General features: G+C 40.8%; 1 protein-coding gene across 1 annotated transcript; it reads right to left on the bottom strand.

Annotated features, from left to right (window-relative positions):
* Positions 1 to 16934: 16934 nt before the first annotated feature.
* On the bottom strand, positions 16935 to 63426 carry BARD1 (BRCA1 associated RING domain 1). The gene is made up of 11 exons (XM_057412370.1): positions 63284 to 63426; positions 63107 to 63163; positions 59583 to 59728; positions 51987 to 52978; positions 42119 to 42199; positions 41226 to 41398; positions 32422 to 32530; positions 30626 to 30761; positions 29518 to 29610; positions 18421 to 18518; positions 16935 to 17642 (listed from the first exon to the last, which is right to left on the bottom strand). The coding sequence occupies exons 1-11, from the start codon at positions 63424 to 63426 to the stop codon at positions 17313 to 17315; spliced, it is 2358 nt and encodes a 785-aa protein (XP_057268353.1). The 3' UTR covers positions 16935 to 17312.
* Between the last annotated feature and the right edge of the window lie 333 nt (positions 63427 to 63759).

Genomic DNA, 63759 nt, shown 5'->3' with positions numbered 1-63759 from the left:
AGATGTGGATAGAAAAGGGAACCAAATGGTCTCTAATTGGAACAAAAGAGTGGGTCAAAAAGCAGATAGCTTAGAGGCAACACCTTCAGGATGAGTCACAGTGAATTTTGCAGAAGAAACACACCCAGAGCCAGAGTATGATCCTTCCTCCTGGGGTGCTTTACACCCAAGTCTTACTTTAAGGTGATGCCATTTTTTGACACCCCCCTCCAAGCGCAGCAGTTGTACACAGCCTCCCTTCTCCAGGTGGAAGAAAACCCACTCCCAGACACAACCTTTTCCCTGCCTTCATCAATATGCCATTACCCAAGATTATTTTATAACTACAGCATAATTTCCTGCACATCCGGGGGGTTAGGCAGGGTGGTGGAAACTGTCTTGGCTCCCCATTACTGGTGACGCATCGGCAGGGCAATGTCATTCTCCTCCAGGAGCCTGCAGGAACACTCAAAAGCAGGCTAAGGCAGGATTTTGGTTACTCTCCATCCTACCACCCCACCCAGAAGGCTCCATGCAGTACTGGGATGCTGAGCACCAGCTCCTGAATCTGCAGCATATAACGGCTGCAGCGGCATGTAACAAGTTGAGTCCCATCTGACATGACCATGGCTTCCCAGACAACCCCAATACAGCCACAGCCCTGCTAAATGTAAAGGCAAAAAGCAAATCCTTGGCTTCTAGCACAGTGTAAGCGATAATTTGTCTCTCTTTGGTGGCTGTTAAAGGGAAAAGAGGACCCATGTGAATGCAAATGAATGCCTTTTATATAGCAGAATTACATGGGTTTGCAACAGCAAGTCAATATAGAAGATGAAAAATTTATCAAAATTCCACCTTATTTTCTAGTGTAGAAGCTTAGTTTTCTTAACACAGGGAATAGAATAGAGCACATGGAAAGACATTAAGTGCCTGTACTTATATATTTAACATACCATATGTATTTATTTGTATTTGCAAATATAATCCCTACATTCTCAGAGTTTTGGGTTTTTTTGTTGTTTGTTTTTTGGTTTTTTTTTTAAGGGAAAATATCCTTTTACCATGACTAACTTCAGTATCTCAAAGAGCCCTGCTCTCAGAAGATGCCAGTTCATGTCCCCAACTCAGCCACACTCCTCCTGTGTGCTCCCAGAAGAGCCAGCACAACCCACTGACACAGGCTGCAGGGGCAGTTTTGCATCCAAATATGCCCAGTATGGGACAACGTCAACACAACATGGCAACAAGTACTTCTCTGTGAACACAGGAGCTCTGGGAACATGACTATTTCAGTTCACATACTAAGGTGATGCCAAGTTCTCTTTGAGGGGTTTCTCAAGGCACGGATCATATAGGACAAGCATGAGTTTGGTCCACCTTCCAAGCCACCTAGACGGAAGATGAGCCTGGAAACCCTTTAACCAATGTGGCCACAGACTGACATCCAAATAAATAGCAGATGAGCACAGAATAGATGGTTAGTATTTTTTTCCAGCAGCTTCACACAGGAACAAAGAAGTACCTGAGATCCACAGAAACCCCAACAGCATATCATCTTAACCCAGGTAACTGCCCTTGCTTACTGAATAGCTCCTTCTGGCAGTTCACTTTCCTGTATCCATGGATGTGCATGGCAACAGTCTGCGAAGCAGGCAGGCCAGCACCAATATCCCATTGGTAAACAGCAATCAGAGGCCCTTATGTACCCAAAGGATCAGCCATATAAAATATTATTTGGGGCCTTACTGTACTTTATGTGCAAATATGTGTGCTTTATTTATAAGCGGCCCTGGACAGTGAAGAATGAGCCATTGCCAAGATGTGTCATGCTTCTGGACACAGGCTATGCAAACCCAGCACAGTGATAACTACGCATTAGGAAATTGAAAGGAAAGTCAAAACCCAACAAGAAAGCCAAGTCAGGCTCCTTTGGGATGGCACAGAACAAGCCAGTGTCCCCACCAGCACTGGCTGGTGTCCTCCAGTTGAGGACTCCTTGCTGAGTAACCCCCAGCAAGGCAGACGGACAGGTGATGGTTGCGCCCATCTGCACAGATGGCCTCATCTTTCAGATCAGGCAGTCATTTGAGTGCTATCAAAGGCCATTCAGCAAGAGCCAGAGGAAGTTTCCTCTTTCTCAAGGATTCAGTGACCTCTGACCAGGCTGGTTCCCTTGGGGTCACTTATTAAAGTTATCTGCACCCCTGGGAGCTGCTTGTCAATATTTTCTTGGCATTGGGCTTTCCATAGAAGGTGGCAAGAGGGTGGGTAGAGCAGCACCAAAAGACATTACCTGACAGTATCAGGAAAGCCTTCCCAACACAATCTTTCTGATCCTCAGCTCATGCAGCATCCCTCGTGCTGGTACCCATGCCTGACCCCATCTGCACGCTCAGAGCTGTGCTCTCCATGCAATCCAGAGTGCTTTCTGCTCACCTGAACAGCACAGGGCTCAGCATAAGTCCCACAGTCTCTCCAGTGGACCAGTCAGGTGTAAGGGCCCTTTTCAGATGTCTGCTGTCAGAAGGGGGAGAGAAGGGAGAGAAAGACCAAGCCTGAGCGCTAGACTTGTTTCAGTGGATCCTGCTCTTGCAGGATTTCAATAATAATTAATGCCACTACTGAAGATGCTCATTTAGACTGTAAGGCATCTGGCACTGGAAAGGACACAGTCAAGTTATTTTTGGTCATTACAACACACACACAATCACACAAAGTGTTTCACTCTGCTGTTTTCCTTATAGTGATAACCTTTGAAAGCTCAAAGAGAAACCACCAGACCATTCTTCCCTGGTAACCCTTGCTTCCCCATAGGGGTTATCGTGTTACCTACACAGATTGTCCTTCACATATTTCAGTGGTGGCTTGCCTCTGTGTTTGGAGAAACAGCTAAATCACAGTCTAGAGAGTTTTGGAAAAATCATATGAAACTGGAAGGCAAAACTCCAAGGAAGTAGGTGAAAAATGGGGCTCACCAGGATTTTACATTCTCCCTTTAAATCATAGAATGGTTTGGTTTGGAAAGGACCTTAAGATCATCTAGTTCCACCCCCCTTGCTATGGGCACGGACACCACAGACTAAAACATGTCATCCAAGACTCTGTCCAACCTGGCCTTGAACACTGCCAGAGATGGAGCAGGGTGACCAGAGTGGAGAATGCAGACCATGCCTTGGAGTGAGCTGTGAAGGTGGAGCATCCTACCACTGGCTATGCAGCCAGTGTGCCAGGCACTGGGGTGGCTGGAGCTCATGTGATCCAGCTTTCAGAGCTTTGGGTCCTACCTTGAAGGACTTCAAAAGAGTCTGCAATGAAACCAGGTTGAGGTTTTCAGCTGGTCTGCTGAGAAATACTTACATCATCCTCAACACTGCCATCAAGAACTCGGTTAATAAAAATATTTCAGTTTAATGGAGAGGGACTGGTGATCTTTGCTCTTTGCATTAGTTAGCTGGCTTGAGGGACGCAACCTGTGCATTGCTCAAACAGTTTTCTGGATTTCCCAGGGCCCAGCTGTGTGCCTATGATTTAGCTATATTTGCCATTTCTCTTTTTCTTTTTTTTAAAAAGACAAAAGTTTTGGGAAAGGGAAGAGATAAAAACTTGCTCTCCTGGAAATAACCCACTCCCATATGCACAGAAACACTCGTTTTGCAGTCCATTAAGCTCAAGTTAATGCAGGTAGAGCATGTCTGGCATCGAGAGGATGGTAAAGGCTTCAGGTTTTAATTTTACTCAGATGAAAAATCCTGCACTTTCCTGGCTGGTGTTGGTACTTGTGCAGCAAAGACAACAGGCCCCGCAGGAAGCATGAGGCCAAGGTTAAAGCACTTCTAAGTCAAGATGCTATGATACCCAAAGAAGCAATTTCCCATTGTATTGCATATCTTCTGGCACTTTATCAGCATGAATAGAAACTGTGAACAAAAGGGGTGCATGGGGACCCATTGGAGCTGCAGATGGCTTTAAATTTCCTCTAACGTTTTCTGGATTCAAGGTTATCCACTTGGCTTGCTGCAGGCCTGTACACTTGGGCTAATTGCATTTCTAAACAAAGAGTAGCACTGCCCCTCCTTGTCCCACCAGCATGAAAAGAAAGCAAATGGAGACATGCCTGGAAAGCAAGAGCATTTGTTATCATACTGTGAAGCTCTACAGGATGTTCTAGCCCTCATATTTTTACTTAAAACATCCTAAATCCCACTGATTTTGTCAGCAGCATGAAAAACAAATGGAAGGAGGTTCAGGTGCCTTAGGCAAAGGAGCAGGAGGTATGTAGGACAATCTTTAAAATCTCCCTAATGATAAGAGTTTCCCTGGATTAGTGGACAGCACGTGAAAATTGGAGACACCTTAAATCCCAAGAGACGATAGGGTTTCCCTGCCTGCTCCTCCTGGTTGCTTCTGAGAAGATACAAGACTGGCCCCCATCCAGCTGGATCTTGGGGTCTGATGCATCATTTGCAGGGGCACCTCTCACCAAAATTGTTAGCAGCAACCAGGGCTCTATCCTACTGGATCTGAGAAAGTAGATCACAAACAAAACCCATCATTTCCTAGGCCAAACTCACCCAATGTGTTTATATGCTACCAGTGATTTGTGATGCCTTGGAGCAGAAATACAGGAATTTTCTTCTGTGAAACCATGTTAAGAGCAGAAATAAGAAGTTGCAGGACGGGAGACAAGATCCTGAGGAGTAGGTCAGTGTAGAAATAGAAATATAGGTGGATGCGTGTCTGAATTTCTGACCAGTGAAGCAGACACACATGCTTTGAAGGAGTTACCCCAGCAAGAAAAAGTTTCACCTCCTCCAGCTTTGAGCAGGGTAGAGAAGAGATTTAAAGCAATCCATGTGCACTACAGACTTCTTCCGTCATTTTGTCAGATACACTTTTCAATTAGTATTACCCCACAAGTGGCATTTGGTCTTAGTTTTTGAGACAGAATAAAACCACCTGTAGGAATGTAACATACAGCAAACATTTTGCTCCACATGCAGGGGGAACCAGTGGGCAGCAGTGCTGGAGCCTTGCCCTAGGGAAATCTTGAGGTATCGCAACTTTTATGTTTCCTAAACAGAGAAAAGAGAAACTAAGGATAGAAAACATGAAAAAGAAAGATACATGAAAACACCTGAGCTACCTTTCTTTCCAACAAGCATAAACTTACACCAGAACCTGCTCCTGGAAAAGGTGAATGGGAATAACTTGGCCTTGTGCAAAGATGCTGCACCCAGCACCAGCAACACCAGGAGTCTCTTGCTATTCCCCAGCCCTGAAATTTATAGCTCCATTCACCACAGGGAATTATTCCCATGGGTACGAGCAACAAGGCTTGATTTGGTGATAAACTTGGTGATAAGCGTATGTTAAGCAGATGCTGGCTAATCTGCACCACCTCTCTGACCTTGGAAACTCATGCCTTTTGCAGGTAAAATTGAACTTGGTACTTTCCCAGACGCTCTTATTTGGATGCACTGTGTAATATTGAAGTGGCAGCGGCTGGCAGAGCAATAGGATAGGATAGATCACATCCAAAACCAGGCCAATTTAGTGATATTAAATTAGTGCAGGGCCTCAAATTCCTAAAGAGAAGCATGTAGCATAAAAGTGATATAACTATCAGTGCAATGTATTATGAGTTTCATTCTTACTATTTTTTATTAACAAATTTTTCATTCTTCCCCCAAAAGGGTGAGGGCTTGCTTACTTGCAAAACAGGAGCTTTATTACTTGTTCTGCAATAGATCATTTACAACAACAACAAGTGGTATTAATAAAGTCCGGGGATAGCCAATTGCAGAGAACTGTGCTTCATATCACTAAGTTTGGGAAGGAAAATGAAATGTTAACCAAAAAGCCATTTCCAAGATAAATAGTCCCACTGTACATCATCAAACTAATAAAAGCATGCAGTCATGTAACACAAGGAAATTCTTCCTCCTCCTGGTCACAAATCATTTTTACCCCATTTCCCTGTGTTTGCAGTCTCAGAATAGAGTTGCTGGCTTCTATCAGTTTTGTTGGTGAATTTATGCAGCTCTTTACTGCTCACCTACTTCATCTTGGTCTTTTTCATTAATGAATCATGGAAGCATTTAAATTCTGCCTCTTAATTAACATTTAAGAGGCAGATAACATGGGTTTGGGTTTTTTTTTCTTCTAAGGATCACTTAATCAAAAGTGGGCCTGTGTTGTTCAGTTATAGTGGAAATCCATAGACGAGCTGCATTTTCAGGTTGTGCTTTACATAGCCAGCAGGAAATAATTTAATATAAATTTTTAAATTAAAATAAGGGACTTAAAGACACATCAGTTTCCAGAAGAGGCCCAGCCTTTACCAGCTGTCTTGCAGATGCTTTACGAGTTAACTTTTTGGTGGAAAAATCAAACCTATTGCAGTGACCAGATGGGAACTGAGCTCTTCTGAAAACCTGACTCAAGACATCAGCTTACCAGCAACCTGGGCAGCAAATGAAAAGCCAAGTCTGCAGATTGGGGCTGCTCTTTGGTCTTGGTGATTAAGGAGTGGAAGAGCTCTGAGGTGGACTCCTGCACACCTTTGGGCTGTGGGAAATGGCATCAAGGCCTCAAGAAGTTGGTCAGAGTTGTCCCTCAGCCACTGGTATGTCCACAAGCTCTTTTTCTCTGGCTTTTGCAGAGCTAGGTTTAATGTTGAGGACAAACAGCTGATTTTTATGGGTCCATAGAAAAAACCCACTCATTGTATTGAAACAACAAACACTGAGAGCTTAGCATTTCTGAAAAGTCAAATTTGTGGTGTTTTCAAGACTGACATCCTGAACTGAGATACAGAAAACCTATGGACCCAAAGTAGTTCAATGTGATGTAGTCAAGGGCTCCGACACAGGCAGGGTTGCATCCTGGGTATCTCGGGATCCTGTCCTTGACACAAGCCACCAGGATGTGCCACCAGGATGAGAGAAGATTCACAACAATCAACAGCTAAAACCAAGAGTTGCTTCAAGGCAGAACAGGCTACCTCTCTCTTCACATCCCACAACCCCTTCAACAGACCCTCCCAAAGCACGAATAACAGCATGTGTGCCATCTTTCTAAATGAAATATTGCTACAATAACAGATCTCAAGTGTCCCCTGAAGGCACACTGTTCAGTATTTATAATCACTTAATAAACACATGAGAAATGGCACAGCACAGCCCTACATAATCTATGTGCAATGATCCTTGGTGACAAAGTGTAAGTGACCAAATCCCTTTCCAGGTCTAATGATATTTTGCTCTAGTAAGCCAGTGATATATCTCGTATGGCAAAAATAAAGCATTCATGCATAAAATTAATACAGTAAGCTCTGAAGTCATAAAGCTTTCAGTCTGTGATATATTAGATGGGAAAATGACTAACCTGTAATTCAAGTTCTATCAGTGCCTTATTCCCAATAGGTTGTAGGGTCACCTAGGCATTGAATGATCAAACCAGGCCATTTCAGAAGAAGATGAATTATTAACCAAGTTAGGAAGCCCATTAGGGTCACATGCATAAAAAGCCTTCTGAGGACACAAGCAGCAGCTTCTCCTTGTAGGGGTCAAATGTTTCTGTTCCTTCCAGACTCCATGAGAAAACTCAGAGCAGAGAGTTTCCATCCATTTTGCTCCCCTTACTCCTTCTAGAAGGGCTTGTGATATGATGGAAGGTGTTTGGTCTAACTGAAGTAGCTGGGCCCTCTTTCCAGGCAAGTTTCTGTGCTATTTAATAGCAGAAATACAATTCCCAAATAGGCCTCCAATATAATTGGGAAAAATTTGCTAGAAACCTGCAAAAACCATGACAGTAATTTGCACAGGCAGTCTACACCACGCCCTGCTTTTAGAATCACCTTGTTTTTCACCCCTGTGAGCCTCTGCCACATCTCATGCACACCAGCCACCAGTGCAGACTGGCTTCTGGTTACCTGTGAGGGGCTGGACCATGAGTGGGCTCATGCACTGGTGCAGACTCACTCATCACACACTGCATAGCTGTTGCTTCAGTGCCCTGGTCTTCTGTACCAGTGTGAACTGGTGTCAGGGAAAATTTCTCCAAACACCTTGAGAACATGAGGAACCATCTGGAAAGAGAGAGGAGGGGTGCTGAAGCAACCAGCAGTGTCATGAGTCTGCAGTGTGAGGGAGCACATTGCTATTGCAAAACCTATTCCACACAGCACCAGTGGCAAGCAGGGCATACAGCTGCAAAGACAAAAAGCTTTCATAAAGACAGGCTCAGTCGTGTCAGATATTGACATTACCTCTCTACAGGTGTGCATACCTTTCCATTGCTGACTGTAGGACCCAGGGATCAGAAATCCAACCCAGTGACAAGTTTTCAAAGTCCTTCTATGAGAAAATGCAGACAGTGCTTGCTCTGACTGCAAGCGCGGCAGGGATCATACACCAGAATGTACTGCAGACTGCATCACTCTGCAATCCAGCCCTTGTTTCAACCAGAGTAATTATCCTTTGTGTATAAAATGATCAAAGTGCTTTAAAAAAAAAAAAAAATCTAACTCCAGCTCCTCAGTCAGGAAGACTGCCAAGCTATTGAATCAATAGGTTGTTAGATACCTGAAGTATGGGAATATGTGAAAGCTATCAAATGATTTCTTTGTTAATAAACTGCTACAGTAATTACCATTACAATAGAAATGGAAAGATACAGATCAGAAATGGAAAGCTGTGAATAGTTCCTCATTAAGTGAAATCAAACCACACAGGATTTTGTCTTTTCATTTGGCTTTTGCAGTGTTTTGAACTCACATACTTAGAGCTGCTCACCAACACAGCTTTGTGTACCCCCATTTCGTCTGAGTATCTTCAAGTCACTGAGCCTCCAGTGATCTCCAGAGAGATTACCAGAAGAACAGCCAAAATCAGAGGCATGGGGATATTGCACCTTGAGAACTGAGCCCCACACACTGGTAGACCATCCTGCAGCGGCCATCAGAGAGATGTCCACCCTAGTGCTCAAGTAAGACCAGTGCAGATGTTCTCCATGAGCCACAGATTTTAGTGGCAGACACGAACCCTCAGTCTGAACAACAACATGGTACTGGGAAATAAGAGCAACAAATTTCAGGAGTCGCTGGATCACAGAGCAGTGAGCTAGCCATGCCTCATCCTGCATGTCCTGTGCCCTTCAGGAATGGATTGCTTCAACAAGAGTCCCTTCAGTGGGGTGCCGTCCTTCGGGAACAGACTGCTCCAGCGTGGGTCCCCCGTGGGGTCGCAACTCCTGCCAGCAAGCTGCTGCACAGGCTCCTCTCTCCATGGGTCCACAGGTCCTGCCAGGAGCCTGCTCCAGCATGGGCTGCCCATAGGGTCAAAGCCTCCTTCAGGCATCCCCCTGCTCCAGTGTGGGGTCCTCCATGGGCTGTGGGTGGATATCTGCTCCACCATGGGCTCCGTGGGCTGCAGGTGGATATCTCCTTCTCCATGGGCTGTGGGTGGATATCTGCTCCACTGTGGGCTCCACAGGCTGTGGGGCACAGCCTGCCCTCACCATGGTCTGCATCTCAGGCTGCAGGGGAATTTCTACTTCTGCACCTAGAGCAGCTCCTCCCCCCTGCACTGACCCTGGGGTCTGCAGAGCTGTTTCTCACATTCTCACTCCTCTCTCTGGCTGCAATTGCTCCTGCACCGTAACTTTTTCTCAAATATGTTATCCCAGAGGTGCCACCACTATTGCTGCTGGGCTCAGCCTTGGCCAGCAGCGGGGACCATCTTGGAGCTGGCTGCACTTGTGCTATCAGACATGGGGGAAGCTTCCAGCAGCTTCTCACAGAAGCCACTCCTGTAGCCCATCTACTACCAAAACCTTGCCACACAAACCCAATACACACAAAGTCATCCAGAGTGAGAGTATCACAACTTGAATTCTTAATTTTCAAAGGAGTTAAAACATAAGGTTTCAGTTAAAGAACATGGCAATGTCTGCAAATCATAAATACATGAGGAGGCAGAACATATATATAGCCAGCCCTCTCCAGCATTGCACCTGCCTCTTGTGGTCATTAGCGTGATAGATTTTTTTCAGTGAAAAAGCTTGACCTTGTCTAAAGTGCAGGTCAGAGAATGCAATGAAACGCTCCAGGGTTCAGCTTCGCTCCAATTAGCAGGACAGAAATTGTCACGCTGGCTATGGGGAGAGGAGGGAGGAAACCATTTGTTGCAGGCCCAGAAATGGTCTAGCTGTTAAAGCTGGCTCAGCTGCCCACACAACAGCCTGAACTACCCTAACATTGTTCCTCCTTAGCTTACCTGTAGCTGAGAGCACATGGGTAGAGAAGCACAGCTTCCTTCACAACGCAGGAGATGCAGAACAAGTAGTGCACTTGATGAAAAAAACAGGTCTCAGAAAAACCCAGCTCCTTTTATGAGGAAAACACCTGAAAGGTATCATTAAACATCTGCAAGTCCCACTTTACCTACAGCACTTAAGACAGGACAATATTAATAACCTCACAGCTTTGCACATACAGAGTTTCCAGACCCTCTCCAGACCTAATGTATTTACTGAAATTGGTTGTCTTCTACTAGCACATGAAGAAGGGGGGGGAAAAAGGACTAATGGATGTACATTAACCTTTTGGTACTAGATTTCCCGATACTAGCTACTAATGCAAAACCCATTAGAAGGAAACGTCTGGGCACCATGGTGCGTAAATGTTATAATGCAGTAAAAAAGTCTGCAAAAATCTGAAGCAGCCACAGCAGGGACAGAGACCCATGCAGAAGGGGTTGCAAGTTCAAGATGATTAAAGAGAGCTCTCCAATTTGTTTCAGGCAGAGAAACCCTGCTAAGAAGGGCCTGGAGAGGTGAAGATTTGGAAACTGAACTTTGCAGCTGCCCTTTTTGCAGGAGAATGTTGTTGCCCACCTCAAAGTCAGAGTTTTGAAGCACCTGCATAAACCTCTCCCATTGCCAGAAACACTGGCTTTTTCTTGCATCTTTCTCTTCCTTTGCTTGCCTGCCTATGCAAGCATTGCACAGCACTCTGGTGGAGGCTGTGGTAAGGTAGATGAAATGGCTTTGCTTGATCCAACACAGCCTTCCACTATGGGTGCCTGGCTGGTGGGCAGTGCAACACCACTCCACATGGGCTCCTTCCCAAGTTCCTGTGCTGGACTGGGTAGCACCAACATGATTATTTCCATCCTCTGGGTGCCTAAGCTGTTACCTCTCACAGGATAAGTAACCCCTCATGAGCTGCAGAAACACCACAAGAATGTGTGCTGCTGCACAGACTACAGCAACTTTGAGCCCAGTGTAAGCAGTTTCTCCACCTCTCATCATTGAGTCAGGGTTGATTTCCTCAAGCAGTTTTTTTTTTTAAACCAGAAGCCAAAAGTCATAGAATCCTAGAATGGTTGGGGTTGGAAATGACCTTAAGATCACCCAGTTCCAACCTGGGAACTGGGTGATTTTAAGGTCATTTCCAACCCCCCTGCCATGGGCAGGGACACCTCACACTAGAGTATGTTGCCCAAAGCTCTGTCCAACCTGGCCTTGAACACTGCTTATTCCAGGTTGCTCATGAATGTTTTTACCAAACCTCGTTCCACAGGTACACAGCAAGCAAAGAACCAGGGACCAGAAAACTTGTTCTGTAGTGGGTTAAACTGAGGAGAACATCTACCTCCAATTTTTCAGTTAAAGAAAACTGTGACTCTTAATTTAATAAAAACCTTCTGCCTACAACCACAGATAAAATTGTTCAAGCTTGGCTAAGTTTAAAACCAGAACCCGGCACCTCTTCCTTCAGAAACATGTTCAACAGCTTAGGGTAGAAAATCTTCTACCTGCTGGGACTCAGCTGCTGAGAGCAAGAGTGAAGCATGGCATTGGGCCCAGGCTCCCGAAGGAAAGCACATGGAGGTCATGGTCAATTTTGACATTAATAGCAATATTGTGACTGCGCAGGCTTTAAAAACTATGCATACCACTGAGAGTAGCTGTTTTGAATCCAGGTTGCATCAGCCACGCAGGTGATCCTGACTTTATACAATCATTCTGAGGGGACGTGAAGCAGTTCAACCCAGAATACAGCTTGGCTGCTTTGCCCTCTCCCCACGCTATCACTTCCTGCTCTCCTAGATCAAGCCTAGGGGACACTGCTGGGCAGAACATAGGGGTATTACATTGCTGCACAGCAGAAAATAAACATGGGGGGAAATAACAGTACTGTAGACTTATTGAATTAAACATTACCGTGGCTAATGCAATCAATACAGCATTGATTGCATTATCTATATTAATATTTAATTATATTAAAAGGCCCCTTTTTCTTTAATAATGTTCCTTCAGATCTTTTGTGCTGAAGAAAAGTTAAATTTTGCTGGAGACCACGCATTCCAGTGGATCCAAACTAGAGCTCATCTGCGTTTCCCTTGGCACCAGCTAGTCAAAACTGACCTTTCCAGCAGAGCAGCAGAGAACCATTTTCCTGGTCAGGCTGCCACCAGCACCCCGCAAACAGAGACTAGGGCCCCCTCAGGGGAGCATGGAGAGCATGAGTGTGTATGTCAATCAGAAAACCTCACTTCATGTCACAACTGAATCTCAGCTGATTACTGCCAAAAGAGACAGTCTGATGCCTGTTCCTCCAGCCAAATACTTTTTGGACTCTTGAGAATTTTGCTAAACCAGGAGGAAACCAACCCAGCCCCACACTAGCTGAAGAAATAAGTAATTTTTGATCAGTTCAGCAAGCCGAGCAAGACAGTCAGCTTAGCTGTTGCTTCACATCCTATATTTTAATACACATTTTAACCCCATTCTCTGTGCATCTGTTTAACTTACAGGCTTGTGAAGGTAAGCACCACTCATCCTTGTGTAGCCCTCATAGCACAGCACTGCTCTTCAGCACACTGACTGCAACAGACATCACCCCAAGGTCAACTCAGACCTGAGAAAGGGCTGCTGTGGTTTATAGCTGTGCCCATCAGGGAAGAAACCTCTCTGCTTCTTAAACACACTTGGACATCCAGGACAGATACTATAATGCAACTAACTGTGGCACTTCATGGTTAACTTCTCCCAACTGCGGTGCACAACACATCCAACATCCACTGGAGCAAGACAATCACAACCCCTGCTGCCTAACAAAACCATGGGTACCAGACATCCCAGCCCGTCACTGCCTCAGCATCTCTGCTGGGTGAATGACAGCTGTGTCTCAAGCACACAGCAGGAGCTGATGGTTCTCTGCTACTTCATCAGACCAGACCTCCTGCCAGGAATTGAACTGAAGCACAGAAAATGCATCTTCTCTGTAGGAAGAAAATAAGGAAGGTGGGAACTCCCTTCCCCCCATCTGATTACACACAAAATGTTCTTCTGCTTTTAAGGGCAATTTAACACTAGTTAACTACCATTAATTTAAATCAAACAAGTCTGAAAAGATAGAACATGCTGAACTGCTATTTAAAACAGCTGAATCTTCATTTAGTCTGAGACATTACTGCCCATTTCCTAGCCAATACTGTCTGGCTGTCCAAAGACCTCTTTCTGCAGTTTTTAAGCTGATATTTAAGCCTACTTTGTTGGCTTTTGGAACACAGTGCAGTCTGCTTTGGTATCAGAGAAAGATTCAAACCTTGCCATCAAACTGCTTTTTCTTGCAAAGTATGGGAGGAAGTCAGAAACAGGATATAGGGACAAACTGATTAATACCAATTAATTTAACACCAAATTCACCCCATTTCCAAGAGCAAAACCAGGTAATCCTCCAGCACTAGAGTAAAAACAGCTCAAGGAGGAAAAAAGAAAAGCTTTGCTCTGCCATGTTTCATGGACATGTCCTCAACAAGATCTCAAGAGGCTGCTATCTAGACTTTGCTGGCAGCTCAGATGACCCACAAGATGGGCCAGAACAGACAATCCTGCCGGAGGCTCTACTGGCACTGTAGCCCTGGCAGTTCTAAACCCATTTTTTCCTCATCCCTGAACCCCCTGACAGTAAAGCTAGCTCACATGAATGGGAAGCAGCACAGAAAGCACAAGAAGGATCATTTGGTGGAAGCCTGTGGCTTCCATACAGACATCTTTGTCCGGACCAGAATATTTGCAAGTTTCTTTGGCCATAGTGATGATCTACTAAAAGAATGCAGAATAAAATAACTGCTGCAGATCAAGTTTGGACCTAATTCCTCAGGGAATACAACCAGCTTCAACTCCTTGCCTAGTGTTCCCACCCTTGAATTACTTATCTTCAATAACCCAAAGTACAAGCCATTCCATGACTATTCCCCATCCCTGGAAATGTTCAAGGCCAGGCTGGATGGGGCTTTGAGCAACCTGGTCCAGTGGAAGATGTCCCTGTGCCAGGGGGATTGAAACTAGATGAGCTTTAAGGTCCTTTCCAACCCAAACCATTCTAGGATTCTGTGGTTATATTCCTTGGGATCTACCCAGGACACTGATGCAAGAAGGCTACCTCTTCCCAAATATCTTTCACTTCAATACACACCCACAAAAAACAAACTCCAAAACCCCACACAAAACAACAACAAAGAAAAGCAAACAAACCAGCCAGACTTCATATATTCTCCCTTAGATTACAGGCCACAGCCGTTCAGAAGTGTTCTATATATTTATTAACAATTAGTAATGTTAAAGCTGACACTACTGAACCCCAGATATGGCTACTGAATAACATATGGCTATGTTATTAGTACTGGAGTGATTAATTGTGAACTAATTCATAATTGCATAAATAGGTACAATTTAAGGGATAACTCATTAGCCTGAGATTCACAACATTTTTGAGGTATAAGTAACAAAACCATCTATAATCCAGAATGCGAGTTTTTGACTTCTACCTCTTCAAATGCCCCAATCATCAATGCACATTAAGTGTATGTATTTTACCAGAAGAATGCAAATACAAATTCATGTTATAGCTGAAGTTCTTTATCAACCTTTAACAGATTTGCTTTGATGAACTCATCTACTCCCTGGCTTCAGACTAAGCCAAAGCATACAGCACCCACAAGAGGCTATGGCTGTCAGTGCCACAACTCTGCTCACAGAGCTTGAAATACCTCTTCTGTTTAAAGCCTGCCTCCTCCTTGCTTCCTTTACTGCATTCTTGGTTTCAGGCTAGAAGAGACAGTGAGAAATGATCCCTACACACCCTTCACCACATGCCTCATGATTCTATACCTTTGCTTTCATGAGCCAAAACTAATCCAGTGGATTAAGGGACTTGATTTATCTTTACTACAAGACCTTTTTAGACATGCTTTATCAAGTGCTACCCCTCTGGCTTCAACAATTAGCAAGAGTGAATTAAGCAGGGTCTGTGTCACTGATCTCTTTTTGTGTGTGTACTTACCTGTTGCTTCAACAGTGTTTGACACCTGCTGTAGCTCCGGCATCAAGGTCTACCTCCTGTGGTTCTGTGAGGCTCTTTAAGCATGTCCATTTACACAAGTTGATCACACTCAAAAGCTGAATTCCTGAGACCTGAAGGAATGGGCCAGAGTTAATCTTGACCTCATTTGAATGAGAAGATTAAAGAAAAAAAATTAATGGCAATTTTCTAACAGAGTTTCTATTCAGCTGCCAAGGAACAATGGCTCTTAAAACCTGTCCCTCTGCTGCCTCTACTTTAGAACCTAGAGCAGTATTATTGATGGGCCAAATGTCTTCCTGGTACACAGCAGAAAAGCTCCATTCTTAATTTTGCAGAGATCCACTGTTACTTGTGCAAAGAATACTACAGCCGGTACATTGATGTGCTATGAAATGCCAAGTTAAAATGTGCAACAATTGCTCAAATAAATGACCAAGTCCATGCAGTACTGACTCAGAACCTTATCTGCTGCCAGTATTTATCTGCACAAAACCCCCAAACATTAATACCATGGGTTGTTCCATTTATTAATGAGCCTCGTGGCATTTTTGCTCGCTCACACAGACGTGCAAGTACTTGAGAACTGCATTTAGTGAAGAGCAATGACTGAGTGTAGCACAAGTGATAGATCAAGATACTCCAGCTACTGAAGTCTAGTAGATCCTATTGAAGACTAAACCTTTTACACCTGAAGTGTACAGTTCTAAGAGTTCTACACAGCATATTGAAAATCAGCATAGGATCTAAAATGGCAATGGTTACAGAAAACAACTCTCACACTGAAGAGCTGCTCTTGCAAGTGGATATGCTGTCTTCACAGCTGTATCAAGTTCACAGGAAAGTACTTACATTTCCATTTACCTGTTGAGCTATATATGCACTGTGCACTTACTCTGCAGCTAAGCTCATGTAATAGGATACTCCAAGCTTACTTGCACCAAAAGCTTTAATTATTACAAGCAATACAAGAGCAAAATACAAGAAAATTTGTTTTATCCCACAACCACCATTGTCATTATATATTATTACAAGACACCATTTTTCAGTTATGAATTCACAGACAATACAAAAGATGCATGACATTACATAAGAGCACAGAGTGAAGAAGTCTGACAATAACTTATGATCAATTATGAGAAATATTCTAACAAATATGAAAGAATCAAATATTGCTCCAATGTAGACAGCTAAGTTTAAGTATAGTTGTGCAGAGTGAGGCACAATTCTTTTGAGCATTAATTTTTTAAGCAACCATGATAGTAATCATCGATACTTACAGAAATATTTTTCATTATAATTAAATATGGATCCTGACGCTTAAAAATCTTCAGAAAATAGAATAGAGTTTAAGTTACACATTTACAAGTGTGAAAGAGGACAGACGTGAATAAGGAATTCCTCTAATAAGGAATTGTAGACCAAGATTAAATTTTAAAGACCCTGTTTTCAAAATCATCTGCCTCAAACAAATTCAGGCCATTAGTTCAACTCCAATTTCTATAAGACTTGTCCCATGCCAAGAATTTCCTTCAAAATCCAGCTGCAGGATGTTTTCCTGTCTCATCTGACAGATGAGAACGCATACAGCAGATCCTTGTCAATGGATATTAAACACAAAATAAATGGGGTCATGTTCTATTACTTACAAAGGGATGGTTCTAATCAAGAATGAAAAAGGTTTCATTATGCACAATCTTAGTTGCAAAATGTCAGTGATTATTACAGTTAAATGCAAAACCAAAGCATATTAAAGAACCCAAGGCACATTTGTCAATGCAGTATATTTATCTCTCTTATTCCAGCACTTCAGTGATTTTAGCAACTCATTGAAATGGTCAGATCTCTCCTGTATTCCTAAGAGCAAAACACAGATCATAGCTGCAGAACAATGTTTACCAAAGTGTTCCAACTGCTCCAGACCCACCACATTTCAAAACCTTGCTCATGAGATGGATATTCATTTTACAGGCAAGAGCTGAAATGACATCATACAGTCTATAAGCCAGCTGGAGGGGGCCATCCAGACTTTGCCTTGACGAATTTTCTCCGGCTTGAATTTAGAAGATACATCATAGATCACATATTGAGTGCAAAATCTCTGGTCAGAAGTAGATTCTGCATGGTATGCCACCGTGTTTATTGTCTGCGTCACATCGCTGTCTGGTTTTGGCTGTCTAACCAAAATTTGTCCTCCTGCTGCTTTGACCAGCTCCACAAGGTCACTCTTCTGGTGATGTTTGAAAGATCCCAAGAAATAGAAATAACATCCATCAAACAACTTAGGCAGCTATGTGGAAGGAAAGAAAAAAAAAAAAAAAGGAAGTATAAATACAGGTCATCACAACTGAGCACACTGGAAAACAGTGGAAAGGAATAATCAGTGCCTACAAAAAGACATCATTTAAAATAATCAATACAGGAAGCTAGAAGAGTCCCAACCCATGCCACAGGGGTTGGAACCAATGATCTTAAGATCCTTTCCAACCTTGAACATTCTATGATTCTATGTACCATCCTCAGTGTAAGTATGCAATCAAGAAAAGCTTGCTTACATGGCAAATTCTTGCTTATGTTCAAATATTTTCCAGCATAAAAGGATTTGAACGGTGAGCTACAACTCTGTACAACTACTGTTACAAAACATTTAATGAACGTTTTTAGTGTAATCCAGTAAGTAACCAGAAACTAAGCCAGTTAAATATAAAAGTGGCCTTATATGGAAACAAGAAGTAATAAACCCCTTTTTCTTTCATCAGATAATTTCAACAGGCTTCTAAAGCTGAAGAGAGAAGGCTGATGCAGCATCACTTCCGGTCCCATACAGCTTTTTCCATGAGTGTAGCGCAGCCTCTGACAAGGTTATAGCAACATATCTATTAATAGAGCAAAATGACAGCTTTATGGGTGTTCGCAGTTCTTTCCATCACCTTGCACGTAATCAAATTTCTGTACAAGACCACATTAAACTTTTACATCTACTGCACTTTTACATGTGGCAAAGGGCAAAAAAAAAATGCATGAACCAAAGGTCATTAAAATAATCTGTCTCAAGCGATAAAACCTACCAGGTGTTCTCTGTTGAGCCGGCCTCTTTGTGGGCCACCTTGAATTTCATACTTCTCTTCTTGTTCTCGAGCTGTGGTCCGTAGACAGGCTCGTACCCCTACAAAAACCGCAATGAGGAAGGCAAAGATTAGAGACCCCATGTTTTAACAGAGGCTGCATGACATTTTAGGGACTCAGGAGATGCACTAAGATAAAAGGATAACCCACAATGCAAAATATTGCATCCACATAGCATCAAAGCCCATGTGCTTTAGAAATTTGCCTTTAAACCTGAGAACATTTCCAACCACGGGGTTGAAGATGCAAGTTAAGACGGGGAGAAGTAATATCACACTAAAATCAGTGCTATGAACACTGGGAGTTTTTAGCTTTTCCTCTTACCCACTAAGGGTCAACCGCTTAATGTCAAATGTCAGAATGCTGATCATTTGGAAGCTTAAATCCAGCATGTAGAACCAACTCTGCAGTTATGAAATGGAAGCAATTGCCTGATAAAGAGCAATTACAAAGCAAGCACAAAGCTGGCTTCTGAACAGCTATGCCCTCAAATAACAAATCAGATGGGATTTCAAAATCTCCAAGATCAGCACAATCTGGAGATTTATGCTAGGGTTTAAACAGTGGCATTCATTTTTGTTACCACTGCTGCATAATGATATTGTCTTTTAGAGTCAACATGGTTTTACCTTGTTTTAAGCCTAGTTTTTTTTTTCCAATACAGAATGTGCTAATGTGTTGCTAACATCACTTAAATGTACTACCTGACCTCACTTTGGAAAGAGAGATTGCTGTGGTCACCCATTCAAGGATGGAACATTTTGCCTACACATCCACTGCACTCATTAATAAAAATTACCCAAGAAAAGGTTTGCAAAGCTAATTTTGTAGACTGCTCCATGAGGATTTACAGTGCTGTCAGAGCTGGTAACTGTTAAAATAGCACTTCATGCCTTGCACAGCATTTCTTACTCAGGCAACTTATTTCCACTGTACAAACACGAAACCCACAGTACCTAAAAAATACAAACTGAACAAAATCAGAAGTAAAATGTGAGGGGTTGATCCTAAAAAGGAAGAAAGCACAAGACTATAAAGAGAAGTATCGCTGACAAAAGTATTGGATACCATGGCAGTAAGTAGCCAATAGACAGGAATTATCTAATGTAGAGAGATCTTGATAGCCAACTGTTAGTAATTTACTATGAGGTCACGTAACTCACACAATGCAATGGGAATTCATATTTTAATTACTCGAAGTCCTCCAATGTAGTTAAATCAATAAAGATAAACCTATACAGAAAACCAGAACTGGCTGAATACTATGGCAAATATCCCTCCATGTACAGGTATAAGACTGATTATTTACAGTAGTTCATTCCTTCTAGAAAAATTAACATGAACTGGAAAAGCAACCTAGTCATGTATTTTCTGGAATAGCAACTTACATATTCATTACTGGTAACAGCAATGAATACATTTTCAAAGCACTCATAACTCAAAAATAAATCTAAGTTATTTCAGTATTTTTTTATCATCACAACTCAACAAGACTTCCTGTGTCAGTTTCTCTCTAACTTACACAGCTATTCTTTCCTTCCAAGAAAATCTAGATGTTAATGGATGCCACTTATAATAAAGGAAAAACCATCTCATCTAAAGAACAAAACTGTCCATTCATTAAGAGCATGTTTTATTTCAATCTGCAATCAAAAACTCTATGAAAGGACTTTCACTACCTAAAGCTTCACTATAGCTGAGGGTTTTATACAATAAGTACATCACAAATAGAGCATCCAGAGCCAGCATTAGCAAATGAAGCAAATGTGATAGGAAAGTAATAAAAGGTTGAATGAATAAAAAAAACCTACAATTTCTTTTTGTACCGCTACTCGCCTGAGAAACTAAAAATTAAGTTATGAAACTGACTGTTAGTGGAATGTCTATGTTAGAAAAATAGGTTATGACTGTATGCATACATATGTCCGTCCATTTCACACACCAAAGTTCTCCAAGGAACCTGTATGCCCCAAAGCGAGAGAGCAAGAAGAGAAGCTCACCTATACATCCCGTTTTCATCGTATCTAGAAGGACCACAAGATAAACATTTGTTACCTTGAAAAACTGGAAACATGCAAACAGACCATCTGTCTAGCTAGTGTATGTGTGATGAGTGCTCTGGTTATTAAACCCCTATGTCAGGGGGGTTGGAAGTAGATGATCTTACGGTCCTTTCCAACCCTAACTATTCTATGATTCGATGATTCATTTTGGCTTTTCTTAACCAGCTAGAATCACAACAAATCTGTGCCTTAACAGATCTGTGGCACAGAAGGTATTTTACCATAAAAACCCATGAACGTAAGTTCTCAGTGCCCAGGTGTTTCCTTTAACATAAGCATGTTAAGGGACAACATCGTTAGACCTACCACACACCCAGCCCTTTTGTGGAGCAACAGATTCTGTGGTATTTGGTGGTAGAAAACTAGGACATTTTCAATTCCCAAACATATTTTTCATGCAAGATGTAGAAGCAGAACTTGCTCTGACTCATGGGTCTTGTCATATTTGAGAGATAACTACAAATGCTTTTGGAACTACTGTGCTCAGGGACATTTTAAGCAGTCTCATCTAACACTATGTGCAGGTTGCAAAAGAGGAAAGACAGTCTTTGCAATCCTCAAGCTCTGAGGAGATGGTGTTTCAGACTTCAAAATAATTCATGGCAATCCTGCCACCAACAGCACAGCCAATCTGTAGTAAGAGTATCACTTGGAAAGAGACAAGACAGTACAGACAAGGTAACAGCAAAAGACCCTAAGGAACAAGGAATGACTGAAGACACGTATCATCAGAATCATGGTCTAGCTATATATTCAGAAAACCGATGCAGTTAGCAACCAGTGTTTGAGGAAGGTGCTTACAAACGTAAGGTGAACAGTCAAGGAATGGAAGACCTCCTAATTAGAAGGACGGAGCTAAAGTAATTTATTTAAGTGATAGAGACCAGTATGTCCGTTAACTGCAGACTTTGTTCAGACCGATTGCTTTGAGTCACTCATTTCTCTTCAGTGACTCCTGCATACTTAGAAAGAGATTCTGTACTAAAGAATTAAAGAATTCACATACCACAATAAAAAAGAAATCAGAAAAGTCACTTGCTTCTAGTTTATTGGTTTTGCATTATCATTTGCAGATACAATGGCTCCAACAGCCAAACTGAGCTTCTCAAAGACAGCATAATTAGCTTCAGTGTCACTTGGAAGCACCAGGAATGTATGAGCTTTATCATCCTTCTATGAGATGGCACAACCACCACCAAATGACCTGGTGCTAAAAAAAAAAAGCCCTCAATTTCACACTTATGAGTAGGGATACAAACAGAAGATTAGAGCATACTCAATTAGAAGTATAAACAGAATACAAACAGAAGATTAGAGCAAACCTCAGCTTCTGGGTTGTTTTGTTTTTTTTTTTGTTTTTTTTTTTTTTACAGATAGGGATTTTATTTTCTGTGAAAACTGAGTGCTGAATCCATTCAATAAAGCCCAGGTCTTTTTCTTGAGTAGGCATTATTAATTCTAAAGCTGCTAACATCTGTAAGTGGCTGAATAACATGACAGTTCCTTTTTAATAGTCTCTCCATCCAACTGAGTGTCATGCTGATTAAGAGGACATATAAAAGGAAATAAAATTCCATAATGCACTCAAAGGTACATCACTCCACTTCTTTTACAGGGACATTCCCAGAAGCTCTCTTGACCTTACAGCACTCCTATTTAAGTCAGAAGTATAGCACCCTTTGACTTCAAACAGGAGCTATGTTAAATTGCTTCCCAGAACTCGTGAGATTACAGACTCTCATTTGTCCATCACTGTATTGAAAAGTCACCAGTTAGAACCTGCTGCCAAGACACTGCTGAAATGAATGGACTGAAACAAAGAATTGCTATTACCCTAATTAGAAAGTGATCAGGACACCATCAATACTATGCCACCTCCCTTCTGAAATTGGGATGGACAACTTAAGTACTTATGCAAGAAAAGCAATTCAGAACAAGGCTGAACCTTGGAAGAACAAGAACATCCTTAAAGAAACTCTCTGAAAATGGAGGGTGAAGTAAACTTACTTTTGAGAAGACACCTGTAATTTTAGGTGGAGGTAGAGATAAGGGTTACGTTGTTTTCCTTCCCCCATTCACTGTACATTCTTCACTGGCACGCCTGACTAAAAATCTAGTCTGTTCTGCTCTAAAATAAAGTAAGACCATTCAACTTACTCAGGATCTCAGCCCATCTTGATTTATTCCTTGATGTTATTGCCAGTAAGACCTGTAGACCTTCTAGGTTTGAGGTTGATCCAAGTTTATTCACTTAACATGCTCTTTTCCCTAAAGAGAGTGATTACTGCAACTACACTTTAATGGCCCTCTAGTTTATTCACAGTAGTTGGATCAATTACCGCACGCAAAGAGTTGTGGTCAATGGCTCCATGTCCGGCTGGAGACCAGTAATGAGTGGTGTCCCTCAGGGATCGGTGTTGGGACCGGTCTTGTTCAACATCTTTGTCAGTGACATGGACAGTGGGATTGAGTGCACCCTCAGCAAGTTTGCCGATGACACCAAGCTGTGTGGTTCGGTTGGTACGCTGGAGGGAAGGAATGCCATCCAGAGGGACCTGGACACGCTTGAGAGGTGGGCTGATGCCAACCTCATGAAGTTTAACCATGCCAAGTGCAAGGTTCTATACCTGGGTCGGAGCAATCCCAGGCACAGCTACAGGTTGGGCAGAGAAGAGATTCAGAGAAGCCCTGAGAAGGACTTGGGGGTGTTGGTTGATGAGAAGATGAACATGAGCTGGCTTCAGTGTGCGCTCGCAGCCCAGAAAGCCAACCGTATCCTGGGCTGCATCAAAAGGAGCGTGACCAGCAGGTCAAAGGAGGTGATCCTGCTCCTCTACTCTGTTCTCGTGAGACCTCACCTGGAGTACTGTGTGCAGTTCTGGTGTCCTCAACATAAAAAGGACATGGAACTGTTGGAACAAGTCCAGAGGAGGCCACAAGGATGATCAGGGGACTGGAGCACCTCCCGTATGAAGACAGGCTGAGAAGTTGGGGCTGTTCAGCCTGGAGAAGAGAAGGCTGCGTGGAGACCTCCTAGCAGCCTTCCAGTATCTGAAGGGGGGCTATAAGGGATGCTGGGGAGGGACTCTTCATTAGGGACTGTAGGGATAGGACAAGGGGTAACAGGTTAAGACTTAAACAGGGGAAGTTTAGATTGCATATAAGCAAGAAACTCTTTACTGTAAGGGTGATGAGGCACTGGAATGGGTTGCCCAGGGAAGCTGTGAATGCTCCATCCCTGGTGGTGTTCAAGGTCAGGTTGGACAGAGCCTTGGGTGACATGGTTTAGTGTGAGATGTCCCTGCCCATGGCAGGGGGTTTGGAACTAGATGATCTTAAGGTCCTTTCCAACCCTAACTATTCTATGATTCTAAAAGGCAAGACATGTAGCAGGGCACTTCATGTGGACCAGAGCTGTTTTGCAGTGTCCAGTTCTCGTTTGCTAGCACTTGTTAATAAAGCTTGCCCGAGAGAAAAACACACTGGGGCAAGATCACATGTGCAGAGTGGTCATGCAAGGTTCTTCCCTAGAAATACAGAACATTAGAATTTTTAAAAGCCTCTTAAATAGCTGATTTCACACTTGCAATTTGTAGATGTAAACAAAATCATTTGCACCAAATGCCGGCAGAAAAACAAGCCTACTTTCAAGTCCCTAGAAAATACTGCAGAAAAAGGGTTTTAGCCTAATACAACCACATTTTAGCTTGATGCTACTACATTTGGCAAGGAGAATATACTGATCTTTTTCCCCCATTATTAGCAAGATAGTAAAGCATCAATACTTACGCTGAACCTTATTACCTCACTGAACGGTTGCCCCTACCTTCTCACCTTCGGGTATATAATGGAACAAGCAGGTTAAAAGGGTGACCACCCAGTATCATTATTTGACCTTTGATACAACAGGAGCTACTAGTGCTGGTATACATAACAGCGTTATTTGCAAAATTTAAGATCAGAGGCCTATGATCCTTATTTATGAAAGTCTTACTGATTTATAATGAAACTAACTGCATCAGCAAAAACAACTTAAACAGGATGAAGTATAGAAAGAACTGGTTGCCAAGGACAAGTAGTAATCACCCACAGATACCCAGGGGTAACTCTCAGCAACTCAATTAGCCTTAGCGGAGTTTTGTTGGATTTGCATTAACAAAGGAAAGAGCAGGGGTTAGTCCAAAAAATCTCTTAGAACACCAAAGGCAATTCAGAAATACACAATAGCAACAAAGAAGATAAAATGCTGCACATCCAAGATCTAGTAGATTGCAACTGAAACTTCCTCAGCTCAGCCTGCACTGGGTTTTAAGATTTACATGCAGATTGAGTAAAGCCTGATAAGATTATTTTCCTAGAAAAGGAAGAAATCTAGACTGAGAGAAAGCCTTAGGGAAATCTGGCACGGCTAGCTTCAATTTGCTCTCATCAACAGCATTACCGGTCTCTGCTATAGCACAGAGAAGAGTTTTTATACTGTCTCATATTCTTACAAAGTAACTTCAGAATCTGAGATTTTCACAGAGGCAGAGATCTCATTTGGTTAAACAAGAGCAGTCCATTTTTCTAACACACAGAAATGACACAAGATGCTGTACAGACTAAAATGAATCGGCTTAAGAAAGGTTGTTAACAAGTTATCCAGGTGATATTTATTAAACATGATGGAGCAGATGCTTAGGAAGTCCTTAAACATCAATTCCCAGATGCTAGGAGCATATAATATGAAAATCACTACATCATTTAAACCCCCAAGCGTCCTAACTTCTTTAAGGAATCAATGTTTGCCACAGGTGTCCTCTAGACCGACCAAGGTGACTGGAGGTGAGGAGGAGAGGTCATGTTAAATTCCACCAAGTATGCTTATCCTCTGGATCCCACCACATACTGTTAAATTAGTATTTTCCATCCTTTTCCTTACAATGGGCTTCCTTAATGCAATATTTTCTTCAAACTAAGAGTTAGAGCACAAGGACTCTAAATATGAAAAACTGAGTATCTGGATGACCTAGAACAGAGGGAATAATGGAAACCTGGTTTCCTTTTCCTGTAGACTTTATTTCAAAACAGCCCACTTCCTAGCTCTGCAGACAAAGGGCAAACACCACATTTAAGATATTCTCACCCCATTTTCTCCTCTGTAAACCCCAAAAGTTTCACAGTCTAGCTTTGTGCTGAATTTGAAACAAAACTGTTTGCTGCCTCTTTTCCAGAGGCTGCAGTCACTACAGGAGTGCAGGCGTTCAGACTTTGCTGATGTGAAGCATTCCTCGCAGCTTTACACCCAGTACACAACATGCATACACAGATTTCAACCACATCCCACAGAGCTAAGTCTTTTTGTAGGAGGAGGCAGTTGAAGTAAGCCTCCAACTGCAAAAGAAGCATGAAACTCCGGTGATGAAAAGTTTTGAGCTGCTTTCAGGAGAGAGGGCTTTGCTGAGTATCAGCCTGTTACCTGAAGGAAGTTCATGCATGGAAGAGAGACACTGGAGCCTAAGAAGCAGTCAGCTCAAACAACTTTGCACTTTTCCTGTCTAACAGCATAAACAAGGATGGGCATACTACTCCAAGAAACTCATAAAAATGTTTTCACCTTAAAACATCAGTCATGCAATTCCCTAGCTTTTCCAGTCAACCTCCAGTTGTTCTGTGGCCTTACAGGGAAACCATGGAGGTTCTGCATTCTTTTATATGATCAGAGCTGAATCATTGCCGTTGCTCCAGGTAAGCAAAACAGATGAAGGCGTAAGCAATCAGATGCTTAGAATTCTGCCAAATGCTTCACTGCAAAGACTGACACAAGCTTGTTCCAATGTGTATCATTACCAAGATCATTTTTCATCCCCTGCTTTAACAGATGACAATCAGTTTAAGAAAAAACAAGCTGAAAAGCTATTAAAGACTTCTGCTGGTTTTAATTACATTATTCTATGCTCTATAAAAAGCACAGAGGAAATACAGTGATACTTTGAATCTTTGTTTCAGCCTACTTGCAGAAGGATAATGATACGCTACTTTGTGCCCTATTACCATCTCAGAAATAATGAAGGCAATAAAATAATGAAACCAATGAAAGATATGGCCAAGGGCAAGGAGCACTGTGACAACAGTGTCTCAACTGAATCCTATGCTGCTTTGAAAGTGCATATATTGCTGACAGTGTATTATATACATGGAAAATATGGAACTGCAACTGATAAGGTGAAATTTTTCTTCTGTGAAGATCTAATACTGCTCAGTGGCGGCATCCTTTCATCCTAATCTACCTGAAGAAAAAAGGGAACCCAAAAAATGAAGATATGTATTTAAACCTTGGCTCTCTAATACTTAGAGACCTTACGTTTAGCTCAGAAAATTCCCCATTTCCTCTCCAATGATACTAATGGATGCTTTATCTGTGTGTATAGACACATGTAAACAGAAGCACCGTAGAATTAAACAAGAAAAGCAAATTGCTCTTTACTAAAGAAACACAGCTTGAAAGCCTGTTAGAACAGAAAAGTTAACATAAGAAATACACTCCTAAATGAAATACTGGGTTTTGCAAGCATGTGATGTTTTTTAAAGAAGTGGTATAATTATGTAGGGGCTATAAACGTAACTTTAGAAATAACAGACAAATGCAGCTTGCCTCGTAGTAAAAAAATTCAAATGCTCACTTATGCACAGTCAGCAGTTCAGTAAGTGCTACACTGAGCTTTACTTTCTCAAACAGTTCAGTGAAGGTTTTGAACAGTCTAGATCACTGAGCTATAAGCAACTCCTTCAATCTATTTACAGTGGCTTTGACAGAAGTAAGCCACGGTATGCGCACACTTCTGGAAGTTTATTTGCATCACATTTAAGGAAACAAACAGAAGGCAAAATTGACAGAAATTATGGAAAAGCAAAGACCTCTTTTTCCTAGACACATGTTCCATCAGCAGGAGTCCCATTATTTGTTATAACAATCTTTAACTTGTAATGACTCTGAAGAAGACTAATAACAGACTGGTGGGAACAGATGGAGTGGTGCTGTTAATTATAGGCACTTAGCTGCATCAGACCCCATGAGTTATTACAAACAATTCCCACTAGGGAGGGGAATCACTCGCTTTTAAGTGGTATGTTGCTTACTAAGCTGGGAGCATTAGCAGCCAGGATTGTACTAATCAGTACTAACAACATAAAATAAAAGTCAGGTGCAAACAAAAAAAATATGAAAATAGTCCCCGAATAACTCTCAGACTATGTTTTTTTCTTTTCCAATAGCTTATAAAAGTTCTTCCACAAAGATTTAAACTCAGGTCTCACTAATTTAATCTCCCTACCATTCAGGTGAATTTTTCTAAGCATGTGACCAGCAAAAAGATACAATTAAAAACAGGAAACCCATCCTAGCAGAATGACAGAAGGTATGCAGACCTCTTGACCTGAGCGAAGCCAAGAACCTGCCAAGTGATTCCCCACAGAAACAGGTTATTCAGTCAGCTAAGCAGCATGTTGTTCCAGAGCACCTGAACACACCCTTTCCCATCATACAACCCAAATATCACTTCTAAGTCTTCTGAGTTTCCTCCTGCATCCCTACCTCCAAACAGAAAACTGTCTCCCTTCTGCTTCTCAACAAAGCATCTGGAGTCTATTAAATCCCCCTGCTTGCTTGAAACAGTATTTCTCCATGTTACATTCAACTGCTACTCTTTGTAGGAATCACAGCACCAATGTTTTCCTTTTGCAAGCTCTCATAAGGCTACAAACATAGCCAGTGTTGCAGAAAACATTTCTGAAGGGACAGCAATTCAAGAGACCCTTTAAAAAAGCATGGAACAAATACTGACTACCTGGAAGCCACAGGAACACTCCGAATAAAAGAACCCAGTCTTCAAGAGTCTGAGTTGTGCTTTGTTTGAAAAACTAGTATGCAACTTCTGAAGCTTTAAGCAGTACCTTCACAAACCTCAGTGACTGGAAAATTTAGACTATTAAAGAATCCTTATATTCTGATGTTTAGTCACACAATAGAAAACCAGAATATTCGTCTGAGTTTTCCATGGATAATTAACTCATTTGTAGGGTACTTATTAGCTAAAAGGCCTTAGCCATAAAGGTCAAGGGGAAGAAAATGGCTTTTACAGCTGTTGTGAGAGCGGATACTAAGAAATATATTAGAAAGAATAAAAAGCAGATTTGGTGCAAGTCCACTGAACAGCTGCTCAAAGAAGCATGCACTGTATGAAAACTAATTACAAATTACATGAGAAATTACATCAAAACTACTCACACGCTGAAGGGACACTGTGCAAATCATCCTTTGGAGGTTACTATTTTAGTTGACAAGTACTCCAGTCTGCTGGGCTCACACGCACAGAAATGGGTACTGAAAGTTACATACACAATTGATCTGCCTGAGCCTGCATAAAGCCCGACAATTTTCTCAACTGAAACTGAAGTTCTTTATAACTGAAGTTATTAAGAACTTCAGTGGAAAGTACAAAAGGTGCTTATGATGACAGACCAACTTTGGTTAGAAATCTTAACTTCCAACAGATCTCACCTTATGTGCAAACAGGCAACACCTTACCTTCCTACAGGCCTTGACCAAGCAAAACTTTGCTATCAATTTCAAGGGAAGCTATTTATAAGAAATCCAAGGGTTTAATAAATTCCTTCCTCCTCTCCCAGGATATCTTCCATAATCTTTCAAATCACTTGTAATGTAGCAATAAACAAATTCATTCCCTACTGACACTTAGGATAAGACCAACCCATTACATCTAACAATGAAATGCACACATTTGCCAAGGAAGGAGCAGTTGTATCTAAGTTAATTCTCTTGTCATTCCATTCAGGAGTTGAAAAACCAACCCCCTCATACTTTATGTTAAGCTAGTATTGATATTAGGGCTGGTTTAGAAAAGAAAATTTTCTCTGGAATCCCATTTACAATTTGTGGTCAAAAAACCCAAGGAATCCCATATATTTAATACTTACATTCAAATTTGAGGACCCAACATCCAGTCAGAATAGCCATCATACATTTGACAGTTTTTGGCATTGGAACATCAGGGATAACGAGATGAGTTACTAGGAAAAAGATGACATCAGTAGAACTAAAAGCACATAAAAATCAGAACCATGCCTGGCTGAAAAGCAATCAATCACCATTTAAAGAATAAACAAACTATAATAATTTATCAGCCACTCTTTCCAGCACAAGTATGTGAATTTTGTGACACTATGATAAGATTAAGTAGGAGAGCTATTAGAAAATTTGTGGGTTTCAACATATACCTGCTGTGAAAAAGAGAAGTCATACTTCTATAGTTCTAAGCTAACACTGAAGTCTTTAGAAGAGGAGGCTCTGGTTTATAGGATAGTACCTTTTTTCCCAGGCCTTTTAAAGTTAAATATAACTTAGACAGGAATCTTCCTATGGGATCTCACAGCTTTAACTCGGAGCTAACAGAACTTAACTCACAATCCTGGAGTAATAATCAAGATGTGAAAGATGGTAGGGGAAAATAACCTTAGCATTTCTTTCACAAGCAGGAAAGGCAGCACTCCAAACAACAACTAATAGGAGGGATTAAGACAAAATTCTCCTCAAAGGTGAAAAAGAAAAAAAAACCACCCAAAGCCCATAATTTGGCTGTATCATCTTAATGAAGAACCAAATTAAAAGCAAGATAGCATGTGAGAAAAAAGTTGCCAACTTCTACTCGATGACATGCTCTTTCTAAAGGCACCACCATCTGCCTAAGACTCATTTCTGAAAGATAAGAATCTTATCGTGTCTCATATGAGCAGAGACCTTTAAGTTGGTAAAAGAAGTGTAAAGAGACTTCAAGGAGGACAGAGTGATTTTAAATGTACTGCCAAACTGTGGCTCCCCTGGAAGATTCCTATTGTAGTAACAAGGTTTTATATGTATTTACATGCAACAACACACCATTATTCTACTACAGCTATAATTCAGGGATTTCAGAAACTACACTAATCAGGAACGATAAAAATGCTGTTGCAGCTAGCATCTTAAAGGATGAAGTGCAGAACTGTAGTACTTATATTTGGACAGAGACATTTCATCAAGACTGCATACCTCTGCTGTTAAAATCAGTACACCTTCGAGCCTTCAGAACTGTTGTTAGTTTGTTCAGCAGTTTCTGTTGTTCCACACTAAGACTGCTCCCCAGTATACCAAGAGGTCCATCTCTTGGCTGGCTGAAGCTCAGTATCTGCATGAACAGGAAATAAACTGAATGTTTAGGAACATAAATAAAGCAACTAACTCAACAGTTTTATTTAATAAGAGTAAGACACTGGAACAGGGTGCCCAGAGAAGCTGTGGCAGCCCCATCCCTGGCAGCGTTCAAGGCCAGGCTGGACAGGACTTGGAGCAACCGGCTCTAGTGGAAGGTATCCCTGCCCTTGGCAGGGGGTTGGAACTGGATGAGCTTTGAGGTCCCTTCCAAACCAAATCATTCTATAATAATAAGCATTATTATTCTACCATTTTGTAATTAACCTATAAACAAACCATTCTATAATAATAAGCATTTTGAAAAACAATTCATGACAAGTTTAGTGGACAGGGTCCTTAAATAAATCTCTATATAACAAACCAGTTCTAGAGGAAAAAAGCTTGACATTTGAGGTACTTCATTTAGCTTATGCAAGGTACCAAACCAGCTTGTGCATCAGTTTTTTCTTACTTGCCTTTTTTTTCCATAAGGACACTGGTATACACACACGTAGCTGGTTGAACATTGTGAAACAGCCTGTCTGACTGCAGTGTTGAAAGAGAAAAAAATAATTCCCAATATAGTAAAGCCTCCTTTTCTTAATGAAGCATTACCCACAGCTACACTACCAATATGTTGAGTAGCCTGTATAATTAACATGTGTGTTTCCTTTTACTAAAAAGTCCCCAATACATTGCTGTGTAAGTAATGAATGCTAAGTTTGTTTTATGCGGATACTGCTAATGCAAAGTAAAAGGATCTACTTGCTCAAGTTTTATGCTGACAAGGATGTGATGCTTCAGCTCTGGGGTCTTTATAAGTACTCCCAGATCCCATATACAGATACACCTTTGAGACCCAGTTACCGTAAAGTCTCAGGCTTCGGATCAAATCATCCATACAAGCTAGTAAGCACCCATTGGTGCACACTCATCCCAAAGCAAATGCAAATACTGAGGGTTATCTTTGCAACAGAAAAGCTGCATCTTTCATTTGCTTCAGGTGGGAGTAACAGTCAGATCCTTGCAGATTTAGCTGCAACAGTTTACTTCTGGCCAATGGTTATCTTATTACCTCAATAAGGAGGGAACATAACAGGCTCTATACCCTGGAGTAGACTAAGACTGCTGGTATCACTAGGATAACCTGATTTTGACCACAAGTCCTGAGAAGTCTTTGGCAAGAAACCACCAAAACAATCTTCCAAAACCTGTTTTTAACTGCTGAGCTGGTATCTTCATTTTTGGACAAAGAATTATACTGGAACAGCATTTTAAGAGCACACAAAAAGCAAAGATGTTACTGCTTTCAGACAGTTTGGTACATAGAATGCATTCAAATATGCAGAAAAACAACAGCAAAGTTAAATCAGCAATAGTTCAAGAATAACACAAGGGTCATTATTCTATGCTAAAGCCACATTACAAGAAACATCCTTTGTTTTCCCAGATGAAGCTGTAACACTGAATACCAGAGCTTGTAAGTGTCCCACATACATTCTAGAAATATTGGCTGAGTTAGTTTCCCAGCCCATTTTAAATGTCCCTGTAAAGGCAGGTGATGCACTGTACTTTAGTCCAAGCCTTCAATACTTACAGGATGACTTACATTTTTTTCAAAACCAAAACAAAACCAAACAATCACACATGTTTACCTCAGAGGGTTGGTTAAATGGAAATGATTCATTCTTCACTGGTAACATTAGCACAGACTTCATCTTTTCACTTTCTGCATAGTCCACAGGCCGCAGACCAAATATATTACTGGCAAAACAAGCACAGATGGGTTTAAGTAAATAAAATGTGACTTGATTCTTAACTAACTGGGAACATTAGCTGGGAAACTTTCCCTCCCACATTCTTATTAATATGTAATTTCATCTAAAACCCACAAAGCTTCAAGTAAGAACTGCATCAACTGCATCCAAGACAGATGGATACTGAATTACAAGCTGCTGCATTCAGTTGAGGAGTAAGGGATGTTCAGAGCAGTATGTTTGGTTAAATAAACCCCAGTCCTTGTTAAACTGTTTCAACACGCATTTTGACATCGTTCACAAGACCTAGAAACTTCAGCTTTAATATTTCATTACAGTCACATAATCAAGAAATGTATTTTTGGCTTACCCATTTGCCATAAAAGACATGTCAGAAGATTCTACATACTGTGTTAAACACTAGAGCTCGATGTAGTTATGCTTTTATGGGAAAAACTATCTGCCTCCTACTTGGGAACTGTGACTCCCTCACACTTCCAGAATTTGAGCATGCATCTCATTTTTGCTCAGCATGCTGTTCCACAGAACACATTATAGCAAATTCATTCAGATTTTAGTTGCTTTGCCAATTCTGTTGAACACTATTCATCCTATGTGGCACCTCATAGTTATTAGATACGCTTCAAGACCCATTTCCTCCCCCGTTCTTTTAGCATTACTCAGACAGATATGAGTTGCTATAAACACAACATCAAGCACAGCCATGGCTTCTTTCTCTTCTTCACACAACTTTGCAGCTGCAGGGCAGTAGTGAGCAAAAGCCTGAAGACAAAAAACAGGTCTGATCGCTGTTAAACAAACATAAAATCATAGAATGGGTTGGTTTGGAAAGGTCTTCCAAAACTCATCTAGATATAGCCCCCTGTAATGAGCAGGGACATCTTCAACTAGATCAGGTTGCTCAGAACCACATCTAGCTTGGCCTTGAATGCCTCCAGGGATGGGGCATCCACCACCTCTCTGAGCAACCTGTGCCAGTGTTTTACCAGCCTCATCATAAAGAATTTTTTCCTCACACCCAGCCTGAATCTCCCCTCCTTTAGCTTAAAACCATCAGCCCTCATCCTGTCACAATAGGCCTTGATAAAAAGTCTCTCTTACAGGTCCCTTTTAAGAACTGAAAGGCTGCAACAAGGCCTTCCTGGAGTCTTCTCCAGGCTGACCAACCCCAACTCTTAAGCCTGTCTCCATAGCAGAGATGCTCCAGCCCTCTGAACATTTCTGTGGCCCTTCTCTGGAGTGCCTCCATCAGGTCCATGTCTTTCCTGTCCCGAGGACTCCAGAGCTGGAGGTAGGACTGCAGGCGGGATCTCACCATGGCAGAGCAGAAGGGCAGAACCACCTTCCTTGTCCTTCTGTATACGCTCCTTTGGATGTGGCCCAAGATAGCATTGGCCTTCTGGGCTGCAAGCGCACATTGCCAGCTCATAGAATCACAGAGTAGTTTGGGGGTACTCTCAATTCCCCAGCTTGTATTGATAGTGGGGGTTTTTTCCTGACCCAGGTACAGGACCTTGCACATGGCCTTGTTGAACCTCATGAGGTTTGCTTGGGCTCACTCCTTGAGCCTGTCCAAGTCCCTCTGAATGGCATCCCGTCCCTTGGGCACATCAACTGCACTACTCAGCTTTGCATCATCTGCAAACTTGCTGATGGAACACTTAATCTCACTGCCTATGTAGCTGTTGGAGACATTAAATAGTACTGGTCCCAGTAGAGACCCCTGAGGGACGCCACTTGTCACTGGTTGATCCTCCGCCAGGATTCTTGGGAATATTCTGCTTGCTCTGCCCTTTGCAAGAATAATGGCTATTCCAACTGATCCTCTTCTCCCCACCTCATGTAGCTCTGGCTCTCAAAAACCATAATAAAAGCTCGTTATGAAGGGGAAGCTTGTCACCAAGAACAAAGCCCTGACTCAGTATCCGAAATCCGGTAAGTTTAGTCATCAAACAATAAAACATTTGAAGAGGTCAAAAAAACACTGCATCTTTGAAGTGCTGTCTCTCAGCCAGCCACACGCCCTTGTGCAGAGAAGGAATCTAGGAAACTTTATAGGGAATTCTATAACCCAATACAGTCCAAATATAAGCTCAAATCATTAAGTTTTCACTGACTTAACCAAGGGGCTTTAGCCAATGCAGTGCTGAAAGATGCATCAGATCTTAGCACCTTTCTACGCTCCTGACTGAGCACTGCTCACTGATGTGCCTCTTGGGAAAATAACCCACAAAAATCCCATACAGAAGATTCTGGGATGGTATTTTACGATAGCTAGTTTTACAATATTACCAACCCCAAACTTTTTTGTGTACTAATGAGCAGAGAGCTAACATAATACAAATTCTGCAGCCTAAAACATAATTGGTTAAATCTCAGCCCAGTCCTGGGAGCTGCAGCCCATTAAATATTGTCATGCTGCTCCTGCTTTGTCGTACATCATCAGGGTAGCTCTTGCCCTTTCTTTAAATAAAAGTCATATTCAATTCACACTGCTGCAGGACAGAGTTCCTTTGAACAATGCATAAGGAGAAGGGGTGGATGTATATTAGCACATATGTTAAAATCACCTTTAGACTAGATGGCTGATCTTTTACTGTGAACTATGCAGGGGGGGGGGGAAATCATTCCATGCAGTAGCAGAGATTTGAGAGTGTCTTCTCCCCCACATCCTATGTCACAGTAAGGTCCTTGACTGTTGAAAACAATTCATGAATGTTTACCATAGATAAATATATACACCTCCACAGTTAGATATAGCACATTTTTTACTAATGAAACTGTACAAACAAGAGTTCCAGCTACTCCCTCTGTATTCTCTTTTTTTTTTTTCCTCCTTTTTTATGATGGTATCAGTTGCTTCTTACCATGTATTGCTATCCCATCATTATGCATCATTAAAGAATTAATGGCTATTCACAGGATGTTAAGATAGCATAGTTAAAGTAAAAAGTGACAAACTTGGGAGCTGAGGTCTGAAAAAAGGAACTTCAGCCTAAGGGATGGATGTAAGAGTTCTGCATGTTTGTAACAAAGCAGCTTGCTGAGCTTAAGGAAAGTGTGAAAAGTAGCTGTAACAGGAGAAAAGAGTTTGCAAAATAAAAACTAAGGCAAAGAACATGTCCTAACAACAGATTTCAAGTATGGCATTATGATTTACATGTCCTTTTTAAAGAGAAAAGAGATGGAAAATGATTTGTTCTTTTTAGTTAGGCACCTACTAAGCATCCAAGAAGTAATCATGATCAGAACAAGACCTTGCCCACTCTCTGTTGGGCTGGTACACATATGAGTGCAGTTGCTTGAGGAACCATTTTTAACATTTCAGGAATGTATTTTAGGATCAAGGACTACATCTATGCAGCCACAAGAACACTGGTAAGGCACAGGAATGGGAAACAGCTTTTGGCAAAAGCATGTGCTCAACTCTGTCTTTATTCAGCCAAACTAAACAAGAGAAATCATCCACTTTGTTCAGAGTAAAAAATGAATTTTGACTCAGTTTGCAAAACAAAGTTAAGTGAGACATGCATCTTAGGTCCACCCTCACACACAGATAGAGCATTCTTAGAAATATCAGTAACTATGTTTGTGTGTTCCTACTATAGGTCTGGGTTTGCTGAGAACAAGTCCAGTGTACATGTTTGCTTAGCAGCGTAAGTTCCACACTCAGAAGGAAGACACACTTGTTTCTACAATAGATAAAACATGTCTCTAGTGCTTAAGCTAGAATACAAGGTCTCTGAGGCATACTTCTTTTTATCAGAACGAAAAAGGGCTTTTTGTAAGTTGTTTTAAACATTCAAGAGTCAGATGTATCCTTTGATACAAGCAGTCTCCTATTAGTAAGTCATTAAAGTACTGAATAGGCAGTAGAGGGCTACTACAGCTAGAACAAATTCCAATCAAAGAACAGAATGACTGTGCTGAGAACAAAGATGAGCCCAGTGAAGAGCAACTCAGTGTAATCTTCCGAGTATAACTTTACATGAGATGATAGATAGTATCTTAAGGAGTGACAGATAAAAGAACTTCTTAGCAAAAGCTTTAGAAATGAAATTCAGTTTATAGTGCAACATTGCTGAAGTCTATGGTATGAAGACAACAGAGGTTACTGCTATAGTCAGAAAGAAATTTAACAGCTACCTTCTAAATGTTTCATTAAACTTTCAGGAAACAAGTGACCACAGACAAGTTAAATCAGGAGACACCCCTGTCAATTCTTTAGAAGTCCCAAACTTGCACAGCTTCTAGTACAAGCAAACAATAACTATATAATACTGCGTAATCAGGAGTTTTAAGCTGCTCCACTTTAATTTCAGATGTCATTTGCTGTTCTACAGCTGGGCATAAACCAAAGTTTATCCCAGCCCCACAAGAGTTCAGTATTTAATGGAAGCCCCACAACCATGTCCCAGTGCAGATCTGTAACCACTTATTCCCATGTGGAAAGCTGACCAGTTTGGGGATCTCCAGTGAGCACCTATATTTTGAGGGTATGGTAATGTCGTGGTAAGCAGAGAACCTGACAAAAAGAAGAAAATTTAATCTGTGTAACCAGAAAGACCGTCTTAGATATCCACAGAGGGCCAGGGTTTCAATTAACCTGCTGTCAGCAGGAAGGTAAGCTGTCTTGGTGCAAGACAGTATGCTAAGTTGCACTGGCTTGACTCAGAAAAAGCAGACAAAACTATGTCAGTGTCATGGGTCTTGTGCCTCCTAAAATTAACTGCAGGTTACATAAGTTTCTGCCCTTATGCCATTCATAATTGAGGACCACTACCTACCCCAAAGCATTCCCACAGGTTTGGTCAGAATCAGCTTCATAACTACTCAAAAGACAGCTATCACCTAAAAGAAGAAATAAAAAGTAGGGCAACACAACAATTTTTATCAATGCTAAACTTACTGTGCATGAAGAACTGGAAAGAGAGCCCATTTGAGTGAAAGCATTTAGGAAGTACTGTGAAATTGCAAACACACAGATCTAATTTTTCAAATCACTTGGCTTGCTGTGAAGCAAGGAAAAAAGAATTCAAGGGAGTGAGCACATGAAAAAAAAGCCATAAAAAGAAAAACTAGCTATGTGTAGGAGATTAACTTAAAAAAATTAACTAGACCACCAGGACAATTAATAGGTCCACTGGTCTATACAATATTTTTCATTTGTAGTTCTTATCTTCCCCAGTCAGTGAAAACTTCAAATGGCAAATGAAGTGCCACAGCTATTAAATCATACAGATTTCCAAAGAAATTTTTTGCCAAGGGATAACGAAATCCCAGGATTTCAGTATTTGCCTTCTGGTAAAAAAGGTAGTTTTCATCTGTGTTTACTTGGTCCAAAAGATACACAGCTGCTTCATATTACATACATTCAATGCACTAGGTATTAAAACAAGCAAGGAGAGAGAACTAGCCTGAAAAGACACGTGGAATGAAATGTACTTGATGGGTCTGTGAACCTGATGATCTAAAACTGAATTAGCCTCGGCTCTCTAACAGCAAGGGTTATGCTAGTATCTGTGTGCCTCATGAACTGGGGTCCCTCAGAAAGCGGCTGTGTTTGCTCCTAGGTATATCTTGCATCCCTCTACAGACCAGTAGATCTTACCTGCCTTGGAGCCTGCAGTCAATAAATATTGCACATCTTTAAAAAACATTTCATCTTGCACAACTGAGTATCATACTAAATTTCAAAACTACTGCTCTAAGCATGCTATTCAACACAAGCTCTGTTTTTATTCCAGTAGATTAACTCTTCAACACACAAGGGACATTAAGACACAAAACCGAGTTAATTCTACTGTCAAAACAGCAGCAAGACATCGGTCACTTTTGTGAGGTTTCATGCTATATATTTAATAGTATCCCAAGCCACATTTGAATACATTTATCATGTTCACATTTTACTTAGCTTAGCTAAAAGAAAAGACTTTAAGTAACCACAGTGAACTATTTAAACTTCTCCCCCGACCCCCATTAAGGTTATGAAGAATCACTTTAATACGCTAGGACAAAGAAGGCTCTCTCCTGGGTTGAAAGTTACCTCACTGAGATCCTGAAGAGCCCTCAGAAGAACCAAGGAAGTTTCATACAGCAAATAAAGCCCAAACAAACTAAATCCACCAAAATTAGACAAATTACCAGTTTGGTTAAATCAGTGTGGCATTGTCTTAGTTCACACACAGTGTGCCTCTAAAGTTAAGGCACTCCTCAAGTATATTCCTAAAGAAAATAAACCTTTCAGAAGAGATTCAAGTTTTACTCATCACTGCTCAATTTCTACTTTAGAGATCCTAAAGTGATAATGTGATATTGAGCAGAGCCTGCATTAAGTACAAAGAGGCCAATTAGAACTAGCCACACTGAAAAGAACTTTATTGTACCTTCTTAAGTGATCACCCTGCCCTTGCCTCTTAAAACTGTGGTCTGCAGATCTTGGGGATCTCAAACAAAGAAGTCGCCAAAGAAAGCAACCTTCTTGTCAGATGTGACTTCATTATAAGGGTACCTGGAAAAAAAAATTTTCAACCGTCTACATTAAAGGCAGCTCAAATCCACATATCTAAAGAAATTCAACCACTGTTTAATTGGGACTGCAACTACCAGAGACAGAAAAAATAATACTGTAAGATTTGCAAAGTCGTGATGCCCGGAAAGATCACGGTGCAATTCATTGCTGGAAGCTAGCAGGGCACAGGAAGGCAGGGAGGCACAAGACATTCTCAGAAGTCTCAGCCATACTGTTCTTGGTTCTATTGTTTCTCGGTAGTGTTTCGAAGAGGTCAGTAGAATCTTGCTACTCAAGCCTGAACACTTGGCTTGCACATCCCTTTCTCTGTGTCTCTAATGCTTTCTTTAAAAATAGGTGTGCGTGGAGAAACACGCCCTTTCCATCATCAATGCAATAGTAACATGCACAGTAGCATTCCAGCTACAGAAGATTTGGAAATCTTTTTCCAAATGGGACATACAGGGCTGGATTTTTGCCAAAGCACCTGTGGTTCCTATTGCCAGACAAATGAAACAAAGATAACAGGTGGCTAAATTTGTTCCCGCAAAAGATTTTAAGTTTAAAAAAGGTGTCTACATCTATTTATTAACACCGCAACACTAGCTATTTCAAGTACCCCAGAGATCAAGTCAAGAACAGTGAACACTTAGAAGAGCACTAGAACCCATTTTTGATATTAAGAAGGAGCTAGTTGCAGAGTTGTGACATATCCTATGTCACACTGTTTTAATATACAACTGAACATAATCTGTATTCAGTGAAAAGCTAAGACAGCATATAAGGTTTCCAGAAAGCTCTCCTTCCATGATCAAAAAGCTTCCGTTTTAATAGAAAGTCATGTTTGCTTATGTAGAATGAGCTGAAAGAGGTTCAGTTTCATCTCAGTTTGCATGGACACGAGTTACAGGCTAAGGCTAATGAGAGACCTGAAGAGTCCACTGTTGGCATTTGGAGTCTCAGCTGTGCAAATCTACCAATGCTTAAAACCTTGCATCAAAGCCATCCACTGTGCTAGACTTTCAAATACCGTGAGAAGTGCCACAAAATTAGTCTGCAGTATTCAAGTGGCTTGAAATCAGTTTCTGAGTTTGTCAGCTTTTCAAGGTGTAATGCATGGTCTTTCCTGTTCAAGAACAAAGTGAAGATGAACAACTGATCCTTGTTTTACTTTTTCATGCTAAAGTTTTGTGGGTTTGTTTTGTGGGGTTCTGTTGGGTCTTAACTCCCTTATATTCAAGATTAGCACCCGTTATGAAAACCTTATGCTTTTCCACCGAATACCTGAGTTCTCTAAGCTTCAAGAGCGAATATAGAGGGCTGAAGTGATTAAACTGAATTGTTTATGCTTCTTTATGCAGCTGGCAAGGAAAGTTGTGTCACACAAGACTTCATCCTATTGTGTTACTATACACACACATCTATGGACAACATGCATCGAACTCAGATTTTATACACACAGGCCTGGACAACAGCAATACTACAACACCTAAACCTACATTAAGCGTCTGAGAAACTTATAGCTTGTAGGATTATTCATAGACTAATGGATTCTTTCGCACCTCCTACATCCAAATGCCAAAATCTTTGAGAGGCTTAACTGTATAGAAGATTCAACTAAAAATATTTCTAAGCTTTATTTTTTTTTTTAATTAAACAGTGTACCAAGAATTAGTGCTTTAATCCAGAATGGTAAAAAATGAAACACACTCCCCACGTATCAGCCTGTGTCCATGTCACTTGTAAAGGTAGAGACTGGACTAAAACACCTTTTTGTAAGTGCAGTAAAAGTAAAGAGACAAAGAAACAGCTGTAGGAGTTCAAAACTCACCTAGCTCAGCACCTTAGATCTGACAGGAGCTATAAGAAGATGCCAACAAGAAAGTGTAAGAACCAGGTAAGCTTATTTTGTTACTTTCCTACTATAATCTCCAATACTCCAGCTATCTATGATTCAGACATCCTCAGAAAAGCTTAGGACAAAGCAAAATGGAAAGAAAATACCTACGTGGAAAAGAAGGATGTAAGTATAGCAGAGCATATGTTTAACACGCACCCCCTCACTTCAGATAAATCACATTTATTACTAGCTTTACTTCATGTTTACTTAACATACACCCTGGAAGTTGCAGCTGTGCCACAGTTAAAATAACATTCCACATGTACTTACACTGCATCACGGGAAGCACCATGCAAAAGCAGCAGCTCAACAATGCTCACGTGCCCATTCCTGGCAGCATCATGAAGCGGCGAGTCGTTCTGGTACCCTGTAGTATTCACTAGTGCCCTGTATTGCAGCAACAGCTCCACCACTTCTCTATGCCCATGATTACATGCCTCGTGCTAGTTGAGTAAAGCCACAGGAGAGGAAACTCAAATGAAACAGAATTCAGAGCAAGGATTTTTGTCACACCAGTTAACACATTCATTTTCAAATACCTCTCAGTAGATGGTGGGGAAGGTGATGCTAGGATACTGCATTACATTCCTGACATGAATTAACCTTGGACCTTAGCCCTAATAAAAAGCACAGAACAGAACTGAACAAAGGCCAATCTCATGCAAATTAAGACTATAGAGAACAAAGCCTCCCAGATTAGAGACTCTGTCAAGAGTATTCTTCAGAGTAGAAGAAGTCATGGTTGAAAAGAACCTTTTGCTTATTTTCTGTAATTCAAATAAGGAAATTTTTCATTCAACTACTTGATGTATTTCCAAAATGGTTAAAAAACACTGAGGACATTAAGAGTCTATAAAATATACATATTGCCTGCAACTGATTATTTTCTAGTTACCACAGTTATATTTTCTACATTGGCAAAATTGAAGGCTAATAAAATTTCTTGGCATGCCCTACCCCAGCAGAGGAGAGCTGGATTTGGGCACATCAGTGTTCAGTAACTGTGAATAAATTCTTTTAAACTTGTTTATTGCCACTTATTCACTTTGCTTAATTTTTTTTTCACCAAAATGCATGTAAAGGAAACTAAAACATGGGAGAGGAAAGGAGGAATGAAATGTGATTAGAAGACAGATGACAGAAAAGAAGTCTTCAGCACCCACCAGTGGTGTCCAGCCTGCATTATCTTTGACATTGGGATCTGCTCCATTTTTCAGCAGTTGTTCAACAGCTGCTAAGTCACCCTAGACAGGAAAAACATACAGTTACTAAAAAGCAATGGAGGAGACACTAAAAGACTACAAAAAATAAAAGATGCAGAATTATACATTTAGCTGCAATAAAAAATGTAATTACACAAGTCTCCCATTTAGACAACAAAAGCTCGATTGGTTTGGAGGCCATGGTTTATTGTTACTGTTCATTTAGAAGCACCTACACACTTTACACAAATATATACTGTCAGATAAAAATGCACATAACAGACTTAACCCAGAATAAATGGACAAGTTTGTGCTACAAGGATTAAAGTCAGGAACATTTATTGAGAATTTACTTGCCCTTCAGATTAGATTTTTTTCAAGCTAATCTAAATAACTGATTAAAAACATGCTTAGGTGAAACAAATTAATAAGCCTGACAAGTCTTGAACCAAACGAAGAGTTTTATTCAACACTGCAATTTCTGTTCATGTTGAATCTCACTGACACTTTCTCTGACAGCTGTTCTACCCAAAGAGTTTTCATTTGCTTTTTGTAAGAATGCTAAGCAAGAGAATGTGTGTGGAAAACGGTGGGAAGAGAAGAGGCTGAGACAAGGCAAAGGAAGAAACAGGGCAGAGTCTGTGAATCAGAGGTTCTGACACTCTTAAAAGGCAAGTATAAAAGAGAAAGTTGGTAACAGATTGAAGCATATATAGATGCAGCTACAAATAGGCAAGGAGAATCCTCCTGTGGACGCTGAGGCACAGAAGTCTCAACAGTGCAGATCTTCTTAAAAACAGCTGGGAAAAGTAACCCAAAGAGACTAAAATCAAGCAGACTATGAGGCCCTTCTCCTTTCACAGAACAGTCTGCACCGCTGCATGTTGGTACTTCAACCTCACTGCACCATGGCAGCCAGTGCAATGGTCTGCCCTACTGGAAGAGGCACTATGAAGTCTGCTCCAAATTTTTTGCTAAAACCTGGGAACAGGCCAAAGGAATGATTTACCTGCACTATTACAGATTACGAGCAGTCATGCACCATTTCTCAGCTGATGGAGTAACAGGGAGGAAGGAGATTGCCAAGTGTCACCACATGACCAAAACCTACCTAAATAATGCAAGCTTTTAAAAGGCTAAACTAGCATAGTAGTTTCTGCATGGTTTGTCACCGATGCCCCAGTTATTCTCATTGTACGTTTTGGATGTGTTTTTTTGGTTGGTTTTATTTTTTTTCAGGATCCACCCCAACCAAGCATTTCAAGACAACTCCTAGCACTTTCCCTAGACCAGGGTATTGTGATCCCCAGTGAAGAGAGTAAATACAAACTGGTATCTAGCTCTTGTGCCCTTGGCCAAACTTGCACTATATATAAAATATTAGGACCTGGAGGGGGGAAGAGAAGTTTAACCCATGACATACAGAAAGTTCCATGCCCTTAAGTAGTGGCAAGTCAGGAATTCCTAGCTGTTACTCTACAGCACTGTGAGAGACTGATCTGAGATCAGACTCCACTGTCCATTGTCTCAAAGATCGATCTAAGAACCCGAGATGGAAATCCACCTATCTTTTGTCTCAGAGATGGGTGGGAGGAGTTGAGGTAAGACTCCAATATTCATTGCCTGGGAGAAGGGTATGAGGAGCTGAACTGGGACTCCACCATCCATTGCCTGAGGGATTAGAAGGAAAGAACTAAGACATCCATTACTTTGAGGATTGGTGTGAGCTATTATCCCAAGAATTGTTGCAGACACGTGTGTCAAAGACCTGGCTGCAAGACCAGGGAAACTGGTCCACCAGGACTGTGTAATACATGACATGAAGAGCAGAGGTACCCCCAGCCCCAACTCTTTACAAAAGGGGAAGTGGTAATCACCAAGTGACACATCTCCAGGGAGCCATTGCCATAAGGACAATTCCAGAAGGACACCTCCGTGAGGACACTCTCCATCGATGAGATCGCCATGAGGGCAACTCCACAAGACATACTCCATGGGGTACCTTCAAAGGGACTTCAGAAGGATGCCTCCACGAGGACACCCACCACTGACGGACTCTTGGGGGACACTGATCTGATACTACGATACTACAAACCCTGAAGAACTCTCACCACCAATGACGATGACAGTGGATCCCCAGGACACCGCTGGGTCCACCATGGTGACTCTCTCTCTCTCTGCACCCTGAATTCTTGCTTCATTTTTTGCCTTTTTTTCCAATCTGTTCTACCACTATCCCCTTTATTGCAATACCTTTCTTTACAATAACTGTCTCTTTGTAATGAACAAACTGTCTGATTAGGGTACTTGAGCTCATTTGTGTCTTCACTCTTGGGATCACAAACTGAAACAGGGTCCGGCACTGGGGTTCTTCTCCAGTCAGACTCTGACAAGCACACCTTAGAGAATTTTAAATTAGACTTTAAATACAACTAAAATAAACTTAATCCCATCTGTTGTTGAGGAACACTTTGGAAATACAAAATAGCTTTCTTCTTTAGTTGGAGAAAATATTAAGACAGACTGCTCAGCATAATATAAATCCTGCAAGCAACAATTGTAAATTCAGCATTCACTCCCCCCCCCCCCCCCAAAATGTTGACAATCACTGGCTTTACAACAGTCAAATTAACACATCAGAGAGACATTTCATTATATTCGCAACCTAGGTGTCCCATCAAAATGTTGCCTTTCAAAGCAATTGAAGAATTCTAACAGCAGAGTATTCTTTATGGTTGCAAGGTAACAGACATGCATCAAATCTGAAGAGTCATTCAGAGGCAGCTAAGACAGCGCTCAGCATTAGATCATTCTCTACAGAGAGAAGATACAATTATCTATAATGAGCAAGATCTGAGCTTATCATTTAAAGTTAAGTTTGCAAACATGTGCAGCAAGGGTTTGACATTTCAAGAGTACTCTTTTAAAGCAGTAAGCATAGCTAATAATTTGTGTGGGCATTAGGTAGTATCACAGCTTTTCAGAACTGTTACCAGAACATTGATTTGTAAAACCACTCTGCAGTTTTATCAAAGGAAATGTTGCTGGTGTGAATATGAGCACCAACAACATCCACAGACAGAAATCCAGGTCTACCTCAAGATAAGAAAATTGGTGTTTTGCTGTTTACAGAAGACAAATATTGTCATCACCTCAGCTGTAAGTGAAACCAGCACCAAGTAATGAGAGTGACAGTAAGGGAGGAGAAGCTGGCATGCCAGTTGTACTGTGCAGTGAATGACTGGACGGGTGCTGTCAGGGTTACAAGAGATTTGTTAACAAAATATTAAAAAATGGCTTTAAGAGGAAAAAGGGTAGGCTTAGATTAGACATTAGGAAAAAAATTTTCAGTATTAGGGTGGTAAGACACTGGCACAGGGTGCCCAGAGAAGCTGTGGCTGCCTCGTCCCTGGCAGTGTTCAAGGCCAGGTTGGACAGGGCTTGGTGCAACCTTGTCTAATGGAAGATGTCCCTGCCCATGGCAGGGGGTTGGAACTGGATGATCTTCAGGTCCCTTCCAACCCAAACCAATCATTGATTCTACAGGATTCTATGAAGGGAGAACACACTAGCTGTCCTCTCAGAGGCTATCTAGTGAGTTACCATAGAGTGAATATTTAGTTAAAAAAAGCCGAAGACTAAACTTCAAGCAGCAGATCCTTACCAGCTGTGTGTGTTACCAAGTCCCTCCTGCAAGCAGGATCACTACCATCTGACAGTGATCCAAGAGTAAAAAAAGTGCAGTTAACACACTTAACAGTTCTAACGAAGTTAATAGAATTACTCACATTTAAAAGTTTATAAATGTTTTGCTCAACTTTAAGAAAGAAAGAGTAAGAACCTGGTAGGGGCAAGTGCCAGCCAGAAATACCTATGTACCATATTATCTTGCCTCCACAAGTAAGAAAGCAGAAGAGGCTACACCTGTCAGCACAGAATTACTAATTTGCGCATGCTTCACAAAGCTGTACTTTGACTAACAATGAAATCAACTTTGTACATTTAGTCCCTTGAGTTTCCTTGATCTAGCAAGGCCAGCATAAAATCATCACTCCCAAATACCGAATCATAACCGTACCAGATGATACCAGCAGGAGCCTTCATAGCTTGTGTTAGTCTGTGACAACAGCAGAGTGGAAATGTAACTGTAGATAGTACTTGTTCAGAAATGAAGAACTGGACAAACACCAGGCAGAAAAACGCTAACATTAACAATTCACAGGGAAGTGTTGATTTTTAAGTCTCATTATCCATGAAGGATTACAACAAGCTTCTGAAGAGGCAGAAACTACTGCAGAATGTAAAATTATCTGTTTGGAAGAAACAAAGCAAAGGACATTTTAAGCTTGTAACAAAGCTTACGTACAGTGACAACGCAACAATGCAATGGGTTTGTTCTTCCTCTGCTAAAGCTTAAGGAAGCTCTAGGAAAACCACACAAGCAAGAAAGGCATTGGGGCCATCTGTTGGCAGATCTAGAAGACAGCATTAACTTACACAGAGAAGAGTACACAGCTTTACAAACACCTCCTTCCCAAGACGAACTTAGTTCCTGCAGGGACAGATGGCATGAGCCCAACAAAACAGCTCATTTGACCTAGACAAGGCTTTTTGATTTGCTCTTTTTTCATTTCCAAGTCAATTGTGTCATGATTTTAATGCAGATAGTTAAGAACTGTAAGTGTCCTTTCAACCCTATTCTATAGGGTTTTTTTCCCATTTTACCCTTTACTATTTCCATTAACTGTACTTATTTTCCACCCAAAAGTCACATTTAAATTAATGCAAACGTATTCTATCAGTTCAAAAGGGAGAGGTGCAAAGAATTAGGGCAGTATATTAAGATGATGCTAAAAACCTGTACCACTTCAACCACTTCTCTCTTTATTTGCAAAGGTAGCAAAGTTACTTCAATTTTTAGGTCAAACAATTGACAAAAACCACCATTCAAACCCAAATACATTTGTCTGAGTTACTGCAGGGGGGATGGGGGGGGGGGAGAAACTAGGTTATTTACAACTCCTAAATGGTCGAAGAGGACAAATATGAATTACAAATTGCTTGCAGTAATTGTGAATGCTGGAACCAACTACTTCCAGGAACCCAAAAGTTTCTCACCTCAAATTTCTCTGTATTTATTCACCAGCCAGCAGGCCATTTATTAACTAACAAGCATATAAGTAGCTATGGTTGACCTTTAACAAAAAACAAAAGATTCAAGAAGTTTAACCCACCTCAGAAACAGAAGTAACACCAAGTATTATTGAAAAAGAAATGGCAATTTGCTTCTAAGCTTTCAAATCAGCACTTGGGAAGATGGATTGCCTTGACTTACAGCCAAATTTCATATTGAAACCATCACACTGCTTCATATGTCATGCTACCGGGGGGATACTACCATAATGCTACTGGATACGCTACTGCTGGATACTACTACAGGGCTGCTTATCAATCCTATAGCACTTGGCTTTAACATTAGAGAGTCAACTTTAGAGATCAAGTTTCTGTCAGCACACCTCACATCTCCAATGAAAAGGACAGCATACAAACAGCTAAGTCACCAACCACACAAAATCACAAGGTCTGGATAAATAAGACCTTGGATCAATGGATGTATTCATTCACTGTGAAGCAGCTGGCACAAATTATGCTGTCCATCAATTCACTGCCTACCACTCGGGGGAGGCTGGAGGTGTCCATCTGCACAGGAGCACAGCTCCCCTCAATGCTCAAGTGGAAAAGCAGGAGGAGAGACCTTCCCTCCCATGGACATGTGTCACCCAATGAGAGACCAAAACACACACCCATCTGGTGCCAAAAGCGAGGAAATGCATGGCTGAGCAGGTCAGACAACTGAGAAAAGATCTATAAAGTTTTCTGATGTTGCCCTCCCATGCTCACAAAGCCACAAAATGTTCTTTCACTCTCCTTTCCAGTGTGCTATTAACTGGTAACAAAGCAATAAATAGGAAGAACAGTCTCACACGCTTGGGAGGAATTATCTAATAGTTACTACAGTGTTAAGTATAATGAAGACCAGGTTTCAAGGCCAGGTTGGACGGGGCTTGGAGCAACCTGGTCTAGTGGAAAATGTCTCTGAACGTGGCAGGGGGTCGGAACTAGATGACCTTAAGGTCCCTTCCAACCCAAATCATTCTATGATTCTATGAATATGAAATCCAGCACAGCAGGCTAGACACAGGAGAAGCTTTTATGAAGGCCCCCTTGGTCATCTGTCAAAATTAAAAGGTCCCTGGAACAGGAGATAATCAAAACTGGTTCCAAGGTTCCTTCTCCCTTTCTTCAGACTTGGTAGATGCTCTGCATAGATGAAGCTTTTTGTTTCCTCAGAACAGGCACAACTCTCTAAATGCTTCTAACTTGAACCATAAAAATCAAAGCCTTCTCCCAGCTACCTTCCACCCATGGCTGTTATCCTGATGCACTGCAGTTCACTATTCCTCTTCCTGGAATCCATAGTGGCAGCAATTCCACACTGTGAACTACTCATCATCTCCCTTGTCAATGCAGAAAAAATGCAGGCACAATCAAGACCTGAAATCATAGTTTGGTGCTACAGCATTTTGTAGATTTAAAACCCTCTGCTAACTAGTTAAGTAGCGCTGCATTTTTAATTGCCACATAAGAGCCAGTCCTGCAAAAAACTTGTTATTTTACTGTAAAATATTTCCTATATAAAGGGCTGTTGATTGGGCATCTTCCCACCAATTTAGAATATTAGGAGACCAACAGGTCATGTTTTGTATTTTAACTAATTGCAAGTTTTACCTTTAATGACTATGGAGGAAAATAAACACGACTGCTGTTTGCTATGGGAAGAGCCACATTTATTTAACCCAGCTTTAAGTTCACGCACACTAGAACCTTTCTTGAGAGCCATTTTGATTTCAGTAAGTTAATAACTAGTAGTACTAAACAGGAACAATCCCTCTGAATCATCTGAAACAGCACAGTACACTTAATTTTAATGCCTGATAATGTTGTTTATTATCTCTTTTAAACAAGGAAAAAAAAAAGGAGAACTCAATTAGCTTTAATTAAATTCAGGGCATTAGATCCTAGCAGCTAATGAAAATAATACAGATTTATTTGCATAATTAATGAAATCCCAGAGAATTAAGACTTTATTTCACTTTGGGGGGAGGGCAGCAGCTACAAGTCTGTTTCCCATTACACACGGAAATGTTTCCCATTACATGGAAAAACATTACTGGCTGTGGAAAAAACAAGATAAAAATATCACCCATAAAACCGAACTGGATGAGAAATACTTCTTCCAGAAACAGAAAAAAAAAAATGACAGGGCTATATTGGAAAAAAATCCAAACCCCCCACAACCACAATTAGAATATACATACAGTATAAAGCCTAGTATTTTCCAGAGCAGTTTCTTTGAGAATACACATCTATCAGTTCCATAGCAGGGCTAGGTTTAGAAGAGTGATCTAGAAATGTACAGCTTACACAAAAGACAACCGCATGCAAAAAACCTGTTTTCTTGCAACTGCCACATATCCCCAGCAGATTCATGGCAATTAAACACTAGTATTTCTTGCTCACCAATTCACAAAGTAAAGGGTTACCAAACCTCACAACCTCAAGGTGAAGTCCTCACATCATGCTGGCTTGAGCAACTTAATCCACTTCAACATGAATTAGTAACTGTGCCTACATCTACTAGCTATCAGGGGATGGACCAACTTCTTAGGAATACCCATGATTAAGCTACATAACCAGAACTAAGAACACCACAAATTAAAGGATCTGTATAACCTTCTACGTATGAGGAACTGAGGTTCAGAGACATAAAAACAACTTTCCATTGCAGAGATCCAATGGAAGTTTAGTAGCTGGAAACAAAAACTACAGCTATAACCAAAGAATCACTCTCTTTGCTTTATTTTACTTGCATTTAAAAGAGAGCGTTAACTTTGGCATTACCCTGAAACCCTACCTAGTTAAAAAAGCTTTCACTAATGAGCACCTCAATGCAAATAGAAAACCGCTGCAGAATTAACAAGGAACAGAACTGACTTCCCGTTTTAGCTCAGTAATTATAAACATTAACTGACAACACCAAATTAATGCACAGACAGGACTGAAAAAAAGCATTCATGTGTATGCCCACTCCACTGCCTACTCTGCAGCTGGAAGTCAGCGTTTCAACCCACTGGAATGGCCCTATCCCTTTCTCAGAGGGCTGTACCACTGCCAACAAGCAGTGCCAGCTACACCACTCCACTTGGAGAGTGAAAACTTCTTTATCCTTTTTCTCTATAGAATGAACAGTTTCATTTTTACTCATTTATCTTCAAAATGCTCTGCTTTGAAAAAACACCTTACTGCTGTGTCACTGCAGAAATGCTCTATTTTCTTAGGTTAAATACTTTTTTGGAACACAAATATTATACATACTGCTGGGAACCATACCTGTGCGAAAACCTGTCAAGGTAGATATTTTTTTCTTTTTTGGAACCAGTCAGTCATGATAGCATTCCTTACAAATTCCCAGAAAAACATGGAGGGATAATTTGTAAATAGTGCTTTAATAAAGTGAAATATGCAAGACTTATGATGAAAGGTAGGAAGAGATCTATCCTTTAAAGCTCTTGAGTCCTGTGTGGACAATGTTTCATTTTCACTTCCTAATTCTGTATTAATGACAAAGTATGAGATTTGAACTCAGCTTAGTTCAGCTGCCACATCCATTTAAAAAGTCTTGTGCAGCAGGAGTGGCTTAATAGACTGTGTTTGAAAGAGGACACAGTTATCAAGAACAGCCTTTGTCTCCACAAACAGAAGTGCTATATAAGTGTCAGGATGCTTACAGGTGAATCAGTTCTTCCAGTATAGGTAGGTTATTAACCACACAGTATTTCTGTATTACGATTAAACCCAAAGTACAATTAAACTGCCATACTACAAACTCTTTGAAATGACCTCTCAGAAGAGAGCTGTTGTATTAGTGCATCTGATGAGTTTAGCTATGAGCACTCACCTTGCCCTGCCTGCTTTTACATAGCAACAGGGAAGGACAGCCCTTGCAAAGAGCAAAGCCATGACGTTCTACCACAGCAGAAACCGGCGAAGAGAACAACTTCACAGCAAAATGAGTGACAGCTGTTATTGCAAGAATAACATTGATCCAACATAAAAGTGAAGTCCACTGAGAACATCCCAACTCTGTCCCAAATCTCCCAACTCTGCTATCTCTGAGGAAAGCATGCTGAGAGCATGGGGCTCAGCATGGGAATCACAGGGCACAGCATTTCCTTCTTCTTGAGCCAACACTTGCATCAGGGGGAGGATCTCAAAGATTATATAGTGGTTAATGTCAAAGAAGGTTGAATAGAGTTATCTTGATGTAGATAATTCAGATCAAGTCCTGGCTGAGTTACCAGGTCAAGTTAAACTGATCAAGATCACCCAGTAAGATCTGAAATACTTAGCTAAACTCCTTATGACTATTCACAGAAACAGCTTTCTGGCCAAAACATCTGAATGCTTATCTCTTTCTAGAACTCATAGGGATAATTGGCACTGTAGTACATAGAGTTTCATCAAGTATAGCCATCTTTGATCATTCCAATAGTCATTTCTTTAAAAAAAAAATTAAAAAAAAAATAAAAATCACAGAATCAGTTTGAAAACTCCCCAGTAAATCTAGAAGACCAGAAAATGGTATTTCCTCCCCTCCTTCCCCGCAAAAATAGGATGTACTCAAGTAACTAGTTTCCAGGATATTTTTAACACAACATTGTCTTTTCAAACCTCTATTTAAAGTTGAACTAGAAGATAATGATCCTACCTTGATGGAAGCAACATGGAGTAAAGTCTCTCCTTTGTAATTTCTTCTGGCAATTGCGTTACCACCAGGCGACTTCAACACAGGACTGTGTGGTATTCCTACTAGATTACAAGTCTTAGAAGTAGATGGAGTAGAGGGAGATTCTGAAGGACTAATTATTGTTTGAGAGACTGCAGAACTACTTGTCTTCATGACGATGTCAGTGAGTTTGGATACAGGGGAAGAAACCTGAACTGGTGTCTTGTGTTCAGTCACTGGGGAGATGGGGCTATCCCGAGGCAACTCCTCTAAGCAATCTGCCTGATTGACTGATTTCCCAATAATGCTCCTCTCAGTTCTTCTTGGTCTTTTACACTGAGAAGCAACTGGAAGTCTGGATTGCTCCCTTTCGCGTTTTAAAGGCATAGCTTCATTTTCTATTGACAGTGATGTCTCTGCACTAAATTTTTTTTCCTTGTTGACTTGTGGAAGGCACACAACCTCACTATTATCTCTGTTTCCTGAGGATTTTACATGTGGCAGTATTTCCACATTTTCTGTATTTCTGCTGGAGTCAGCTTCCTTTACAGACTGCTGATGGACTGTCTCTTCAGGGCTATTCGATTCTGAAGTGTACAGGACTACTGGCTGACTGCAGATGGTCACACACTTCTCCTTAGGAGTCTTCTCCTCAACTCTTCCTTTCTGCTCAGGCTTCTCTAAGCTCCACACTTTGTTTATGTCTGCTAGACGCTTCTTCTTCATCTTCTTACTCTGTTTCTGTGTTGGCTTTTTTATCAGGGTGGAGGGCTTTTCATGGGGAGGGGAAGAAATGAAATCGTAAACTGAAGACTTATCTTGAAAAAGGTCATCGCTTTTAGTCTTAGAGTGACTCTTATTCACAATGCATCGAATCTTCCTACTTCTTGGGCTGAACCACATTTTTATCTTTTCCTTCTTATTCTTTTGTCCAACATTTGAGTTAGTTGGTGTGGACATACCTTCTGTCGAATCTAAGTGCAGCAGGGAAGAGGAAAAATTTAGAGTACTCTTCAGTAGAACATTGCAAAGATTAAAAAAATCAGAATAACTGTAATAACTGATGAAGTGTTACTAACTGCAACCTATGAGTGCCTTCATTTCTTCTGAAAAGAACACATGTAATGGCTTTAAAACAGCTGGCAAGGTCACATGCCACTCTGGAGCTCAGAGATCCCAGTGCAGCTAAAGCTACCCACTAGGCAAGCGAGCACTGATAGAGAAATTCCTTCAATAGTCCAGGTTCACAACACCGCATGCACACAGATTTCTGCCCAGGTTAGAGAAAGGAGAGAAGCTGGTTCTCCTACTGAGGTTTCCTCAGAAATAGGTTTATCAAAGCGGCCTGTGCACACACAAAAAAGTGGAAAGAATGTTCCAAAAAATATGTTAACAGTTATCTGAAGATGAACAGGATAGAATAACTGCAAGCAAGCAAGCAAATATAACATCCTTATAAGAATGTTGAACATTCCTGAGAAATTCTGACTGATTCCACAGATACAGCAGATGATATATAGAAAAAAAAACTCTAAGAAATTGTGTCATGTCATTGGATCACTTACCCTTTGGTAGTAAATAATTCCAACAAAGCTAAACCTTTTGATCATCTCAAACATTTTCTTTAAATATGTGGTGAAGCAATTTTATAAGTCACATCATCCAGCAAATTACAAATCAATAACCAAGATGAGAGAGGAATATCCTGTACTCCCAGTGCATGAAATAACAGTTGAGACCAAGGGCTATAAATGGTGTTCTCAATGGTTTAAGAATAAATTAAGGAACATCAAGTGATCTAAGTTAGACATTAATTTAATTTGACAACAACTCAGTGCAAAAGAACTGACAGATTTTTTACAGACTCCTCCTCAAAAAGTTATTTTAGGTTACTTGGACGAGTCCTCCAAAGTCAACACAAAACTCATTCTTCCTGTTGCCTCCAGCATCAGGAACCACCATTCACAAAAGTCTTGGTAATTTATAGTAATCAAACACAAAACCAATATTAATATTGCCTAGTGAGGCAAGTAGGGTGATTTTTTTTTTAAACAGAACTAAGACCAAGATTCAAACATTCTTGAAATAAACTATACAAAGTCTCCATTATTAAAAGTGACAGACACTGACTGCAACAATAGATTACTTTCACTTCAGTGCATTAACTTTCTACAGATAATTTGTTTTCTCCACACCTTCTCTTCCATTTGTGGTGTTAGTAACTATAGCCTGTTTTCACAGTAAGCTGTGACAAACTCACAGATAGCAGAGTAGTCCCAATCCCTTAGCCACAAAAAAAAAAAATGCTTGAAATCTCACTCAGAACTGTGTAGCTAATAACACCAAAATAAATGTTATTTTCTTTTAAAGCAGTATTTCAAGGTTAAATGTTTCCTCAGTCTTGATTTAAATTACCCTACTTCCCACTTGAATTAAAATACCCTGCGTATTAGGAGATATAACTAGAAGACTGTAAGTAAGGCATCAGACCAAAAGTATCTATAAGAATATAGCTTGAGGCTAGCTAATCAATCATTTAGGTATCTAAAGATAAAGTAGTACAGAACTGCAGGTATTTGGTTTTTCTGTAGAGCTGGGCTTGTTGCAGAGATAAAAAAAGCACTGAAATTGAGACCGAAATCTCATAACTAGCTAGCCTTCAGAAAGACATCCTACCCAATTTCATTCTGACAATCACATCTAAAAAAAGGAAGAGCTTGATTGCAAACAGATGCAAAACATAAACCACAGTTACTATTTACTTGTCTTGCCTTCACTGTTTACAGAACTAGCAGATTTCCTTCTAAAATATTTACCTTGCTAGAACCATCAGTCATATCCAAGTAAAGAGTAGAATAAAATCAGCTTACAAAAGTAATTTGAGCAACAATTTTGCAATGGCTGGAATTCTTTTTGATGTGCATAGCACAGTAAGACTTTAAAGTCCAAGTGACAAATTCAAGTAAAAGCACTGTCTTTCAGAAGTGTGATTTAAAGCAGCATAACACAATGAAGTATTTACACTGGAAGCTATGTATATGCCACTTCTGGCAGCAAGGAAGCTTGTGAGAATTTAAACACAAGGGTTCTTAAACTGATTGTTCATTACTGGTCGCTCAGCAAGGACTTACTAGTCAGGTTATTAAAAACCTGCTGAAATAAATACTTTCCCAGGATTATTCTTCCTCACATGCAACTACTTCAGGTGTAAGAATATGTTGGATGTCTTAGCACAGGGAGGCCATGAATGTGATTAAAAGGCCATGCATACTGCAGAAGAGATCTGTCATATCAAGAGGCCACGCAGAGCATCTTCATGACCAACTGGGGGACAAACTGCAGTTTCTGCCAGGGAGTGGCAGAAAATGTCTCAGCTATTCTTCAATGACTCCATCTGTTGGAATACTCTGTAGCTAACATAAACTTCACCTGAACAGTTCTGCCTAGCACCACAGAAAAACATTATTCTTAAGCCTCTGCTGCTCTTTTCCTCCATTTCCAAAATGTACAAGGTAAGGTGTAGAAGCAATAAGGACAAATGGCCAATCTACACTACCTGAAAATTTAATCCTTTGATGCACCCAGTGCTGTGAAAAAGAGAGGAGACACAGTGCTAAGAAGCTGAAAGGAAGTTCTTATGGCTTATCATGTAAATGCTAATTTATATGAAGAGGGTATTATCTGGTAGCTAAGTGCATTCAGTTAAACTACCTCCAGGAAAAACTGCTCTTTGAAAAAAATCAATCCAAAGGAATTCTTTGTTGTCTCCAAGTTGGAAGCCAGAGATTGTCTCAACTGGAATGAAAAAAATGACTATATATGATTAAGATTTGTTCTTTTTAATACCTAAGAAGCATCCTCTCAAAATTTTTAGAGATGCATTGAGACAAGATAAATCAGTAAAACATGCCTTGCTAATTCTAGATTTTAACCATTTGCAATAGTATAAAGAGTATTCACAACAACAGTATTGGAATCAGCCTATAATACATGCAGTAAATTTACTCTCCATTAGCTACTAAATATAACATTCATATACATAAACTAATAACTGAATTCTTTATAAATTACTGATTTGCACACAATAAGCGAAAGTTTTTTAATGCTGACGTTTAACAGAGTTGAACTTCTGAAGTGTTAAAAGGCTTGAGAGTAGACAAAAATACTAGGAGATAACACAGTGCCCTGCAACTAGAGTTACATCTGTTAAGTTCTGCTGTAGTGCAGTAACAGGCTAGAGCAGGGGGAAAAAAGGAGCAATTAGAAAATGTGGTTTAGCTATCATTAATCTGCATCAAAAGAATATAATGATGCATATTGTGTGCCTTCCAAATTATGCTCTATTATGGGTTTCAGAACAGAAGTTGAGAAATCTCTTTGACAAACTAGTCCCTTATTAAAAATCAAAGGAAGTGCTTTGGTACCATCTGTGCAACATTAGTGCCTTCACTAAAGAATTATTATTTTGCACCTTAAGTATTCAACACAGGGAAAAAGAAGAGAAATTCCAGCCATTCAAAACCTCATCTTGAGCTATTATGAAAAATGTCGTAACATACATGGAAATACAATGTAATCTGTTACAACAGGAGTTCAACATCTTTCCTTCCACATCAGTAAATGTGAAACTAAGTTATGATATTATAAAGGCTATTCAAAAGTTAACCTCTCCCACTGTCCACCTGCATCAGCATGACCTTAGGAAGCTCTGACCAACACCTGCAAGATCTAGCTCTGTATGAGGAGAGGAAACACTTGACTGAAGCAGATTATGTTATTAATAAGGTAAAAATAATCTATAAATGGTTGTTGTGAATATTTAAAACAATGTCTTTTTTTTAAAGAACATCGCATAGAAAAATCTACCGAAGTATTCAGAAATTCACTTGCAAAATCACAACTGTAAATCAACCTTCTTCACCTCAACTATACTTACACGCTATGTCCACGATTCAACCAATTACCCACCTATTAAGCCTATCATCCCAACAACTTCAATTCTCAAGATGGCTTGGATTCTACAAAATTAGAGCTAAGGGTTTTGAGGTGCAGACATCCCATCTATGAAGCCTGCTAGGCAGTTAGCTTGCTATTACCCTCACAAAGGTACTAGCTAGGCAATGAAAAGGTCAGGCAGCCCTTCCCACAGACTAAGGGTATAAACAAGTGAATTAATTTTGAGACTCAGCATTTGCTACCAATAGCTTGCATTTTCTAGCCAGTTTCAGGTAGGAAATTACTTGCCAATTCCCCATCAGTCACCCCAGTGCTATTCTGTACTGTCATTTGCTGTGCTTCCCTTTAATTTAAAGGGAAAGTATTAGCTGGTTTATGCAGTCTTTTCCGAGTTACTTGCTGCTGCTTTTTAGAGTGCACACACAGCCTATAATAAGCTATGCTTATCCCAATGGAGTACAAAGCAAGATCCCTCTCAGATCTACTGTGGGATTTCAGGGTACAGGGATTTTTATACTCGAAATATTCAACAGGTGACTTTAACCCTATCCTCTTCAGTCACTGCAGTTCTGTAGGTTTTTAAAGACAACACACACACTTGCTGTGTTCACTAGGGCTATTGTAGACAGTACAATGCATTTGTATTAGAAACCTCAGTGTCAACAAGGATCTCAAACAGAACCCTTGAGACAAGCCACAACTGTCTCAAAACAAGACATATAAATATGCAAAAGGGATATAAAACAATATATGGAAATATTCCTTTTTCAACTGCTTCTCTTCCTTTCTTCCACAGACATTGATTTTTCAGTCTCTTTACTGGAACAGAAAATACAATTTCTGACCTTCTAACAAAAAAGAAATTACTGTTGACAGGATTGTGGCAAAAATACAGTGCTTATAGAATATGAAAGCAATTCCTTAGCAAGAGAGGCCCCGATTCTCCCAACTCAAACATATTTCACTTTGTATACATTAAGTTCAAGACATACATCTATGGGAGGTGACAGATTTGCCAGAGACGAGCGACAAAATATCAAACAGATTTGCTCTCAAAATCTCTAAAGCTACAGCATTCTGTGATTTGCCATAGTACAGCACATAACTGGCTGTTCTAAGGGGCATGCCCATATCCTTGGGTATCCAAATCATTCCTTACAGTGACCAATCAACTCAGGAGGTTTTCCCTTCAACCACAGTCTGAAATACCCAAAAGGCCATTAATCCTTAAGACACTGTAAAGACTACAAGTTATGGAAAGTAATTTCCACATTGTTTCATAACTTAAGCTCCTTTTAAGTCAGAAGAAGGAATGAGAAGAATCGCCTCATTTGTTCTGTGGTTTAGCCACATCATGCAAACTTTATTTTAGAGGAACCATGGGATCAAGTGTATTATTCAACTTCTAGTGCAGTAAAACATCAGACCAATTTTTAAGAGATAGTCCACCTGTAAGTCTTCCAAAGCATCTAATTAGTATCAATAATATGACCATGTTACATTTCAAATACTTCTATAGCATCACAATGAGCTCCTCTCCGAGATTCTCTTCCAAATATGTTTTTAAAAGCCTTCACCACTTAAAATGCTTCCCTGAAATCCTGTTTAAGCCATCATCTGTATTTCTATCCTCCAGAAGATTTAATCACCATAGGATTTTCTATCTATAGAGAATGTATTCCTTTAGAGTTGGACATAGGCTTCCAGCCTCTTCACTTAAATACATTTTCATGTCAATAAAAAGCTACCCCATAAATGATCATGAAGGTGCTGATGGGATTAGATTTAGAAAAAGAATCTTTAATTTAGACAAATATATTAGGAAGCAACAATGAAGGAAAAATAACTTTCTGTATCTGATAGCTAAATTAATGTTTTCTAAAAGTTAGTATTACATAAAATGCTCTCTGAGCTTGCAGAAGAGACATACTTTCACCTATGCTTATTTCACTTAGCTTTTTCCTACTTTGACAATCAGCTTAAAATTTCATAGAGAGACGAATTCCCAGAGTACAATCTCCACAATCTTCTAGCACAGTCAGCAATGACAAAATTCCGTTGTAGCAGACTAGCCGATTGGTAGAGACGAGCAAATAAATGAGTTAAGACTTGCTTTCTTCATCTTTAGGCAAGACACACAGATAATTGTTCCATGTGCAAAAACCCTAAACTGAAAACTACTGGGACAGGACACATGCCTCAGTGCACAAATACACAAAAGGAGGAAAGGCGAGAGAATACATGTCCCCCCAGAGATATTTACACTGCAGAACATTACACATTTGTGCTCCCCTGAAGCACAGGACATGACAACTTGTGCCCCTGATTTGTGCAACTAACTGCTACGTGACTTGTGAATCTATCCCACTTTTGTCTAATTTTGGAAGACAGATTCTAATGAATTATGGACTAAGCCACTCATGCGGAGTTTTTAGTAACATAGATTCAAAGAACAAGCAATCCATACAGACAGTTCTCTTCAAATCAAGTTTCCCAAACATGATTCAGAACATCCTTTCAGAATGTTAAACAGGGCTGCACTACTCATTCTCTAGCAAGCCTCTGAAATGAAACAGAGTGGTCTGGATCCACTAGCAGTCAGAGACCCAGGTTTGCTCTTACCTGAGGTGTCCACACCCAGGAGATGCCGCAGCCTGCTGCAAAGCTGAATCACGTTATCAAGTTGACGGTTTATCTGTGCATCTTGCACCCACGCTGGCATGTGGCACACTGGGCATTCTATGCCAACACAGTCACCCACACAAGATCTGAAAGTCAAATGTGACAATCCATTATTCAGCATAAGTTATCTACTGTACTCACTATCAACCTTTTCATACCCAAATGCTCAACAAGAATCTCTTATTTACGCATTGACAAATCACTACTGTAAAGCCCACAGGAGTTAGTCACAAATAGAGGAGAGGACATATTTATTACAGCAAGTGAAAATTCATAATCAAGCAAGCCAAGCCCAGAGCCTCATCAGGACACTGAATGAAAGTTATTTTGAATGCGTGAAGACATATCTTGTAACTCCCACTAACTAACTGATCCAAATTTTCAAGGTATGCTCCATTGCTGTTTTGTCTCCAGATTACAATTAGGCTTGAAGTATCAAAACTGTGCATCATTCTAACCTCAGCTAATGGTAGGGCTATTTTGCAGCCTCATTTTTAAGCAAGTAACAGAAAGACAACCCACAGTAAACTATCATTTGCATTTTTTTTACTTAAAATTTTCTTGATACTGTGAAGTTTCACATTTCTGAACTCTTTTCTGCAAGTAGTCCCACAGGATCTGCAGGTGAGCAGAGTATTACATCACTTTTTCAGAGCATTTGTATCAGGAAATGATCAAGGTGAGGTGGGTGGGCAAACATTTACTCAGTAAAGGTCATTTAACACTTGTTGCTTCTTAGTAATACTTGTCTTCCCATGTGAGCCTAAAATCTTTTATTTGTTTGATTAGTCTAGTGAGAATACCATATGATTTGTCACCCAAACTGCAACATTCAAGGGACATTGTTACTTCTCAACTCCAATCTATCCTATTAAACACAGCTTATGATTTCAAATACCCAAGACTGAATTAATTTCAAAAATCTGTTACCTTACTATCATGTAGCACACACAATTCTAGCCAAAGGCATAACGTTAAATGCGAGCAGAACATGTTAAACATTCGGAGGAACAGAATGCAAGTAATATCAAGGCACCGCTATTTGGAGAGGAAGATCAAAGTCTGTACACCTAGACTCTTAACACATAGTCAGCTTGAAAGCTGACAGTCTTTCACCCCAAAACTAGTACTGTATGAGTGAACAATACCAGTTACAACTACCATCACTTTTCTTAAGTGAAGCATTATTTTCAGATCTGTTCTCTACGCTGGCATCTCTCCCTCAAGCACCACAAAAGCATCATGTCTTCAGTTAAATTCAAGACAGGAAATTTGCTATGTAAAAACTGCTGCTAGGTGTGTTTTGTGCTTTTACCAGCCTGCTCTTAACCAGCAAAGGACCTTGGGGTTGAGACACTGCTATGATCAGGAGACTGAAGTACCATTCTTGGCTTTGATATACTCTACATGACATTGATAAATCACTTGGAGCAAAGAACCAACCAGGGCTCATTCTCTAGGAAAGCTGGCCTCAGATTTCCATCTGTAAAAGGTAGTGCAAAGGAAATGCAGAACGACTTTTATACCATGACATTTCCTAATTACATCTAGCTGCTGGGTTTTTATAGTTAATGGATAATGACTGTAACTAACTTAGTAGAGTTACTCAGACAAAACTGCAGAAACTGATCTTAATAAATATCCCTGTCCATAATACAACCCATGCTGAGGGAGAACCAGTTACATTACGTGTGACCCGATTATTGAAGTTCATTAGCTTCACATATTTTATTGCATATATCAGAAGCCAGCTTCAGCCATTCACTCCACTCCTTCCTGGGCATATTAATAAATGCCTGTCTTCAGCACTGAAATCAAATCAGTTCGGGTCAGAATACTGCAGATTTAATCCATGTTATACCGAACTTGCTTGTAAACAAATTAATCTAAATTTCCTTAGGTTTATTTAAAAAAATAGCCCCTATCCAAGACTCAATCATCAAAGGACACATTATGTTAATGACTAAAAGCTCAGGAATGCAAATGAGAAGAGAGAAGGCATAACAGCAACTTGGTAAGAGCAAATAAACTCTCTTCCTGGAGTAAGAAATAGCTGTTAATGAGTGCTTAACATTCATATTAGCTACTCTTTCCAGTCTCATCACTGCAAACTGCATCAATTTTTTTTCTTAGAAAATAAAAATAAAAAACCCCAAACTCACAAAAGCATAACTAAAAATCCTTCAACAAACAGTAGGTGTTTTAAGTCTGTCACTTAGAACACACTGGGGGTGTGTATATTCAAAATAAAACCACAAGGCCTTAGATACCCAACAACTAAACAGTCGTGTTTATTAAGTCACTCTTGCATTACCCTCCCTCAATCCACACTATACGGGGGGGGGGGATAATTATAAGGTATTTTATAACGTAGATAAGAATATATTTATAAATAACTTGTACAAGCTTCTGGGGGTTATTTCTCCAAGTACAAATAACAAAATTTGCTTCAGGTGGCACAATCTTCTACAGCAATTGATGGCCAAGGCTGGGAAAGAACTCACATGTCTGTATTAAAATAAATTTGTCCATCTTTTAATATATCTATACCAGAGAAAGGGATGCTGAGGGCATCTGTCCCACTATCAGTTACTCCATAAAAAGCAAGTATTTTACTCTTCGGGCCTTCAACACTTAAAGCTCCTCTAAGTAAGATGCAGCCAAAGACAGGGAGTGAATAGAATGCTGGCAGGAAGGCAGGACTTCATTCTGCTTTTACTGACACAGTGACTACAGTAGTAACAAGAGAAAAAGGTATCTAGACTGGCTTACAAGCAGAAGTTTGAAAGGGCCTATCCTCTCCATCCCATCTGTACTGTCCAAAGAAACTGTTCAAGATACATGACTGAACTTTTAATTCCCCATGTTTGCATTTGCATGCCATGAACAGCAGTGGCATACACGACAGCCAGAAGGTTCCATCCAGTGGCTTCCCCATATCAGGTTCTGGAGCATGAACATTTCAGATTCTGACTGTACCAATGTTGCAGTGAGCTGTTTTAAGAGAGGCCAAGTGACTACTGCCTCCTCAGAACTGTCCCACTGGCAGGATGCTTCTAATTTAGCAATTTTTAACTGCTCTCATGTTCGGATGGACATGAATACAGGAACAGTTACAGTGGCAGATATGAATGAGTGAATCCATTAACATAGCAGAATGCCAATGCAATGACAAGCAACAACCAATCCTCTGAAGCACACCAAAACCCCGTTTTCCAGACTGCTCTTTCTTGTTCGTTTTGAAGGGAGCAAGAGGAAGTTGGGAGATTACAAGAAATGGAAATTTTGCCTCCTACCCCACCAGGACTGGACAAGCTCCCCACACACCTCCATCAGAGTGAGGGTTCCCTTCAACCTGACCAAAATCCTGAAGCCCAAACCAGCACCTGAAAAACCCTTCGAAGCGCCGGCGGCCGGAGAGGGAGGGAGGCGGGCGGCCGAGCCCGGCGCACCGCTCTACTTACAGGCAGAAGACGTGCTCGCACTGCCCCAGGGACACGGGCTCCCGCAGGACGCCGGCGCTGTAGGCAGAGGAAGGAGAAACACGGCACTTTTAAACACACGCGGCCTCCAGGGACACTGCGCCAGCGGCGGCAAAGCTCGCCGGCTGCGGGAGAAAGGAGAAGGAGGGCAACCATTACCAGCGAGAGCAGCTCAGCGCTCTCTCCAGCCGCCCCAGTGCGGCGCGGGTGCAGGCCCAGGCGGGGCCAGGCAGCGCCATGGGGGGAACGGCGGCACCCAGAAACGGCCGGTTGCCCGAACGGCCACGCAACGCTTCTCGCATCTCCTGCAGCCGTCGCCACAGCTCCGAATTCCCCGCCTGCCACCACTGCGCAAGCGCGGACGGCCGCATGCCCGCCAACACGCATGCTCGTCCCGAGAAGCCGCGCTTGACCGCGCTTCGGGAGCGGGGCGGGGCGGGGCGGGGTCACTGGCGAAGGGAGGGCCGAGGTAAATGGCGGGCTGAGGTAAATGGCCGGTTGGGTGCCAGCCAGCTTGAAGTATTCAATAGCGTCCACACCAAGCAAGCACCCCAGTCCGTTGCATCTATATACATCCTTCCAATACCTGTTATCTATAACGAACAGATGCAGCACAAACATCTCCGGCCCAAATG

The sequence above is a fragment of the Pezoporus wallicus genome, unplaced genomic scaffold (assembly GCF_028554395.1).
Source record: "Pezoporus wallicus isolate ANWC-B61680 ecotype Strahan unplaced genomic scaffold, APGP_CSIRO_Pwel_v1 contig_6566, whole genome shotgun sequence".
Taxonomy (NCBI): Eukaryota; Metazoa; Chordata; class Aves; order Psittaciformes; family Psittacidae; genus Pezoporus; species Pezoporus wallicus.
The sequence above is the reverse complement of the archived record's forward strand: the minus strand, read 5'-3'. Positions and strand labels throughout refer to the sequence as shown.

What these genes read in the sequence shown, in the direction of transcription:
- BARD1 (XM_057412370.1), bottom strand. Translation starts at nt 63,426, where the DNA reads ATGCGAGAAGCGTTGCGTGGCCGTTCGGGCAACCGGCCGTTTCTGGGT. An exon ending in CCTGGGTGTGGACACCTCAG is followed by an intron (nt 52,979 to 59,582) that starts GTAAGAGCAAAC and finishes TGCTGCACTTAG; the next exon opens with ATTCGACAGAAGGTATGTCC. An exon ending in TCCATGTTGCTTCCATCAAG is followed by an intron (nt 42,200 to 51,986) that starts GTAGGATCATTA and finishes TTTCCTGTCTAG; the next exon opens with GGTGACTTAGCAGCTGTTGA.